Source organism: Cenococcum geophilum, assembly GCF_001692895.1.
Source record: "Cenococcum geophilum 1.58 unplaced genomic scaffold K441scaffold_5, whole genome shotgun sequence".
Classification (NCBI taxonomy): Eukaryota; Fungi; Ascomycota; class Dothideomycetes; order Gloniales; family Gloniaceae; genus Cenococcum; species Cenococcum geophilum.
In genome coordinates, this window is record NW_027137563.1 from 1,618,310 (window position 1) to 1,690,398 (window position 72,089).

Sequence of the window (72,089 nt, forward strand, 5' to 3'; positions counted from 1 at the left end):
TTAGTCTTCGGCCTAATTAGTAAAGCCTAGTAATACCTAGTTATTAATATAGTGTTAGCTATAATATAATACCGCTATAGAATGGCCTTTAATCCTACCTTTATGCTTACTTATATTACACCTAAGAGGAGTAAGGGCTCCGGCATTACTTACTTGTCTTCTCTATCTAGCATAGTAGGATTACCGCCACGAGCGTAAAGGGTAATGTAAAGACAATCCTTATTAGAAGGCATTATGTTATATTTATAGAATATTATCTAAAGTAGTTAAGCCGCTACCTTGCTTTAATATTTACCAGCTAATATAGGGTAAAGTATCTATAAGTAGATAAGATATAATACGGGATTGGCGTAAACCGGTACCAAAAGTTAAGGACTTAGCTAATAAAGGAGTAAGCCTTAGCAAAAAGGCAATAAAATAGTTTAGTTAGAGTATTTTACTCCCCAGCACAAGGCAATAGCGAACTACTATAGTAATGTGCACAACTAGCTTCTACCCCCCCTCTAAAAAAAATATTTTTTCGCTTTAGTACGCGGGCTCGCTAGCAATCGTAGCAAATGCCTATGCTTAGCTATAAGAACTTTACTTCTAGTAAACTTCGCGATTAGCCTTCCTCTACAGTATTATAATCTTTGTTAAATATTGTGAGGTTTTTACCAGTATAATATTACTAAATTTTATCGGCAATTGTAGGAACAGCTTTATATTCACGTTTTGGCGGCATAGTAGGGGGGCACGCAGTTAAAGGGAAGGGGAGGGCGCGTACGTCCTCAGTTTGGTTCTCCTGGCCAACTAAGGCAATTCTCTAGGGCAACTAAAAAGGTCCTTGCGTGCAGGCACATGCGTTCACTACAATTACTATATATAGTTAGTGGCGATTTAGCGAACCCGCGTACCGAAGCGAAATAATTTTTTTTTTCAGAGGGGTAGAAGCTAGTTATGCATATTACTATACTCTAAGTATACGTTATAGTATAATATAGGATTAAGGATATTTGCTATATAAGCGCATAGTATCTAAGCCATAATGCAATATTATTATCTCTTTAGCTACTTCCGTTAAAGTCTTACACAATAGCTCTTTTGCTACTATAGTACTCATTACTTTACTTAGAGACAGCCCTTAAAAATCCCCCAAATGCCCTTATTCCGTATACTGCTTAGCTTACTTCTTAGCCTAGTAAGCCTTTTACCTTAACTTCTTCTATTTTCACCTCTAATTATATATTTACTAAAAGCACCTAGCTTACGTATAAGCACTCTATAGCTTAGGCTGTATTAGGTTTTAGCTCCATATTTATAGCAGTACAGTTACTTTCTTTTTAATTGGAATTAAAAACACTATCTATTATATTTAAACCCTCTACTTCCTTAAACACCTTATTATACTCTAGGTCGCTTACTTCTAACTTAAACACAAAGTTTAACGGACTTTCGCCTGCGTTTATAGCAATATTTAGGTAGTTAGGGCTAATAAAATTCATCAGAACTATGTCGCCTTAGCTAGGCCAAGTATTACATTCCTTTTAGCGTCTTCGATATAGTAGAACCGCGGCTTATTAGGGGATAAATAGTAGAGGCAAAGGCGAGGGGGTAGTCTTTAGCTTAACAGGTTAAAGACCAGGGGAGCGACAAAGCGTATTATTAGAGTCGTAGTATAAGCTAGACATAGAAGGACACAGAAACGTAAAATGTAGTCGGTTAGGAGGTATAAGTAAAAGAGGGGATCTTAGGAGTATTCGCTTATTAAAATCGGCTTATTATTCACTTAGGTGTATAAGGGGATAACATCAATGCGTTAGACGCCCCCCCTATTAGTATAGGTTAAGAAATAAGCAAGTCTAAAGTGACTGTTACGGCACTGACGCGCGTAACCTGGATAGGGCCTAGTCAGGGGGGTTCGCTTACGTCTTGGCTCCATGTATATAGACGTGTCCTTTCCACGACCTTCTTCTTCTCCTCATCTTGATATCCGGGTCAATAGACTACCAATTGTACAGGCTTGCATACGTTCTACGGCGCTCATGCCTCGATTGACTGAGTCGCTGTGACATTATATCAAGATCCCTCAACCGATCGCAGGCTGTTGTATCCCAGGTCAAAGAAGCCCTGTGGCCTAGGGTAGTTGATGGGTGACGGAGCCCTATATACTAGCAGGCAAAGGAAGGAAGGAGAGCCTAACTCCTATAACAAAGAAGGCAGGAGATGCATACTCTGAGACAAAGCAGGAATCATTGTTATTGTTATTGAAGCCCTACAATCGTAGGAATTATCGAAGATCTACAATCGTAGGCACCCTTACTGTGGTCCTGTGGTGGCTGGGTATGGAATCCCTACACTTATAGGTACCCTCCCTTATGTTCTCTTCTTTTTTTCTTTTCTCTCTACCAAACGGCCGCCTATGCTATGGGGAAGCACGTGCCGAGACGGTAACCTCTTTCCGACCGTACGAACTCGACGACCGACCGTACGTCTCCTTCGGACGCTTGCACCGTACTGCTACCTAAATAGTCCTTTTTGATGGATACTGAGCTATGTATACTGTGAGGAACGAAATCGGTTGATACTGAGACTAGTGCTATGCACTGGCTGCGAAGAACGACCCCGACGGATACTGAGTTGTACGAGCTGTGAGGAACGAAATCACCAGGACTATCAACGCTGGCATCACTCTGCTATTGACTACCGATCGTGCCGATATGCATACGATCCATATACTCGACAACAGTAGCGCCAATACGCCTGCTACTACGACCTGACTACAACTGTGCCGATACGCCTACAGTCTTCTGACCGTACGATCGTGCCGTTACGCCTGCGATCCACGACTTCCGCTTGCATCGTACTGCTACAACAAACGACTGTACTGCCCTGCCACAGTCGACGAGACAATGATCGTGCCTCTACGCCTACGATTACTCGACCAATCGATAGCCCGAGCTCTACGTTCGACCTGCTATCACAAGACAACCGATAGACGAGCTCTGCGCTCGACCACTATCGTTACCGCCGCTAGTACCGTACTACTACCCGAACACAGCTGCTCCTACCTGCAGCTAAACCTTAATTCGACCACTACTGCTCCTGCCTGCAGTACCACAATTGACTTCTGCTGCTACGCCCGCAGCACTACGATCGACCCTCGCTGCTCTGCCTGCAGCATTCCAACTGACACTTGCTGCTCTGCCTGCAGCATCTCATTGACTACTGCTGCCCCACCTGCAGCAAATAACTACAACTGTACAAGAGGTAGAAGACAAGCACCTAAGGATAAAGCTTGAGGGCAAGCTTTTTTGAAGGGGGGGGTAATGTTACGGCACTGACGCGCGTAACCTGGATAGGGCCTAGTCAGGGGGGTTCGCTTACGTCTTGGCTCCATGTATATAGACGTGTCCTTTCCACGACCTTCTTCTTCTCCTCATCTTGATATCCGGGTCAATAGACTACCAATTGTACAGGCTTGCATACGTTCTACGGCGAGCATGCCTCGATTGACTGAGTCGCTGTGACAGTGACATAGCGGGGCCAGGTTATTTTATTTGCTATACTAGCAGGGGGGGCATCTAACCCATTTATATTACCCCCTTATAAACGTCCTGTCTCCTTTACAAAGTAAATTATAGCTTTAACCGCGCTAATGTCTAGGAAACGCCACCTCGACAAGGGTGTGGCCGGTATAGGTCGGCTACCTCCCTATTTATAGTGGCAATATCTAGTCAAGTTTACTTTAATTACCGTTATATATCGCTTATAACCACACTTATATAACCTAAAAAGTATTCGCCTAGCCCGCTATTATTACACAACGCTAGTGTTATAATGACTTAAGCGGTAGGGATTCTCCTTAAGCAGCGGCAATAAGATAAACCTAATATTAAACATTATCGTCTAGGCACCTATTTCGCACCTATCTAGGGGTTTATATATATATATATATCAATTAGAAGTCCGTGCGCAGATTTTAGGTAAGGAAAACTTATATAAAGATTAATCTATAAAGAAAATAAGGCTATATATACACGGTAGTCCTATAGTAAAGGAACACTATTTCACGTAATAAGAACGATCTCCGTAACTTAAGCATAATAGCAACAATATAATCGTAATTTTTAGGTAGGAGAGGTCTTTAACGTTTATAAATAGCTATAATATAAAGTATATGCAGAACTATAGCAAATATTAATATATATAAAGAGATTGAGTTACTAAAAGTTAAAGTACCCCTTATATATCCCGGCTTGGTGTGTCTCGCTTTATAGTAGGGGACGTTAATAAGTACAATATTAGTAAGATTAGGGGCCGGTCTACCAGGTTTAAGGCAATTTGGTAATATAAATTATAGCTACTAAAGCGGATCCCTATTAGGCCTATACGGACTACGCCTTATATATATATAGGGAGAAAACTCCGTCTAAGAAAACCCCGTATTCCATCTCTCCGCCATTAAGCCCCACCTATATAGTACCTACAGGTTGCCTATCCTCTATATCCTTACCTTTAGTCTCTTTAGGGACCGCTACTACCTATAGACGCGCTAGTATTTTAAATTTTTGCTCCACTACTATAATGCTCTTAAGGGGCGCCTGTTACTATCCGCCCCCTTACCTTCTACCGCTATTCTTCCTAGCTAGAAGGTATGTAAATAAGGGCTAATCAAGACGCCTTTTAGTATTAGGGGCCTTCGCAGCCTTTTAAGAGGCGCTAATTTAGTAAATATTCCCTTTAACGGGTTCTTTTTAGCCGTACTAGGGCTGAAGTCTAATAATATCTTTTAGGCTGGCGAATAACGACGCTATTATATAAATGGTTAGCTTTATATACAGGAGGGTAAGAAAGTATATTACCACTTCTTCTATAGAAAAAGGCTAGGAGGTATATAGCGTAGAAGTATATATATAGTATTTACCCTACCTATAAATAAGAATATATATATTCGCACTATACTATATACTAATTTCATAGGCTCTCTAAAGGAAATTATTCCGACGTTTACGGAACAATTCCTAGACTACTCTTTTCTTTTTATCTACCATAATTTTTAGGGTTAATGCTAGGATTAGGCACTTGCTTCTTTATAAATTTTTACCTACCTAGCCTAGGACGGCTTTATACCCTACACCTAGGTATAAGCTAAGGAAACCAGATACTACTACCCTTAGAAAATTACGGGCATTATCTCTTACACTTCGCTACCTTTAGATTTAGCTTATAATGTCTTTAATGCTATATTAAGTAATACTACATTTAAGTTCTACTCCGCGCCGCATAAAGGTAAAAAAATGCGACTTATAATAAACGTTACCACATAGTATACGGCTGTAGTAGTGGGCGGCTTTACGCTTCTACTACTATACCGCGTAATCTCTTATATTATACGTTTTCTCTATACCTTATCTACCTTCTTCCTTTTAAAATATCTTATTTATCCTTATATTTAGCGAGGAAATACTATACCTAGGAGGCCAACTCGAATTTTTCTTTTAAGCGTCACCTTATACGTTATTACCAACGTTTTATACATAACTATTAGAGTTAGATCCTTTGCTTAAATCGGAACACGCGCTAGTATAATATCCCTTACTAATATAATCCCAGTCGTAGCGGGATCGCTTAGCATAGTCGCCAATTACCTCGGCGTTTCTATGCAAACGTAATATAAAATCTATACATATATAGGAACAGTCACTTTTCTACAAGGGTTAGTCCATACGGTCACTCCATTTATAAATTAACAACTATTTATACTTAATATATCGGGAATTTGGGGGCTTATTATACGTTTAGCCCGCCTTTAAACTATCGCCCAAAAGCAAATTAACTTTTAACGCCAGGGAGGCTCATCATTAACATTAATATACCTTCTTTCTACTTATTTTATTTAGAGGGCTGTTTACGAATTTTTCTTTCAGTTCTATACGCTTCTCTCTAAGATCTTTATCTTTGCTCTTTAGCTTTATATTAAGGGGAACCAAACAGCAGAATTATATCTACTTATTAGGGCATCTACATAGGCTTCCTCTATAGCCTTAAAATAGATCTTCTACTTATACCGGAACTTTTCTTAGAACAGATCTCAAACCAAAGCAGAAGTAATATAAAAAAGTGGAGCCCTTTATGTCTTAGTTTATATACCTAGACCCTAGAAAGTAAAAGCTAGCTAATATATTTACCTTTTTGTTCCTAAAGCTAGCTTCTAGTCTATCTTCTAACGTTACCCTTTTATAATATTAGGCTGGGATAGTAACTTAGATCGATTAAAGATACATTTACTTATTAAACCCCGGCAAGGGTTTACTAGAAAGCTTACGAGTTATATAGATACTTTAATATCGGCATTTATTGACGGGCCATACGGGGTTAGATATAATTTTAGCAATTTTAGAACGGTACTAATGTTTATAACTAGTATTGGAGTTACTAGCCACCTAGTATATATTAATAAGCTTATTTAAGGCTACAGACGTTATAAAGTTAAAACGAGGCGGATAGTACTTATATGGGAGCTGGATACAGATGGTACATTTACCTTAGGTTAGACTGGATTAAGTGCTAATACTATCAAACTAGGTCAGCAATTATAGGTAAAACTATTTATAGATCAATTACTAATAGATAATACTAAGGAATACGTAAGTAGCACTCTATATATATAAGAGCAAACCTAAGTAAGTTAATAGAATATTAAGGTTAAAATATATCTTCCTTAAATAAAGGAACCTAAAAAAGAATATAGTAAGAGAATTAAGGCAATATAAGGGAGGCTAAATATTACAAATGTTCTAAAAGAGAAATTGGCAGTACTTAATAAAAAAACAGTAATATCAGGTAGCAAGTCCACGTTAAGCCTATGCTAAAGCTGCTAATTTTATGTCCAGTCAGTGCAAGAATAGATATTTGGGATAAAATTCGGGATTACGTTTCTTATAACCTTTATCAGGATTTACGCCTAGTTAACTTAGAATTTTAGCCTCTAAATAGCCGTTTAAAATAGCTCGATTTCTCTTATAAAGGGCTCCCTAAGTAAATTAGTAGCAAGTACTGTAGAGTCTTAGTAGACAGATATAAAGAAATAGGGATTATATAGCAAGTGCTTAGAGGATTTCTTTATTAGGCTCTTATAACTATTATCTTTATTTTTATAAAAATAGCTATAGTATTCATAGCTTAGATAAGAGAAATTAGGTATAAATAGCGTCCGTTCTAAAGTATACCGCTACTATGTCTATATATTATTATATAAGTGAGAATCTATAAACGCTCTAGAAAACAAGAATCCTAATAAATAATTTACGTTCTACTTAAGATATATTAAAATAAGCGAAATAACTACTATATTCGTGCTACGTATAGCGAAACGTAATACCTTTCTAGCTAGCAATCGTCTAAAAGCACCTAGGTATCAATACCAACACTAACGCACCTAAGGATAACGTTACTGCAACTAAGCGAAGGAGGGATCGGAATGATTTAACTTACCCATCTTATCTACCTCATCCACCTCATCCACCTCATCTACCTCATCCACCTTATCTACCTCATCCATCCGGTTTAATCACTTTATCTACTTTATTACCCGCTTAGGCAACCCTTAAAAAGAGACGCCCTCTAGAACGAAACGCCTTTTACTACTATATAATATAAGCGGGTTACGGGTAGGTTATAATAAATTATAGTATTTCTATTATTAGTAGATCTTAATAAATAATATATTATACTAATGCCTTTATTAATGGAGTATAATAGATTATACAAATAACAGTCTCTAAATTCACTCTATAAATGTAATTTAAGAAGCATTCTATAAAGATATGCGTTTTTAGCGTGGCCTAAGTTCCTATAAGGGCGAGCCTAAGCTTTATTCTTTAGATTAACTCTTACACCCAAGCCTTAATCTTAGTGATATTCGCCTATAAACTTTCTACTTATACACACAACTGCAAATCCACATAGTATTTAGCGACTAAGTAGTAATATAGGAAAAATATTTAGCGACCGTATATAACAACCAGACCTGTTACTATAATAACGGCAAATATTAAAAAGTGCGGCTTACGGCGTATAGAAATTAATGCTAAAGATTAAAAAGCTGGGTAAGTGGCCGATGCCGAGCCTATAGATAAGGGAGATGAACTTAGAGCAAATTCCCTAGTTATTTATAGATATCCTAACGGAATTTCCAAAGGGGTTATATTACGCCATTTCGGTTTAGGTAAGATAACAACGCTAGGCATATTTATAGTACCTATAACCAGGTAGCCATTACCACTAAGGGTAGTAGTTATGTCTGGATAAAGAGCTCCCGTTTTAGAGGCAAGCTATATCTAGGTTATATAGTGAAGTAAAGTTTTAAATATAGTCCTAGTTATATTTAGTAGGACTTTTTAAAGATTTTAGAAACGCTACTTACTTCGTTAACTAGGAATCTAAACAATTACAAGTTACTTACACAGCGATCATATATAGAAAGGTAATTAATTTAAATAGCATTACAGTAAAAATTCCAAGAAATGCTTATATATTTAGATTGAACAGGTATAATGCGGTAGTTATATTTATACTAAAGGATAAGCAGAAACAGAAAGTGGCTAACTTGCCTTAGTCCGGAGATATTTTAAATATAGTTTAGATCCGCCGCGAATAGCTAATATCTAGGCCCTCCTAAATAAGAGGTTACTATAAAAGTGATCCTTAACTAATTCTTCCTTTTCTATAAGCCTAGTACTAAATAATAGCCAGCAAGTATAGAATGGTCTAAATATTAACATTACGAGGACTCTATATATTAGGGTGACTTTACGGCCAAATCTAATAAATATATTAGTAAGAAAGCTATATTTAGCAATAGGCCCTCTTTCTTAAAAATGCTAAGAGTTAAAAAAACAACTCGCTCCAAAGTAAAGGAAGGAAATGCCAAGGTTGTTTAGCAGTAAAATGAAATTAAAGCTCTAAAACTTTAATTAGCGGCTGCAAAGGAGAAGAAGAGTGGAGAAGGGAGTAGCGAGTAGAGTAAAGAGGATAAAAGAGAAATTGAAGAATTAGATAGAAAGTTATAGGAGTTAACGTAGGATAGCTAAATAGTATTAGATAACGAAGATAGTAGAAACGGCGTAGGCTCTAAGGGCGTAAATGAAAGGCCTATAGAGTCTATAGAGCCTAATGAAGAGAGAGAGGCGCTTTTTATTCTAGAGCTATGGGATATAGACCCCTAGGGCGTAAAACAAACGCCTATAAAATAAGAGCCTCCGAAATAAGAGTATATAGGGTTAAGGCCTGCTATAAAAAGCGAGTTATAGGATAAAGTTTACGGGGAGCCACTTTATATCGCCGCGAACTCGCAACCTAATTATAATACTACTTATAGGTGCACCATTGCATAGGCAGATGATTAAAAGGAAGTCATTAACTGCTACGGTCCGCGTAATGCGTCTATCTATAGAATTATAAGAGGGGAAGTAGAGGGGGATTACGCATTTCCTCTAAAGGAAAAATATACCAACCCTAATTTCAGACTTAGGGAGGTAAGAAGACCAGACGGGAAATTTCTATACACTATTAAGAATATTACTTGCCTTTATATAGTCGCGTGGAAATCCAAGTACCTAGAAAACCCTTAAGAAGATTTAAATTTAATTTATTGGAATAAAGCAATAAAGCCAGTAAAACGGTTTCCTACTACGTATATTCTGGTTAACTAGCGCATAGACAAAGGACTAAAGCAGTATTAGGAGACTAGAGGAACTATTTAAAATAGGTACGGCACTAAACTAGCTAATTAAATAATTTATTAAGTAGCTAAACAGGCTAAGCTAAGACTTAAGGAGCACTTAACTAGTATACGCCTAGCTGTAGACAGATCTCCTATACCTAGTATTCTCTTCCTAACGTCTCAGCATTTCCGCAACATTTTAGGTACTCTGGCTCTGACTAGAACTCCGGCTCTAATTAAAACTCTAGCTTTGGCTATAGGGGCAGCTAATATAGCCACATTGACCGCTATCCTTAAAAATTTTAAGAAACTCTACTATAAGCTATCCGGGGTTAATAGTTTTAATAAACTTGACCCTATAAGTAAGGTAGGATAAATAGACGCGTAGAAGATAGAAAGGGTAAGGTATATAACAATAGCTATCTAATTCTTCCCTAATAGTTATTTATTTTATTTTTTCTTATATAGCTTAAAAACAAAAGACAAAAAAAGAAACTTAGAAGGGGGGCGTTTTCTTATTTAAATTTTATTTGTCTTATAGCTTTCCTTTATTATACTTCCTCTTCTTTATTTATAAAATAACTATACTATAAATAAAACTACTCTTTAGTGTTATTTATATCACAAGCCTTACGTTTAAAATCTTACCTCCTATTAAATGCGAGATTCTTTACAAACATAAATTCCTATATAGCATTGCCACGATTTACAAAAAGCATATAAAATCTCTATAGGTTTTTATTTATAGTGCCTTAATATAAACTATATTTCCGTTTAGTGTATTCTTTATAGCTAGTTATTTTAACATATTAAACTAACTTACTTAATCCGCCTAATCTACCTAATCTATCTAATCTATCTAGTCTACCTAATTTACCTAATCCGCCTAAGCCATCTAAGCTACCTAGTCCTTTCAATCCTTCTAGGCAGTAATACCTACGCTTCCCTATTGCGCCTTACACTAATCGACATAGATTTTAAGACGGTGGGATAGTACCGCTAGGGAACAAGTCCTTTTTCCGTTAATGCCTCTATAACAAGGCGTACTTAGTAGGGCTCAATCTATTAAATACTAAAGAACTATAATAAATTGGCGAAGAATGACTAAGGTAGGCCTTAGCGACTCTAAGCTAAAGCTAAATCGTACCCTACTCACAGCTTACTTTAGCAATTAAAAACCCTTAAATTTAGCTTTATAAAAAGGCTTATATAACTATAGAGTCGGTAAGGCATATATTAAAGCTCTATAACGGTAGTATAAATACCTATCTAAGAAGTTCATCTATTTATCAATCCTCCAGCTTAAGACGTTTCGCTATAGGTTATATAAACTCAAAGACTAAGAAACCGGAGCATCCGATCCCTAAGACTGCTTTCAACCCAGTATAAGCTAAGCACCTTCCTCCAGGATATAAGTAAACGATATATTCCGTTTTTAAATATTTTATAGACACATACCCGAATGTTTTAAGTTATCGTTTTAAAATCCATATCTACGACGGCCAGATATCTTAACTAGCTAATATCGCGACCTAAAAATGCGTAGTAAACCTAATCTACCTGGCCCTAAAGCTTTAGGGGGCAAAAGTCACTGTTTAGTTTATATTATACTCGAATCCAGCCTTAATAGATAATGAATTAGCTATAGCACTTGGCCTTATAAACGATATATTGTCCTGCGCGAGCTTTATAGATCTTTGTAACCTATAGACAGATCGTAAAAAAGAGCTAAAGGACAAGCATAATAAAGGAGACTTTTAGGGCGCAAGTTGTAGGGGGGAGCTTAAGGACAAAGAGGATAATAAAATTGTCTCTCTTATTAGCAAAGCCATCGCCAAAGGCACGCAATTAAAATCCAAAGGGGTTAATAGTAAGACTATTATGGCCAACATCTACCAAGTGCTATACTTAGCACGTTATCGCTACCACAAAGGCTAGAACCTTAATAATTATATAATGAAGCGTAATGGTTTATAGGAAGACGCGTAATGGCATAAATCTCAGGATAAGGCGTTCGTTCTCCCAGCTCGGTTTAAGTCTCTTTTCGCTAGCGCTATATAATCCTTTTAGGCAGCCGCGGAAACAGCTACAGTCCCAATAGAGCACATTGTCTTAGTCCCTAAGGCTATTATATAAACAGCGATATTAAACATTAAACTTACGGCTAAGAGTGTAGTTAGCTCCATTAAACAGTATAATAAACTGCATAATACTAATAGGACTTAATAGGATCTTTTTGGGATATCTATAGTTCCGATCAGCAGTAAACTAGGTTAGCGATCGAAATAGCAAAGTATAGATAACCTATTTACTAAAGAACTAGACTTCCTAAATTGCACCCCAGTTAGTGGTGAAATTCGAATAAATAGGCCTGGGTACGAATTTCTGTCTAAGATAATCTTAGGCGCAGTTAATAAATCACTTAATTGTGGCAAAAAGCTGCAACTCTATAGGAATGAACTTTGCGAGATTCCTTTTAAAGAGGATATAAAAAAGTTCCTTAAGTTTACAGGGGGAGAGCGTAACAGTTTACCAATATTAAGGGCGCTGTAACAGTTTAGATAGTGACATTAATATTATTTAGTATTTTTATTATTTATTTATCCTATAGTAGGGACAGTAAATATTATTGCTTACCCTTACTATATTACCTATATCTTAATTCTACAATTAATATTTAGGCCTCCTCCTTTCGTCCTTATTTATAGAATATAAATGCTAAGTTACTTATTGTTTATAATAATAATAATGAAGTTTATTCCACCCGGAGGCACTAAGCCTAAAGGGTACTAGTATTATATTATATAATTTCACTTCCTTTAATATCGCTATATTCTTATACAAGCCCATATATCTACCTTATTTAGTACTTCCTAGTCTTACTTATACTTTATTCTACAAGATCTTATAAATAGTTAGTAGCAAGTTGTCTTAGGGTCTATTCCTCCAAGTATTCAGTGTCCTATCTTCGGCGATTAAAGCGAGATCTGCTAGTAGCACAAGGGTGCGTAGTATAGGTTAGTTAAAGCGTAGAGGAGGGGGGGGAGTTTCTAACTGTGGTGGACGGGTTATTGATTTAATTCTACCTTAAGTCATCTGGTAGCTATTGCGTATTTTACTATCGCTCGGACCGCGTCCATATTTAATATCTACTATCTAGAGTTAGTTAACGCCTTCCCCCCAAAATAGAAGGATAAGCTGCCTCTTCTTATATCTATTTACTGCAGCATTTACTCTTAATATAATATCCATTTTATACACCTAAAGAGAAAGTATTTAACTATTTCTCTTACCTATCCGCAATTATATTAATCTAATTCTGCCGCTCCAATGCGGTGCAGATACCTATTAAGTTATATTATTCCTATCTATAACTAGGCCAACACATTTACCTCTTCTCGCTTAAGGGAGTTATATAGCCTACGGGTATATTTACCTAGTAGTACTATGTCCATTTTTCTTAAATACCTTCCTACTCCTTCCGGTAGTGTTTTCCTACCCCACTATTTTATTCTTGCGGTGTTTATTATTATAGCCTTAGCCTAATATTATTGTCCTCGCGGTAGGCGTCCTTATATAGTAGCTCGCCGTACTACTACTTTTGCCTTCTTACCTAGTTCAAACTCCCCTTAAGGGACCCATGCAATAAAAAAACAGTTACTTCTTTACCTTAACGTGCGGGCTATATTATAGATCTATACAATACTTATTTAGCTAGATTATTGCTTAGGTTAGCTAATCGCCAGTAATACTACCTAATTACTAGTAAATATAGTAATCTATCTCTCCTGTAGATCTGGTAGTAAGCACCTTATTACTATTAATATTGCCGCCAGTTTAGCTATATATAGGTTCTGTTCTGCTCTTAGTCCTAGTATAATTAAGTATATAACAGCTTCCCTATTTAGCGTATTGCTAAGGGTGTTATAGACAACACCTCCCATCCCCACCATGCCTCTCCTCCTGGACGAGCTTGTTGCGATCTATATGCCTTAGGTGGAGTTAGCGGCTTCAGTTACCCTATCTTTATCTAGGTTAATGCTTATAGGCAGTCGGTCCTCCTATAGTAGTACTACGTAGGGCTAAATGACCTCTATCTTATCTATTGGTATATGTTAATGTATATAGGCTATCTTCTACAGTGGGGACATAAACCTCTAGAGCACCTTTATACGGAGCCTTAAGAGCGGGTTCGTCTTATACAGCGTATTAAGGTCGACCTATAACTTAGTGGCCCTCTCTAAATGCCGCTCGCGTATGTCGGGAATATAGGGAACTGGTCATTATATAAAGCAAATTGCCATCACATATAGCAAGTTGCCGTCACGTGTCGCCGCGGCACTAGCGTGGCGAGGAGCCTTAAGCTCCTCGCCCTTCCTCATTCCTAAAGTATATAATAAACAACTATTATACTATCTACAAACCGTAGCTATATAATATTACCTTATAAGACCAATAGTTTATAAGGTAGAATAAGTAGACGCGTAGAAGATAAAAAGGGCAAAGCATACAGCAATAGCTATCTAATTTTTCCCTAACAGCTCTATTACGGCACTGGCAGAAAGCGGTAGCTATAGTAGACGTTATAGTAGACGTAGGGCTTACGTAACTCTTACGTAACTAGGGGATTATATATAACTCCTCACGTTACTACTTATCCTTTCCTTTCCTTTTCTTCAGCTTTAGATTCTTGTTTATAGACAATCCAATTATATAGGCTTGCGCGACCCTTTTACCATACTTATAGCTTAATTAACTAAGTTGCTAACAAGCTCTTTAATTATTTTTTTCTTATATAGCCTAAAAATAAAGGACAAAAAAAGAAACTTAGAAGGGGGGCGTTTTCTTATTTAAATTTGTTTCTTTTATAGCTCTCTTTTATTAGTATTATTTAGTATTATAAGCCTTACCTTTAAAACCCACCTCTTATCGATATTAGCGACTTAGTCAATTAAGATATAAGCACGGCAAAAGGGTCGCGCAAGCCTATACGATTGGATTGTCTATAAACGAGAATCTAAAGCTAAAGAAAGGAAAGGAGAAGAAGGGGAGCGCCGCTCGAAGCTATATACAATCTTCGCGTCACGTGACCGCAATATACGGCAATCTATAGCAACTTGCCAATATATAGTTCTACTAAGTTCTACTAGTACTATAACAATCGATCTATTATATATAGCCTAGCCACCCTAATATAGCTACCCCTCGCTACTTAAATATAAGATTCTTTACTAACATAAATTCCTATAGGGCATTGCCACGATTTATAAGAAGTATAGGAAATCTCTATAGGTCTTTATTTATAGTACCTTAATATTAATTATATTTCGGTTTAGCGTATCCTTTACAGCTAGTCGTTTTAATATATTAAACTCATCCGCCTAATCTACCTAATCTACCTAATTTACCTAATTTACCTAATCTACCTAAGCCATCTAAGCCACCTAGTCCTTTTAATCCTTCTAGGTAGTAATACCTGCGCTTTCCTATTGCGCCTCCCGCTAATTAATATGGATTTTAAGACAGCAGGATAGTACCACTAGGGAATAAGTCCTTTTTCCATTAATGCCTCTACGGCAAGGCGTACTTAGTAAGGCTCAATCCATTAAATACTAAAGAATTATAATAGATCGGCGAAGAATAACCAAGGTAGACCCAGTAATATCAGCGGGTAGGTTAGTTAGGTTACGAATTTTAGCCCTTAACTAAACTAACTAAGTTAGTAATTTAACTAGTTAAACCGGTTAAACCAATATAAAATTACTAAATTAAGTAAGTGCTAAGCCTATATAAGCTAGTAAACTAATTAAGAATTTTAACCGGTTAGCCTTTTTTTATTAGTTTAACCTAACCTAACCACTAATATTACTAGGTAGACTTTAGCGACTCTAAGCTAAAGTTAAATCGTACCCTACTGTCCTTAAGTTTTAAATTAATCTAATACTTCTTTTCTTCTACCCTAATTTTTATTTTATTTATTATATTTTAAATAACCCCTAAGGCTCTAACGACCTTTCTTACCCTTATCTAATTTATCGTATAGGTTTTAGGTATAAGCTCCTCTAAAGAAAGATATTCTTTAATTTCCATTCCACCTTTAATCTTAATTTCACCTTCTTTAACACCGAGTTTAGTGACCCCTTTCGCAACCGCTACCAATGGCAACAATATAAAACTCCACGTCATCACAATTAGGAAGCTAACTTAGCAATTTATCCCAAACACTATAACGGCAAACGTAGGAGATATTATTTATTTCTAATTCTTCCCGCCTAACTATTCCGTGGTTCGCGCTAAGTATAAATATAAGTCTAAATCGTATTAGTTCCCTCTATACCTTCGTTACTAAACCAATGTAAAAAAGACCCGTATATTCCTTATAAGATAACGGGGCCGTAAAAAACTAGCTTCTTCTCTAGATTTTATCTAATAGACGTAGTATCCAACAAGGTAAAAGCATATTTTTTCTATTTTTAATATATCCGCTTTATTCAATCGGTAATTTATATTTTAATAGCCGCCGTCATAAAACCTTACCATTAATAATACCGCGCCGATATTCTTCTACTGTTTAGCTTCCGGATCGTGCATTTAATAAGGAATAGTAGGAGTAATAAATCCTATAAGGGGATAAATTATTTACTATTTCCCCCCCTCCTTTTTTACTTTATTATTATTACTATTGCTATTTTAAAAGCCGTATATATCTTATCTTAGATTAGCCTATTAAAAGTAGGTATAGAACAAGACCGAAACCATCGCCATATAGAGGGCATATGCTAAAAATTTAACCTTTATACTAAACCCTGGCGAACCATTCCCAGCTAAAGCCTTAAGCATAGTCACCTTAACTTAGGCGCCTATATTAACCTCCCCATTAACCGCGATAACTAGCAGCGCCTTATTATCTGCAACTTTAATTCCACCTTCACCTTCCTAAGACCTTTCCAGTGCAGCAGTAGCAGGAATAGTCGTTGGCGCTATAGTGGCACTCACGCTCCTAAGCGCCTTATTCGTCTATATTAGCAGAAAAAGATCATCTAGTTTAGATAAGGGCGGCACTATAGTACTCCCTCACGAATTAGAAGCTTTATATCCAGCGTACCATAAAGCAAAAATATAATAAAATATAATTTTTCAATTATAACTAGATCTTAAGTATTAAATTTGTAGTTAGGTAACTTAAATGCGTTTTATAGAGGAATAGAAAGGGAAAAAAACAATTTCCTTACGTCAATAGTAAGATAGAGAAGAAATTAGTCAATATAAAATAATTAAACAAGTCTATATACCTTAGGTACTTTCCTTTCTTCGCTATTTAACTTAAAATCAGCTATCTCAGTAACTAGCAGCCAGAAGTCTGGCTATACTTATAAGCGTATCTAGGTGCACCAGGCCCTATACATTAATTCTCGTCTTTATCACCTCTATATTTAACTTTTAAGCCTCCTTCTTTCGTCCTTACTTATAGAATATAAATGCTAAATTACTTATACTGCTAGCGGTATCTAAATAATCATTGCCAAAAATCTCTCTCTTTATCTTAACCACTTGTTTCTACAGCTCCTCCGCTTTTAGAAGTCGGTTCTTTATATAGTATTCAAAACTTAGCTCTTCTATACTTTTTAGAGTCTCGGGATGCTATAGGCCTAGAATTCTCTTTCTTATCTCTATTACTTAAGTTTCCAGCTTATCGGCTTCCGTTCGCCGTTTTTAATAATAATAGACTTCCGCTAAGACGGCCATTATACTTAATATCTGTAAATAGTATTAGCCTAATACCCTATTACTAGTCTCTAGTAACTATAGTAATAGCTCTTTAGCATTAGTTAGCTGTTCCTACTTAACGTAGATATAAGCTAGGTAGATTTTGCTTTCTAAAGTATCCCTATATTCCGGCCCTTTTAGTTTCCTAATTATCTCTACTAGCCGCACCTAGTACTTTTCAGCCTCTATAATTCGGCTAGTTTTAAAATATATCTCTACTAAAAGAGGAATAAGTTCTATCTTTTCTTTCACTCTATTATACTCCGCTATATCTTTTTTATAAACTCTATAATACTAACACTAACATACCTTTAGTAAGCAAGCTTTATATAACCAGTTAATACAACACCATAGCCGGACAATATTATCTCCGCTAGGCAACTTCCTAAAGCATATACAGCAGTGTTCTTTAGTGCCAATTCCAGCAACATCTTAGATAAGATACTTCTTAGGTATCTAGTTAAAATCGGAGGCCTTTATAGATATTAAAATAAGAGACGGCCCAAAAATAGATAAAAGGGCCTTAAAGAGAACACTTAAGCGTTAATAAAACTTAAGTATAAGAGTTATACGTTAGGGGTAAAGATATATTCAAATTAGCTAAATATAAAGCGAATTAATAGATCCTTAGGGTTTAAAGCCTTTATAGGCGGCAGATACAATATATTAATAGTATCAATTTCGGCTATAGCCTAGCCGGGGTTAGCTCCCCGGTAAAGCTCGCGTACTACCTTAAGTATACCTAGCTCAACCAATACCGGGGATAATCTTATATTTAAACACGCAGGGCTCTTATAAATAAATTAGTAAACCTACCGCAGCATTTATAAAATTTGGCAGTCTGTATTTTAAGGTTATAAGGATATAAAATGGCGAATAGAAGAAATTAAATAAATTAATCCAAGTATAGAAATAATATTTATTTTAACTAGTCTAGCCATATAATATATCTGCAAATTTATCTCTTTATTCCCCTACGCTTTAGCCTAAAATCAGCTAGAGTTCTTTTTTTAGGTACTAGGAAGCTTTAATTCTACATTTTATTAGTATATACTATATTAAGAGGGTAAGTAAGGTATATAATATACTCTTTAGACGGCGGCTAAAAAAGCTTATCTCTAGATAAATATAAGTAGTATCTCCCCCCATTATATACAAGAAGGTAGATATACGCATCGCTTATTTTTCCTAACTCGTCCGCCTTTTTAAAAAGTATTTCTCTCCGTCAGCGGATCGCCTCCCTACTAATACACTTATTCGAATCAGACAAGCGAGTCCCTTCTCCCTAAGTCTCATTTTCTTCTATAGTCTCGCTGTTATTGCTAGCTTCTATTAGTTATATCTAATAAAGGGAGGTATTAAAGTAGTTAACACCTATCTTAAGTTAATAGTTATAGAGTGGTATTATAATGACTAAATATGTAATAGGCGATCATATTAATAGTAAAGTTGGTAAACCCTTTCCTATTTAGTAAATCCCTTAACTTTATACCTACCATTAAGGGTAACAATAAGGCACACACTAATATTATTTAGCAAGCGGTATTAACACCTAGAAAACAAGTAATACACCTATAACTTTCCTTATATTAACAAGTATAAAAATAGCAACAAATCTTATCGTAGGTCTTCTGCTTCTTCTCATCCCTTACTTCTTCTTAGATTATAATAGCGTTAAAGCAACGTTATCCGCGGCCATAATAATTATATAGGCTCCTAGGTGGCAAAATACTACTATAAAAAGAACGTCTTCGACGCTACCTAGCGACTTCACTACTTATTCTTCAGCACAGACCATAATCTAAGAAACTCAGACTAATAAGTTAACTTCCGAAGATGGCGTTCGCACTGTTATTAGCTCATTAGACAGTCCTATAGATTTTTAAAGCTCTTCCATCCTTTCTAAGAGCACTAGCCTCGTAGAGCCTTAAACCATCACAATCTCTTTTAATATTGGACCCCATTATTCTCGCATAAGCACTAGGATAAACTCAAGTTTAGTATCTACTACCTTACTATTAGCAGTAATAACAATTACAAATATATATAGACCTCTACTTTTAAAGAGCTATTTAGTCCTCTTTATAGCCACTAGTCTTATAGGGCCTTAGAGCAGTATTACAATTTATATTAAGGTCGAATCTTAGCTTTCTCTTATAGGTACTAGGATAGATATAACTCTAACACCCACCAACCTTTAATAAACGGTAACAACTATAGCAAATCTAAACGGATTATCACGTTTAGAAAGCTTTTCGATTATCTTAAAGGGCACTAGCTTTATCCTCTCTTAAAGCCTTAGTATAACTTATACTAAAGCCTTATCCTAGCTCTCTCTTATAAGGACTAAAAATAACTTAACTTTAATATCTATTAATTCCACAGGGGCAACTATAACTACTACAGAAATTTTAAATGGTGTTTAAACTTTAAATAGTCTTCAGATTTCCTTAAAGAGTAATAGCCCTATAGAACCTTAAAGCGCTATTATAGCTTATACTAAAGCTAATCCCTAGATCTCTCTTATAAGCACCACAACAGATCTAACTTTAAGATCCGTTAACTCCCTAGGGACGGTTAAAACTATTACGCAACCCTCTAACGGACTATTATACTCTACGGTACTACCGCTTATATCGGATTTAAGCCAGATATCTAGGTTAATATATACTTCTCTAAATTCCCTTAGTAAAGCTTCCTAGTCTACAAGTTTAATCCCAAGTTTAAATAGATATTCAAGCATTTTAACCACCCTTTCCAAATCCACACAGCTACTCTCTTTCCTATTAACACGGCCTACAAACAGGGAGGGCCTTATAATAGCTAGCAGTACTTTTACGTTCAGCTACACCGTATCTATCTTAAATTCTATAAACCACGCATCTATTTTAGTTCTCGCCAGTACCATAGCTATCTTAGTTTTAACTCGCAACACACCTATCTTAGTTCCTATTAGCACCAAAACTGTCTCAGTTTTTACCAGCACTATATTTATTTTAGCTTTTACCAGCACTATATCTACCTCAGTTCCCACTAGCACTATATCTATTTTAATTCCTACTAGCGTTATATCTTCCTTAGTTTCTAATAGCATTATATCTATTTTAATTCTTACCAGTACTATATCCATTTTAGTTCTAACCAATACTATATCCATCTTAAATCCTATAAGCTCTACTATTAGACTTCTATATATATCTCTAGATCCTACAGCCTCTATTTCTACCTCTATCTCTTCTTTTTATATTATAAAAGTTATAGCTACTATATATACGCTTATACGGATAATTCCAACTTCCCTAATAACGCTATAGTCACTTAGACGATTTTTAAGCGCTTTAGACGTCGCTCCTAGTTCCTTAATTTCCTTAAGTTCCGCAATTCCAGCTAAAGAAATAGCTACGGTTTTACTACTAGGTTTAACTAGACAGGACTAGATAGACTAAAGCAGCACAACAAATTTTATACTAGCTACCTTAATAATAGATTTAGGGTCCTTAAGTACTAAGCTTCTTAGTATCTTTCCTATATTAACTTCGGAAATTGTTCTATTAAATATAGCTATAGGTAGAAGCTACTCTAAAGCTTAGACGAGCTCGCAGATCTTAGATAAACCTAATACGCTAATTACTTCTTTCCGTACTATTATTTCCTCTAATAACAAGTATTATACCGCTTCTACCACTACGCAAATATAAGTGCCAAATAACGGCACTCTATTTGGTAATTCTTTACAAAGTTATATAGTAAAGGCTAAAAGTATTAGGGTTAGTCTTAGTACAATCACTAGGATACTAGCCTTCGCAGCCGCGATTATATTACTACTAAGGCAATATAGGCGGCGCTAACAGGGCATAATAAATATAAGAAGGCCAATTATTTCTCGCCCTTTTCCAATCTAGGGATACGTTTTAGCTCTACTATTTAACACTATATAATATATACGGGAGTTTAGATATATTATTTATCGTTCTCTAATATATAAGCTAGCGTAAAGTACCAAAGTAAGTTAATAGTACTTCCGTTTTAGTAAATAAGATTACGGCGGCTTATTTATAACATATTAATAGGCGCATCCCTTATAATAAGTTAGGTTATAGCGATAGATTAGTATTACTAAAGGCCCGGTTAACTTATCCATCAAATTTTAGGTAGCAACTACTTCTTAAAGTACTATATTTACGTTTATATTAGAGGCAGGTACCATCTTCTACTACTATATTCTAAGACTAACTTTCATAATATATAAATTACTACTCTCCCTAGTATTCTTTTTTCCGACCACTTTTAGGCTCTAGAACTATACATCGGATAGAATACCTACTATGCTTATTACTGCAAATTAAGGGGGAGGGAATCCTATATAGAATTTTGGCCTACCACTTTACCAGGATTATAAGGTACCTTTTAATAACACCTAACCTTATTTTATAGCGGGAGGTAGAACTAGCATCTCTTATTTATATTTTTAAAATAATTTAGAAGCTAATAGTTATAAATTCTACGTTATATAGTTTAGTAGTTCCTTAACTAGCCTTTTCTCTATAAGTTATAGGAATAGCTATTAAATATAGAACTACTATACCTCTTACAGTCACTCCGCAAATCTTAAAATTATTTCCTCTTTCTTTAATTAACTGCTACGCACATAGCCATCTTTCTAATAGGACTGGCGCAATCAATTAATTTAACGCCTTAACTCCGCCGGAAAATCCATATATTATTCTTATCAACTTAATAAGCTATAGTTCTACTATTAGTATATCCTCTTAATTATATAAAACAACCTCCCTTAAATAGTTTTATTATAAAATTCTCTCGTAAAACGTAATTGTATATTACTTATAATTTATATAGTCTTAATCTACAGCTATGGCAGAATTGCATACATAAATGTATCGACCTAAATTAGGTTATCTTGTTACTGACTTAGCTACCTCTATTGACTTAGTTATTAACTTAGTTATTGACTTAGTTACCTACCCCTTATTTCCATTGCTACCTCCCTCCCCCCTTCTTATTCTCATTTCCTATACCTTTCTTATATATATATAGAGGCTCTTAGAGCTATATTCAATAGACAGAGTCCTTATTCTTTTCTTATAATTGGTATACGGACATCCGATTAATAAAATGTTAAAATATCCGGGGACACCAAATTTAGTAATCGGAGGCTCTGCGATGCCCTTAGCTTTTTTAGGGTAGTAGTTAATATAGGGGATAAGGATGGTGTAGGGGGTGAGGATAATGTAGGGGATAGGGGTAGTATAGGGGGTGAGGATAATATAGGGGATAGGGGTGGTATAAGGGATAAAAGAAGTTTAGTCGTCATCTTAGTCACCTTTATCACCCTACTTAACCACCCTCTCCGCAATCATAGATACTTAGATAGCTAAGAATTTGTAGTTTATAGCCATACCGATATGTATTATCTTAGCTACTAATATCGCCTTAATTGGAGTTTTTTTACGCTCGTAATTTCTTCCCTAGTAGCCACCTCGTCCCCTTAGTTAGCTTATTTAAGCTTAATCTATACTCTTCGTGGCTGCAATAACCCTTATCCTAAAGTACCTACTCTAAGTGCAGATACCATATACTCCTAGAGGTAGTCTCTATAAGGCGTTTTAGCTAGGTTTAAAAACAAAAGGCATATCTATTATTGAGAGTAACTTCCTTAAAATTCAGAGTTCCCCTATCTTCTCCCCAAATCGACTACAAAAGGCCGCGGACAACCTATTATCTAGACAGTATAACGGCCCCCCCCCGCTAATCTAGATTATAGAGGACGAGGAATAGGAAGTTAAAGAAATCCTAGCAGTTAAAAAGGACCATAATGTCTTAAAATACTATACAAGCTAGGTAGGCCATGATAAAGACCTAGAATGGTATCCTGCATCTAATTTTAAGTATTCCCCCCATAAGCTACGGGATTTCCACTTAGCCTAACTAGACCTCCCCAAACTACCACGCAAACTAGAAAACTAGATTAAATGCTAGGAAGAAGGGTTGGTGTATAATTACAGCACCTATTGTACCAAACGCGTGCTTACGCGTTCGGTACACTAGGTACGCGTTTACGCGTTCAGTGCACTAACCACTCGCTTACGCGTCTGGTGCACTTATAAAGCACTAACTAATTAGGGGGGAGGTGCATTAGTATATAGACCACGTAGTCTGCTTTATATAATTAACAGTTACCATCTAAACAAGTATACAATACTACATGTATTTCGTGCCCGTGGATACGACTCACTTATGCTATTAAGTTAGTACAAACACTGATCAGTAAGCGCGCACAGATCAGCAATTACTTAACACCTCCCCCTAAGCGATACACACGACAGCGACCACCCGTTTAGACTCCTAGTACGACCTGCTAGAAGGTCGGAAGTTGGGGATTACGGACTTATCTCCAACTCTATATACTTATTTAAGTCTTAGTACAGTTTACTAGAAGTTATAGACGCGAATATAGACCTATACAGAACCCCTATCCTTAACCCCCTTAAACCTTAAACCTCTTTAGACCTTTTACGGAAACTTCCTACCCTCCTACGAACTATTATGGACCCGTTAATTGATTTTACAGACTGTTATAAGACCTCCCCCACCCGTTATAAGCTGCTACTACCCGCTACGCACTATATTACACTATAGTATGGTAGATATTAGTAAGCAAGTCAGCGAAGGTTAAAAGAAGTGGAGATAAGGCGTTGACGTTACGTCTATAAACGATGTTAACGACTATATTAGCTTTAAAATCCTTAAATATAAATACTTTAAGCTTATAAATAACGACCTGTGGGAGTAATATAAGGAAGACTTTACGGACTTTACGGAAGCTATTTTTAAGGCTTACAACCCTACTGCCATCCGTAACCTACGAACCCTTTTATGTCACCAAGGCGTATAGGTTAAAAGGGATAAACAAGTCACTGTTACACGGTCTCTATATAATATACTACGTAAGGAGGACCAAACGGAATAGATTAAAGAGCAGATCTTAGATTATATTAAAACCAGCGACCTCTTTACCTTCTTTAAACTTAATAGAATCTCTAGCCTTATAGCTAACCTATTTAACCGAATTCGTTCCACAAACCTAAGTGGCATTAGAATTAATCTTACTGGCTAAAGTATACTTAATACTTAAGTTACGGACTATAATACCCCCGTAACCCAAATTACGGACCGTAATACCCCTATAAACCAAAATACGGACTAAATTACCCCTATTGTTTAAGTTATAGATCCGCAAGCCATATATCTATAAGCCACAGATCCGCAAGTTATAGATCCGCAATCTACCTAAGTAAAGACCTACGGTAAGGAGCTAGCTAACCTAGCTAAGCTCTATACCGACGAATCTAAGTATAGTAGTAAAAACGATAACTTTAACTTTAAACTTACTATCTTTACGGACCTCTGTCGGAAGGCTAATATTCTTAAACAGGAATTCAGCCAAGCCTACTCCACTATACTACGCGGCCTAGCACTTAACTACTACTACACTAACCTTAAGAGCAACCCCCTTGGTGTTCCCTTTAATAAGCTATACGAAGCTACATGTAACTACTTTAAAGGACCGGAATATAAGCGTAATATTCTTACCTAATGGAATGCGACCAAGCTACGGACCGTAATCGACAAGAATACTAAAAAATCGACTATAGAGTGCCTGTAAATTCTCATTAAAGACCTTCGGCACCTATAGCACGGCCTTAATACCAAGCTTTAAACAGACGACTTCCTATATAATAAACTTATTACAGCCTGCTAGGAAGTAGAGCCCTACAAGTACGCCTACTATAAGCCTACAGATACCTTAGCTGGCCTTATTAATAACTTACGCTCCTTTATTGTAACGTATAAAGTCTTAAACCCACTAGGCAGCACTTAAGCCTTTGTTGCGGATATTTAATATCCGCAAATAGACTTAGACGTCTACTTTACGGACCGCCGCTACCGCTAGCAGCACCTATACCGACCAAGTCCTACCCGTAACCCCTATAGCAACCCCCGTATAAAAATATACCCCCGTAAATAAACTAGCTAGAAGTGCTTTATGTGCGGTAAGGAAGGATATTGGTCTATAAGGTATACCCAGGAAGAACGTAATAAGTCTAGGAAGAGACTTAATAGCCGTATTAACTAGTTTATTTTGGAATACAAAGGAGAGGAAGTAGAAGAGCCCCCTAATAAGTTAATAGAAGCCCTTATAATTGACTTTAACTTAGACGCTTAAGAATAAGAGACCTTAGAGATATTCTTAACTACTTTTGGACCTTTTACGGACAGCTAAGCCTTTAATATTACGACCGTATTAGCCGACCGTTCCTTTATACACTTAGTTGCGCCCAAAAACCATTCCGTAAGTACCCCTGTTATAGATATTACAGATTATAAGCAGGACCTATTTGCATATATTACTATAGAACGCTATACCCCTAAGGAATTCTATAGTGTTATAATCGACATAAGTACCTCTAAGAAGTCTACTGTAGGCTACGGACAATACCTTGTATATAGGACCACCACAAATAATAATACGGATATTAATATTACGCAAACTAGGGCCGTAAACGTCTAATTTGGCATCGGCTTAACCGCATTAATTGGATTAGTTAAAGTTAAGACTCTAATTGGCCTAGTTAACTTCCACGTAGTAAAAGCGGACACCCCCTTCCTACTCTGTCTTGCAGACATGGATAGGTTATAGGTGTACTACAATAATATTACGGATACCCTAATTGGCCCCGCAACTGCCCTAGGAAGTAAGTATATTACCCTGCTAATTATACGACGATTTGGACACCCGTTCCTTATATAGGGAGAGACTTTATAGACCTATATTTAGGAATCTTTTGACTATAACCCGTGCTACCTTACCAGTACGGAGATCTACCGCCTATACCGCTGTTTCGGCCACCTGTTAGCCGAAAAGCTGTATAGAGTCCTTAAACGCTCTGGATATGACAACGTTAATAGGAAGGCAATTAACCACCTAACTAAATACTGCTCCTTCTGCTAGAAATACGGACGTTCCCCAGGCTGATTTAAGTTTACCCTTTATAAGGACCTTAACTTTAACCACTTAGTATATGTGGACATTATATATATTAACGGTAGTCTAGTATTATATATAATCGATAAGGCAACCCGCTATTAAGCCGCCTGTTGGTTGTAAAATATATCTATAAAATACACTTGGGATATTTTACGGACCTGCTGGATCGACATATACGTTGGACCTCCGCAGTATATCACCTACGACGCTAGTAGGAACTTTATTAGCAAGGAATTCCAGCAGTATGCTATGGCTATGGCTATATTAATAAAAGCTGTTCTAGTTAAGGCGCACTAGTCCGTTAGGCTTGTTAAGTAAGCTTACCTAGCCTTATAGAGAGCTTACTAGATCATTATAGACGAGTGTAAGGACATCTAAAAGGAACTGGCTTTATAGATGGCCGTAAAGGCTATTAACGACACCGCTGGCCCCGACGGACTAGTACCCACCCTCTTGGTTTATGGAGCCTACCTAAGGATAAGTAACCTAGGCCCTCCTGCCCCGTCTATTATGGAACAAGCAGCTGTAATATGGAAGGCAATAACTAAAATAGTTAAGCTACGGGCTAAGTAAGCTATTAATAACGCCCTGTACTACCGTAATGGACCTAACACGACCCTAGTATACAACCTCCCGCTTAACTCTAAAGTCCTTATATGGCGTAAAAGCGGCAGTTGGAATGGACCTTATTGTCTACTAGCCGTAGAAAATGAGACGTGCTGCGTATAGCTTCCTAATGGGCCAACTAGCTTCAGAAGCACGTCTATAAAACCCTACTTTCGGCCTAAAAACACCCATAATGTTAAACTAGACGAACTAGAAGCACCCGTTAAACTAGACGAACCGGAAGCACCCGCCGAATTAAACGAATTAGAAGCACCCTTGCCTACCCTAAAAGTCCCCTAGAAACCCACTAAACCTACTAAACCTACTATAAAGCGTGGTTAAGGACGCCCCTAAAAGCACTCCGTAACCAAGAACACCGTAATAGAAAATCACCTAACCTCCGCAGAAATATCCGCAAGGCAATCTCCGCCTGTGGATATATTAGTTCTAGTATAGGAAACCCCATTTACGGACTTACGACGTAAAGAGATTAACGGACTACTTAAAAAGGGTGTCTTTGCGGTTATAATAGAGAAAGACGTCCTATAAGGCATCCGTATATTTAACTTATACTTTATTAACGAGATTAAGCACCCTAGTACTAATAAAGCCTTTAAGAAATTAAGGCTTGTTGTACAAGCTTATAATAATAAGGGAAAGGACTTAGTCCTTACGTAATTGCCTATAATTTAATAAGTTAGCCAATGAATTATACTTGCACTTGCGCTAGGACTACAGTAAACTAAACCCGTAGCCCTATACTTATAGGACATCTCACAAGCCTATATGCAGTCCAATACCTACCTAAGTAGGGACATCTTTATACGACTACCCCGTGAGCTTAACCTATAACTAGGAATAATTTTATAGGTTATAAAACCTCTTTACAGAGTACCAGAAGCTAGGAACCACTGGTTTAAGACGTACCACTAGTATTACGTTAGTAAGCTTAAAATAAAACAGTCGACCTACAACCCCTACCTCCTATACAGCCCATCGAACGGCTTTGGTATTGTTGGACTTTAAATAGATAATACCCTATTCCTAGTAGACTAGACCTTTACGGACGTTAAAGAAACTGAACTATAAAAGGCCAAGTTCTTGGCAAAGCTGTGAGAGTAGTTAACTAAGTAGAATCCGATTAAGTTTAATAGAGGCTTAATTATATAAAAGGGTAACCTAATTAAGCTAACTTAGGAACGCCAAGCTTAAAACCTAAAGCTTGTTATAGTAAAGCCTACGGACCTTACTAGTTCCCGCAGAGAGACCTATAAGACCGTAAATATAAAGGACTAATACGCTGCATAGCGTGCAAGAGGCGCCTATATTACCACAGTCTGCTAACCCAAATCTGCCTATAACTTGTCCTTTGCGGCCCAGGCAGTAGATCCGCAAGAAGAAAATATTAAGCAGCTTAATAAGCGCATTTAGTGGCAAATTGATAATGCAGTAAGGGGACTTACTTTTATACCACTAGACCTGAATTCCCTTAGCCTACTGGCATTTACGAACGCCTCCTTTACTAATAATAAAGACCTATTATTACAAATTGGCTTTATAATTATACTTATGGACCGCAATTAGGACGCAAATATACTATACTAGTCTTTAATTAAGTGCAAATGAGTAACCCGTAGTGTACTAGCTTCTAAACTATATACACTAGCTTATGGATTTAATATAGCAACTGCAATTAAATTAACGGTCCAGAAGATTTTATAACTGGAGTAGTTACCCCTGGTTTTATGTACTAATTTAAAGTCCCTTTACGACTGCCTAGTTAAACTAGGTACGACATAAGAGAAGAGGCTTATGGTCGACCTAATATGCTTACGTTAGGCCTACAAACAACATGAGATTATAGAGGTTAAATAGATTAGTAGCGGAGACAACCTAGTGGACGCTATAACTAAGGCAAAGCCGTATTAAGCCCTTAAAACCCTAATTAACACAAATAAGCTCAACCTAAAAGTTATAAAATGGGTAGAACGGGACTAACGGAGCACCTACGGTATGTCTACGGCCCGTTGGAAGGCCGTACAGCTCGTTATACGGTACAGGTAGAAAACGGTAGAAAGCTACGGTGGAACTTGGTGGACTTACATAACCTGCCGAATTTTATAGGGTGGTTGAATTAACTAATTACGATTTTCCATTCCCGGGATGGAAAATCGCTATTAGTTTGCTTAGCACTAGCGCCTTAGCGGCCCTTAAAATCTAACTTATGGCTCGTCTACTGCCCGTTAAAAGGCCGTACGGTTTATTTTACGGACCGTAAGCAGAACTTACGGCCAGCTTGGGGCACCGTTTGGAAGGCAGCCTAAACGGCACCTTAGGGAGATTTCCTATATATTTTCCTTTGTGTTCTATAGTTTTATTAAAGCAATTACGGAGGCTATACACAGGTGGTTTTATTTTTTAAGTACTGCTAGTGTATAATTACAGCACCTGTTATACTAAACGCGTGCTTACGCGTTCGGTACACCAGGTACGCGTTTACGCGTTCAGTGCACCAACCACTCGCTTACGCGTCTGGTGCACTTATAAAGCACTAACTAATTAGGGGGGAGGTGNATNAGTATATAGACNACGTAGTCTNCTTTATATAATTAACAGTCACNATCCAAACAAGNATACNATACTACATGTATTTCGTGCCCGTGGATACGACTCACTCGTGCTATTAAGTTAGTACGAACAGTTGGATAATTATAACAATTTAGACGATAATAAGGAGCTTAGACAATACCTAAGGGCAGGCTTTTTTAAGAGAGGGGGGTAATATAACTATGCTAGGGCGCGAGGCAGATAAGGCAGATAAGGCAGATAAGGTAGGTAAGGTAGGTAAGGTGGATGAGGTGGTTAAATATATATAGTAATAGTGTTATTAGTTTCTAGTGCCTTGGATATATTTAGATAAACATTAAAGATTCAATTATATCACCTATGTAGGATTTTTAATCCTAATACTATATTCCTTTTTTATATATTTAATTCTGATATAATTTATAGGATTAAAAAAATAATACTGTTTAACAACTTCTTTAATCTCGTTTGAGATCGAACAAATATAATAGAAGTCTTAATATTAATATTTCGCTATTAGCTATTAAATCTTTCTCTTCCTTTAATCCTCCGCTTAATCTTATAATATTATTATACTCCCCCCGCAAACATTAATACGTTACACTTAGACGGCTTCTGCGAACTCTATAAGGTTATAAATATCTTAAACTATAAAAATCTCACGCTTATATTGTATATAAAAGGTAAGGGCGGCACAGTAAACAGATTAATACTTACGTTAGAGGTGTATAGGGAGAGAAAGAACCCTATACGTTACTTAAGACCCCACTTTACTAATCCCAAGGGCCTTCTTAACGCAATGGCCGAGAGTAACGCGTATATATTAGGTTCTCGCGCTATAGACTACTTCGTACCTAGCTCTGCTAAGTTATATTCTAATTTTAACTTCTATATCCAAGCAGATATTAAAGGCATTTTTAAAATGCTTAGTAAGATAAAGTTAAGCCATAGCGTATAGTGGACCTCTCTAATATAGTCGCTAGTCCGAAAATTAAGCTTCCGAAAATTTAAGATAGACGTAAGAGTGTTGCAACACATATTTAAGTCTAAAGAATTTAATGCCCTAATAGAAAAGTATCCTTAAAAAAAGGTTTATTCCATAAAATACAGCGAGGGCCTAGATATATCCGCTAGGTATACCTTTAATAGAACCGCGTTTTTATTTAACTAAGATATATCTAGTTAAAACAATTATTGGGATAGAGATATAGATAAAATGGACTTACCTAATCCTATCTATAAGACTACGGAAGATAAGGAGTATAACGCTTACATTTAGTTACGGCAGTTCTTCGCCGATCTTTATCATTATTAATATAACTATGACCTACGAGGATTATATAAGACGATCTGGGTCTTATATAATAGGAAGGGATTATAGCATCTAGGGACGTTACTAACCTTTTCCTTTTAGCACGAAAATAACTATAATAGGCTAGACAAATACGACCGAGGCAGCGAAATACTCGAGGTAATTAAAGGAAAGAGCGTAAAGAGTAGGGTTCGTATACAATTAATGTTTAATACAGCCGTCCCTTAGTTAACTCCTTTTTATAACATCCTCTAATTCTATTTAAGTTAAGTTTAATATTTTATTTCTAGGCTTAGAGCGGTACATTTATACCCTAAACCCTCCCAGCGGAAGGAGGTATATACTTAGTTATATAGAGTAGAGACCCTACGTGTCTAGGCGGCTAGAAAGAAGTATAAAGTTTAAGGATATTAATATATAAAAAATTAGGCGGCGCTAGAACTCCGCAGAATAGGGGATAATAAATCCTTATTTATACCATTTCCGCAAAGAGAGGGATAGTCGGCTAAAACACTAAAGTAGTTCCGGGATAATTTGCAGGTTATAGCTTAGTAGTAAAAGGAGACCTAGCTTAATCCTCTACTAGGATTATATTAGATACTCCTAAAAAACCGTTAAAGGGTAGACATTAAGGCCACATAGTAGAATACTAAAAATTTGGGATATACATATAATAGCCAATATCTCCTTTAGCAATTCTATACTAACTATTTTAATAAATATAGCATCTTACCTAAGCTCGGTATTATAGACTCCTATATCCAAGCTAAGTATTATAGAGGGTAGTAGTTATAGGGCCTTAAGTATCCCTAAAGCTACTATAGTATACTAGCAGTTAAACCGCTATAGTTAAGTCACAAATTAAGTATTGGCCGAGGGTTAATCACTATTTAATTAATAATAAATTAGGGGTATTTTAATATAGATCTTAGTGTATATTATAAGAGTATAAAGCCTCTTATAATTCGATAGAGTTCTTATTCTTAATCTTCTATTTAATATTAAAATATTAGAGCTTAGGTATATTCTTTTTTAAGTTTTTATATATAGTTACACGGGACAATATTTAAATTATCTTGTAAAGCCTGCTATACCTTATATAGATTAATACTAATTATTATATATATCTATATACTTAGAGACTCCTAAGTTAAACTAGATAGTTATATTATACTAAAGTAAGACGGTAATAAAACAAGTCCGATTTAGGTCGACAATATATAAATCGCCTTAAGCAGCTCTAGAATTAAACTTCGATTAATTTAAGGCATTCTACCTAGGAGCATATAGAATTTTTTTTAAAAGAACGCGGAATTCATAGTAAATTATAAAAAGAGATACGCTAGGTGGTTATATAAGCTAGATAATCGTACAAACTAGGTAATTATATAAGCTAAATAGACAAGCGTAGCGCCCTCTAAACATATAGCTAGGATTTTAACGGATTTAGTGGCTGCGGCTTTAGTCCTATAAGCTAGGCGCTTATAGGAGCTAGGGGATCCTACGAGCTAGGTAATCGTATAAGTAGGGTAATCTAACCTAGCGCCTTCTAATTAACGCCTAGCGTGCAAATAGAATATTAATAGGTTTAGTAACTCCGCGGCTTTAATCCTATAAGCTAGGCAATCCTATAAGCTGGGTAATCGTATAAGCTAGGTAATCGTATAAGCTAGGTAATTATATAAGCTAGATACTTATAGGAGCTAAATGCTTATAAAAGCTAGGTAATCTTACGAGCTAGGTAATCTTATAAGCTAGGTAATCTTATAAGCTAGGGGATCTTACAAGCTAGGTAATCTTGCGAGCTAGGTAATCTTATAAGCTAGGTAATCTTATAAGCTAGGGGATCTTACGAGCTAGGGGATCTTACGAGCTAGGTAATTCCATAAGCTAAGTAATCTTGCGAGCTAGGTAATCCTATAAGTTAAGTGATTTTGCGAGCTAGGTAATCCTATAAGCTAGGTAATCCTATAAGCTAGGTAATTCTACAAGCTAGGTAATTCTACAAGCTAGGTAATCTTATAAGCTAGGTAATCCTACAAGCTAGGTAATTATGCAAGCTAGGTAATTGTACAAACTAGGTACTTATAGGAGCCGGCCGATCCTACAAGCTAGGCAATTGTGTAAGCTAGGTGCTCGTAGGAGCTAGCTAATCCTATAAACTAGGTGGTTATATAAGCTAAGTGCTTATAGGAGCTAGGCGCTTATAGGAGATTGTAAGAGCTAGGTAATTATAATCTAGTACCCTTTATTAACGCTTAGCTGTAAGCTAGTCAATTCTATAAGCTAGGTAATCGCACAAGCTAGGCAATTATACGAGCTAGGTAATAGCAGGGTCTAAGTATAAGCCTATCTTACTGCCTTTATAAAGTTAAAAATAACCACTAGTAAATTATGCGAGCTAGGTAATCCTATAAACTAGCTAAAAGGTATAAAGAGATTTAATACTAGCTAATTCCTCTATAACCTATAATTATAGCAAATATATTATAGGATAAAGCTATTTCTAAAGACCTACAAAAACACTTTCTCGGCACGGTAAAGATTGCTCTACAGTATCTAAAATTTCACGGGCCTAAGGAAGAGTATCTTAATCTAAACCATATCTCTTATTTAGAAAAAGTTTTTAAATAGGATTGCGCTTGACTTGATCTAGGGAATTACATCCCTGCGATTATCGACCCTATAAAATTCGATATATTAGTCCAAAAATCTAGTACTAGAAAACACCTACTAAAACTACTTCACTAAAAACTACTAAGGCTCCCTATATAGAACAACACGTCTTTACTTTACTTATATAGCAGGTATTATATTACGGTAGCTTAGAATATGCTCTTCTTAGAGGATAGATAGTGGTATACTAACCTATATTTATTGGGTTTATTTACAGCTTTATTTACAGTTAATTAATCTAATAAGGATAGGTATATCTAAGCGAACGGGGATATATATTTAAGAAAGGTACTTATACGCTCAAAAAGCTACTAACGGCGAAGTATACTAACTAGTCCGCTTCTATCAATCTTATAGGGATACGTTAGGCGAATAGAGATGGCTCCTTTAACTAAGTAATAATAAGTAGGGTAAAGTTATAAACCGGATCCAACAACCTAAACATAAATGGTTAGGCTATATAATAGATACGCTATTACTATATATAGGGTTATAGGGGGACCTTAAACTTAGATATTTTCCTATAATATAGAGTTAGAAGTGCCTAAAGGTTTACTTCCTACAATTAAGATTTTTTAGTATATTACTTACAAATAATAGGAAATCTGCTACTATATCGGGCATATATAGTAAGTTTAGAAGTTTATTACCAATAATAATAAGTTAATACTACCTTTTCTTAACGGGGGTACGGTCTAGAGCCTATAATCCCTTACGCCATTAGCGTATTCTAACAACAAAAATCTAGTAATAACATTAGTAAACACTAGTTAGGTTTTTCCTAATATACTAAATTCGCTACACCCAAAGGTCCTAACTTAGTTACTTAAGGTACTAGGCATAATCCCAACATTTAAAACATTCTTTAAAGATTTAAAGTATCTTAAACCCGTAATAATAATCTTAAGGGGAATACTACCGCTAAACCATAAAGATTCTATAAGAGAGATAATTACGCGTTGCTATATAGGGTTATTAGAGCACAACAGTTATTATTTAGTTCAATTTAGTCTAAATAGAAAGCGTTATATACTAAACACCCCAGGATTACTTATCCGCTATCGTTAACTCTACTTATACTTACTATAATATTTTCCTAGCATAACTAATATATCTCCATTAATAGACAGAAGAAGTAAGAAGGATAATATTAAAAGCGGTAAAAAGAGCAATAACTCCGCTAGAAAGAGGGCTTAGTATAAATTCGCAAGGCTAGCTAGTAATCTTAGGTTTAAGTTAAAGCCTATTAAGGAACTTCTAGGGGAAGACCCTAATAAAGCAGAAATCTGGGTTTCCCTTTGTAATCGGCGACCTAAAGAATTATATAAAATCAGTAACGAGGATTTTAAATTAAAGGTAGACCGCTAACTAAAAGTGCTTTATACTAAATTTAAGCGGCAAATACTCCTAGACCCTACTCTTACTCTAAGCGTTGATTTTAGTAGTAAGCCTATTAATTATAGATGCGGTAAACCGCTATAGGCTTCCCATATCTCTAATAAGAATCTTTTATTCCTACCTATATTATATAGTGTAGATAATACAGTTAGTCCGAAAGCTATGCTTACATCGTTCGCAGTTAAACGATTTATTTTCTTCTGCTTTTTTAGGTAGAGGGATATAAACGATTCCGACCTTTAGACAAAAGAGATATAAGCACCTGCATCGGAAGTGCCTAAGAGTGCTCATTTAGCTGGCCATAAGCAGCAGCAGGGCCACGAGCAGCAGCAGAGCCACGAGCAGCAGCAGAGCCACGAGCAGCAGCAGAGCCACGAGCAGCAGCAGAGCCACAAGCAGCAGCAGAGCCACGAGTAGCAGCAGAGCCACGAGCAGCAGCAGAGCCACGAGCAGCAGCAGAGCTACGAGCAGCAGCAGAGCTACGAGCAGCAGCAGAGCTACGAGCAGTAGCAGGGGAGTAATGAGTAAAGTCAAATGGGTTACCTTATGGTCTGGCTGCCTCCTAAAACTGCTATAACAACTACTTAAAGCGCCCTTTTTACTATCAAATCTCTATTTAATAAATGCAGGATTATAAATTAGGTTGCTTTTTTTTAAATTATAACCTTAAAATATAGCAGGGTAGGGAACAATAGCTCCGCTATAAAAAATATAGCTTCCGAAATTATAGACGGATATTTTAACAATAACTTTATTAGAGCGCCTTAGAAATTTGGATACGTTATTACAGACTCTCTATAGTTAATAGATATTATAGATGTTTATAATAGAGCTAATTTAATAAACATGAATTTTCTATAGGTTATTTTTATTCTAAACAAAGGATCTAAGTCACTAGATACACGGTTTCTTAGAAAGCCTTTTTCTTAATATATAGATCTATTTCACGGTGGCAAGGCTATAAAATAAAAAGCACTAAAGGACCAGCTACTAACTCCTAACAATTCTATAAAAAGCATAAGACTTATCTAATAAGAAATCCAGCCTACGCTACCCCCTAAAACGCAAACTAGGCCCAAACTTCGCCCGTCTAACAAAGATATAGACGAAATTTAGTAAGTGCGAATTCCTCAAATTAGGACGTGGCAAGGGGAAAGCCGACTTTTATATCCATAGAGAAATATTACATTGCTAGAAATTTAAGTTAAGGATTTTAGTATAAGCGCTTAATTTTATCTAATTATTAACCTAAAGGGATTAAAGAATATATAACGTCGGCTTAAGTATTATATTAGGATAGAGGCGTAAGCATAATAGGTTTACTAACATTGCTATCTTCTTAGAAGTTTACTATAACTTCACACTTATATTGTCTTTACTACTAGTTTATATTTACTAATCTCCCAGTTAGTAAACCTTATAGCGTCGCTCTATTAAACTTTTAACAACTACTACGGCTATTTAGTAGAAGGGGTTTATAGCTCTACTCTCTACCTAGCTAGATATAAGAATTGGGATCTATAATTAGCCGATTAACCAAAATTACACGATTCTAATTCTTCTTCCTTAATCGTCTTAAAAACGCACACCTCTTTATATAAGTTTATGGCGGATAAGGCCTTATAAAGTATTTTATGCAATATATAGAGAATTTAAGCTTAGTAAGCATTATATTAGAATTTTAATCCTCTTTATTATAGTCTAGGGATATAGCTAAGTAAGTTAGTAGCAGAAAGGTAATAGCTAGCTAATTAATTATGCCATTAGAAAAGAGTAACTAAAGACGCACGTAGTAACATAAAACAGAAAAATTCCATTTAGCCTAAAGATTAGCTTTTGTCCTAGAACCCATTTCTACTAATATAATTACCTATCCGTATAATAAGTGGTTGAAACTCTATAGGAATTATAATAAGTAGTTAATAACCTATAAGGGATAACTCTAAAAACTTATAGCCGACATAACGTACGCAGACACTTAGTATTTATCTTTACTCCTTTTTATCGGAAAGAAGAATAAAAAATAAGCACTAAGAGCTCTCTTTCCTGTAATTAACCATAAACGGCGTAGCGTTTAAGGTATAATTAGGCTAAATATTAACCTAACTACCGCAGGCGCTAAAAATCTAATGCTCTTCGCCGAGGCTAATCTAGAAAATCTTCCTATTAAACTTAGTAAAACGGCAGACTACTATTATAAGACTAAGCGGTATAGGCTTAACTAGGTCAGCGACTAATATCCTAAGCCTAAAACTAAAGATGTGGTTAATAGGATCTACTCGCTATTACTTCTCCCCTTTACTAATATCCTTTGCCTTTTCGTAGAGGATTTCTTAAGTTTAGAAGAGGTTTTAAATCTTCTTTATAGATAGGCAGAACGAGGCCAGGAATTGGTAATAAGTTGACTATATATTATTATTATCGTTATATAAACAGTTAACTCTGCGGACTTTATTAAGAGCCTACTAAATATATTAAAATCCTTCTCTAGCGTAACAATTATAGCCTTACTAGATACTATGGAAGTATTACTAACTACACGCTACTTTTCACTTAAAGATGCTCTACTACAAGAGGCTGACTATACTTAACGAGCAAAAATTACTAAGCAGGTACTATTCTCCGCAACTTACCTTTAAGTATTTTTCTATAAAGCGTTGATTTATTTTACTATAACTATAAGTCTACCTTTTAGTTTCTTCCGTGCGTCTAGGGAAGAAAATAACATTAATAATCAGTTTTCTGCCCACCTAGGCTTATTCCTATAACTCTATTACCAGCATAAAGTCTCCCTTAATAACGCCGCTATATATATTGCCTTAGCTATTCTTATAAATAGTTCTCCCCCTAAAATACATTATAAGATTTTAAGACCCTTAATTCCTACTAGTTACTAAATATATAAGGTTTTTATCCTAGAGCCCTTTTTCGAACTCTTTATTACAATTACTGCCAAGCAGTATATCTTAAACAGCATTATCTTTAGCACCCGTTAGCTTATAACTAGTGTCGCTTAATAAAGGATAATCTTATAACTATACTATCTAATTTAGATATAGATAACATCCCTTCTTCTTAGCTATACTAGCAGAATCTATAGGAACTTAAATAGAGTATTCCCTAACTAAAGTTAAATAGAACTTACCTATTCTGCCTTCGCAGAAAACCAAAATATATACTTATTTATAGACATTTAATATATAATATTTACGTCTATAGATACGGCACGCCGATATAAGGCATTAAATATCACTTTAAAGTCTCTAAGTGTATATTATACCAATCTAAAGGGCCGCTAGGAGTAAAGCTTCTTCTACTAACTACTGGTACTTATTTACTAGCGATTAACGGAGGCGGCGTCTAAGGAAAGCTATTACTGCTAATACTAAGAAATCTAGAGCAAGTTTAGGACCTCCTATATCCCCTCTAGGATGATTTCAACTTCGCTCTAAGTACTAGTTTAGGTAGGGTTTAATTATACGATAATATAAAATGAACTAACTTCTATAGGAGGCCTTACTATTCTCCAGCTTTTCCAGATACGATAGAGTATCCAAAATTGCATTTTTATATTTAAGACGCTAGCTAAACGAGTTTTCGCTATACAGCGTCTTGCTAGGCTTTTACTATACTTTCGTATAATTTTATTTTTAGGTTCTTAGCTTACTAAAAGCCGTTCTAAGATTGCCAAACTTAAGTTCTGTCTTAAAGATGCATTCGGAATAAATAACTAGCTATTCAATATAGTAAAGTTTAGAACATCCGGTATAAAAGTTACTATAACAGCCATAATAATATCTAAGGGCGCGCTATACATATTATCGAATTATAATGGCGTATTAGAACGTCAAAAAGATTGCAGTAAATTTAACCTAAGCCATTTAAACTCTATCCTAATATACAGCTAGGTTATAAGCATGTTAAATCAACTAATCCTTATAATAAAGTATTAATATAGTAAGCGTAAGTTTCAATTATCTTATTTATATATATAGACTAACAATTTATAGTATATAAGCTACGTCTACTATACCCACATACGTTTAATATACTCTTACTTACTCTGTTAAAGTTCTAATAGATTTATCTAGTATCTTTCTAGCTAAGTTTATCCCTATTATCGGTTTTATTTAAGATAGGGGTATTAAAAAGTATAACAACCCTATAGATCTAATCTATTAGGAAAGTCGTATTGCCTTTAACGCAGACCCTAATCTAACCATATCTATTAGTTTAGGGTTTACTCAACAGCCTAGTTCCCCTAGAGCCCCGTCTACATAATATAGTTTTTAGAATAATCCTATACCTCGGCTCCTAAGGTCGTTTAGGACTATACTAGTAGCTTAGAATAACTACGTTAAGCATTTAAATTAACTTAAGTCACTATTAGTGGATAAGGAAGCTCTAGGAAGCTACTTCCGGATTAATATACCCTTTAAATACTAGCCCACACTAGACGAGATAGGTAAGATAGCAGATCTTTAAAGGGAAACGCATCTATATCTTTAGTTATAATAACATATCCTTCTAGCCATTAAATAAGCACTACGGTCGGCCTCTTTCTTCTTTAAATTAAGCGAGATGCCAAGCTTTTAAGGGCGTTAGTACGAATGTCATGGATCTATACATTGTTAGAGTCTAAATGCCTAAGCGCTAGTCTGCGATTTGGTACAAAAATTCCCGTCTACCCAGTTCTTAACTAATTAAAACACTAACTTAAGTAATCTAAATGAGGGTAATCTATATATAGATTATGGAATCTATAATAAGGCCGTTAGATTCCCCGTCTATTACCTTAGTCAGAAACTAACTATATACTTATAATTAAATCAGTTATACCGCCAAAAGATTAGTAGCTTTCCTAATTTAATTACTTAGTTTATTAAGCAATAGAGACTTAATGCCAACTTTAGCGAACCTGGCCATTCTAACCCTAAGGAAGTCTTTTATTATAAGTGCGACTACTCTATCCTAAGTATTCCGACGCGAAAGAGGCTATTAGTATACTTTAATAGAGACTTTTGTAAAAAACATCATCAAAGTATCTTTACTTAGTTAATATTATTTGCCTTTACAAGACAAGGCCAAAATGTTATATTTTTATCAAAAGGCGAGGTCATATATAGATATTAAATTTACTATTTTTAAATTCTCTATAAAGCTTTAATAGTAACTTATCTCTTACCCATTACCTAATTTATCCCTAGTATTATCCCCGGTATTATACCCTATATCATTCCCTACATTATACCCTACATTATCCCTTACATTATCCCCTACATTATCCCAGTAGTACTACCCACCTACTTTACCTATCTACTTTACCCACTAACTTTACCCATCTACGCCTTACTAAGAGTAGTAGGTTAGATTATCTATAGGTAGTTCTTAGGTCATAAATAACTTACCAGAATTATAAGATTTATTTTAATACTTATAGATATAAGTATTACAACTTATAACCGTAGTAGTATTTAATTTTTAGGTACTTATAACTCTACCTTAATCTCCTAAGTAATCCTTATATTGTAACGAAGAACTTTGCTATATTCTTATATCTAAATTATAAACACGGCTGCCGAGGCCGTAGTAATTCTCTTAATATCCCTTGCGATAACTATATTATCCTTTATATATAACAAAAAGGCCTAACGCAAACCACTTCACTAGTTACGGTTTTAATAACCTTAGTAACTTTAACGGCTTCAGCAAATCTAACTACTTTAACCTCTTTAGCAGCATCTAATACTTCGCGCACAACTTATTCAGCAATGAATTCGGCCTTTACTACACTAGCTTTAGATATTTAGGAGTAAGTAACTTAATAACCCTATTAATACTATATTAATATAGGATAACTAATAAATATTTAAGTCTTAATGTTAACGGAGAAGAAGGGAGTAAGACAAATTTATAGGGCATTTAAATAAATAGCCTTTAAGATTTAATTAGGGCTATCTTTAGAATATATAGTAGTAGTTAAATAATACCAGTAGTATTTCTTGCCTTAACATTATAAACCAACTAGAATTTAGCTGCACTATATTTAAAATAGTTCTAAGCTTACTACTATCTTATATTCTATATCCTATAAATTAACGCGAAAATAAAGCTGGAAATTTAATACCTAAGAGAATAGTGTTAAAATCTCAATAAATCAAAGATACCTTTTACGGTTATCTCCTATAGCTAGCTAGGATTCACCGTAATTCTTTAATTTATACCTACTTTTGGCTTCTTAAGCGCACAAATATAAACATGTTTAGATATCCTTATTATACCGCTAGAGCTTAGCTAGAGATACAGCACTCTCCTATTTTTATTCTCTAGTACCCTCTCTAGTACCCTCTCTAGTACCCTCTATTATCTATCTTACTAAGATAAATATATTTTTTAGATAAACGCCTAACTTCTTAGGGTTAATATTATTAGGTTCCCCTCTTCCTCTTCCGGCGGACTATATAATTCCCATTATAGCGCCAAGATTCCGCATAGTGAGGTATAATTCCCCGTTGTTTATTTTCTTATAGTAGCTGTTTCCTAAATCGCTAATATCTTTCTTAGCCAGATCATTATAGTCTACTAGCAATTCTTAAGGTATATTTATAGATAAGATAAGCCTATAGATTGGGGCCTTTTCTAAGCCGTATTTAATTAGGTATTGTTTAGTTAAACTATATTTAGTTAAACTAAATAGTCGCCAGCCTTTAATAGCTATATCTATTTTATCCTCTTCTAGTAATTAGTTTTGCATTTCTTTAGTAAAGGCTATACTAAGTCTAACTAATAGTAAGATATAGATAAATTCGTGTGTATAGTTTAGGCTTTATATAAGTAGAGACCGCCTTTTTTTTAGCACCTATTACTTTTAAAACTTAATAGCTGTAAGAAAATGCCTACCTCCTTACTCTAACCTTAAATGGAAACTCGTTACCTTTTTCTAATTATAAAAGTTGTATCCTTTAGCCAAATACGAGTAAATAGTTCTAGAAACGTTAACTAAGAAAGAACAATAATGATAGAAACAGAGCAGTGGTATTAAGGTATGAGTCATTTTTCTAGATAAATACAATTTTATTTAAAACTATAAAAGATTATTACTACAAATAGACATATTCTAAGCCTGTGTAATAACTATAATTTATAACCCTTTAGCAGTCTAAGCGAGATAGGTCACCCCTAGTATTACTTAGATACTAGGACTTGCAAATAATCAAAATAGGAGACTTATTCGTCATCGTAATTGCTATACCCCTTACTACTCCCTACCCTTTTAATTACCTCATTAGCTAGCTTCTCTAGCGTCTCTACTTACTTCACCCTATATTTCTAATAAGTAAACTATATATTGGCCTACCTAAAATATCCCTTTGGACAATAAACTACTAACTTCCTATCCTTTATATACTCGCTAAGCTTTAGTAAGGATATCGGCGATATAGTATTTGGATTAAAGAATATAGTAATTACTGTGGCGCGCTCTAAGCCGTTAAACTCCCATTTGATTTGCCTCTATACTTCTCCATTAAGTTTATCTTACGGTAAAGAACTATCCTAGTCGTTACGCCGTGGGTTTAGAACTATAATTCTATACGGCTTAAGAAGCTCTATAATATCCTTTTGCCATTCTATTACTTTACCACTTTTAATACTACCAACAAGGAAGATAGATTTTCCAATAATAGCACGTATAGACGGTATGGTTAGTAGCTAATAGACGATGAAGTTAGGGTGCTTATCCATAACAATAGGTTTAGCGGATTTTTTAGTAGGAGTTATAATGCTTGGGGCGGTAGGCGTAGAGTCGGCAGGAATTCTAATAGGACTTAAAACAATCGGGATCGCAGCTAGTTCGGCGGGGATTTTAATAGGAGTTATAGCGATTAAGGGCGTAGTAATAGACCAGAAGTTTAGGGATAACTCGGATATAAGGCAAATTTACAAAAGATAACTTAGATAAGAGTCTTACCTATTAGTTCTATATAAAACAAAATAGTTTATAATAGTTTCTTCTATAAGAGCGTAGTGTACTTACTTTATAGGCCTCTTCTTAGTAAGGAGATATGGAAATCTACCTTGAAATAAAAGGCTTAGATGCTAAAGTCGGCCTAAAAAAGAGAGAGTTTTAAAACGCGAGGCACTCTAGGCCCCATATATTTCTCCTATATACTTAAAAAAGTGGCGTAAATCTAACTACTACTATAGCCCTATAACTATAGACCTTATACTAATCTACTTAGTCTATTATCCCCTTAATCTACCTAATCTATACCTAGTTACCTATCTAATCTACCTAATCCACCTAATCCACCTAATCCACCTATCCCTACTAATATCTTATATAACGGCTAAGATATCCTATTAAACCCTAGATATAAAAGTTACCTTATATACTTCTATTAGCTACTAATATTTTTTAAACTTTATCTACGCAAATCCGATTACTACCTACTACTATATATAGAGCTGCTAAACTGCGCTAAATTCTTAAAAAACTAAAGTAAGGCATATTCCTTAGCTTACGGCTAAATTAACTAATAGACATAGCCATAAACTCCTCATTAGAGTGGCCATGTCAACGACCCGTAAAAATAACCATTATAGCGCATCGCTACCCGCCCTTACTATTATTAAGATTATTCTTATAATTTTAAACAGCCTTATAATTATAATGCAGTTAAATAGTATCTAGTAAAGGTATAAGCCTAGGGAAAAGCGGGTAAATACTAAGCAAGGTATAGCAGACCTAAAATAACTCCTTTTTATACCGCATTTCACTTAAGAAAAGGCTTATTTACGTTTTAATTTTTAGGCTCCTCTTAACACATAAGTAATAGGGTATTTATTATATATAGAACTCCTATAGCAAATGGATTTTTTATAGTAAATCCTATACAGATGCCTATATAATATTTTGCTCCAGTTTAAGACCGGTATTTTTAGATAAATAGTAAAAATATCATTTTAAGATATAAAGCATTACATCTATTTATATATTAAATGGTAATATAACCTCTCCTTCCCTTATTCCCCTCTAGTAATCTTTTTTGACCGGAGTGAAGTGGATTTAAGCTTAAATTTACTCCACTTATAGTTTAACTTATTCTTAAACAGGATTAATACTTACCTATTAAGGCTAGTAGTCTAGTCCACTCTACTCTACTTTAACTTTAACCCAGTCTAAAAAGATCACTATAAATACGATCTGCTATTGCTGCCTAATATAGTCCATTTACTAGCTTCTTAAGATCTAACTATTATACCTAGCTTTGCCTTATTAAGTAGTAAAGGCTCCCTTAAAACCTATAAATAGTCCTAAGACTAGAGCGGATATATTTACTTAGACTTGGTTATATAGCCCTATATTAGCGTTTAAGGGGATATCTAACGAATTGCATTTTGTACGCAATCCAAAGTCTATAAATTTCCTCCACGTCATCCATTTACTTCTTTTCCATTATTATAACTCTATTCCACTATCGCAGGCTTTTTATAGCCTATAACCGACTATAATATAAGGTAATATATCGTATTGCTATACCTTTAAAAGAGAAAGAGATAATAGGAATAGCTCTGTCTATATACTTTTTTAGGATATTTTTATACAGTCACATTCCTAAAGCACTTTGTTATCCCTAGGGTAGCTTAGCTAAAGTAGTTTTAGGCCAAGCCTACCTTAATAAGACTCCGCTAAGAGCGTAGGCACCTTATAGTTTAATTTAGAGGACCATATCCGTATAAAGGGGCTTATCCTACAATATATTTATATCTTAGGGCTACCTATACCAAATCGTATTAGATCTCTTTTTGTAGCTTAAAAGCTAATAAGTCTGCCTTAGCTCTAGGAGATTTTAGGTCTATATTGCCTTTACTCTTATTAAAGAAATACGGGCAGAATATAACATCTAGCTACAGTTAGGGCCGCAGTAAGTACATATCCTATATCTTTAGGCTATTTTAGGACATACTTACGTAATTTAAACGCCTCTAAGACCTATAATCTTCAGCCCTATACTACTTAACCTAGAATATATATATCCTGCTACGGATATCTACTTCTAGATATTACACTTACCCTCTAACTGCTCCCTATATAGCCCTAGCCCCTAAACTATATAGCTAGAGTCTCTTAGCTATGGAACCCTCTAAGCTTTTAATCTACGCACCTCTAGCAACTTCGTAACTTCTAGTCTACGCTTTCTTTTTAAAACACAGCCTCTAAACCCTAAAGTTTCTAACACTTAAGATAGATGCCATTGCGGATAATACTAGCCTAGTTTAAACTATAACCCCTTAGTCTGGTATAGCAGCGTATAATAAAGTGGTATATATTTACCTCATACCTAATAGTCCTAAAGCCCCTAGGACTTTTACCGCAGTGCCCATTAATAAGTCCAATTTAGAATCCGTTATTAAAGTCTAAAAGAAAAAGAAAACCATTTATAGAGTCTTCTCGCTCTGCATTCCGGGCGATAAGCTAGCACTTCTTATTAAATATACCTTTTAAGGGAATACAGCCGAGTACGTTAACGCCCTATAAATATTTTTATAATATTCTCTCTAATATATAGCAAAAGAAATCCAGATATACTTTATATCCTCTTAAAGCAATAGAATAATAACCAAAATTTTAACCAACTCTTAGCGGTCCAAATTCCAAAGGGACTTTATAATTAGCTGATTATAAAAGCTTATCAATTATTAGCACTTTAGTTAGATAGCTCTATATATAAACAACGTATTATATTCTATACCCAAAGCGAGAATATAAGCGTAGAATTTTTCTATACAGATATAAAGATCTATACTAAGTCTGGTAAGTATCTAGAGATTTAGACTATACCTAAACTAAATAATAATATCGTGCCAAATCTGGAGTCTCTAGAGATTAAGACTATACCTAAACTAAACGATCTTGGAATTTATTTAAAATACCTTTTATCTAATTATACACTTCTTTTTATTAGTTTGGTGGCCTTTATATTGTTATAATTTATATTACTATATCTTGTTAAGTATGAAACTATTAAGTATGTTACAGTACTAGCAGAAAACGGTAGATTGCGGCAGATTGCGGTTACGTAACTAAAGGATTGTATAAAACTTCAAGCGGCGCTACTATTCTTCTCCTTTCCTTTCTCTAGCTTTAGATCCTCATTAATAGACAATCTAATTATATAGGCTTACGTACGTCCTTCCTACTATACTCATACCTTAATTAACTAAGTCGCTAGCAGAGCATAGAGCTAAGATATAAGTTCTAAAAGGGCTTAGCTTTAGTCCTTTACTAAGATATAAATTATTGCTTTAATAATTTTTAGAAGTAGATACTATATTTATAATTATCACTTAACAAGGCTAGTATAATACTACAACTCCAAAACTAGCTAGTGCCATTACTATAACATATCTAAGTCTTAAGGAGAATATCCCTACTATAAAAGCTAGGAAGCCTAGCTTTAGAAAAAAAGGACTTATTTAAGGTGGCTCCGCTTTTTAGCATACTAACCCTCAGATTTATTAGGCCCTTATAATATAAAGATACTAAGCTAAGGAGAAGGGGATTGGTAATAGGGCGCTAAAGCGTACCGCTAGTATATAGGGTAGATACAAATAGCATAATAGACAATAGCTTAAAGATAAATGGGGTAGATAAGGTAGATAAGGTAGAAGTAGATAAGGTTATATTATATAATGTTATATAAGGAAGATTATAGTCAAATAAGCCCAAAAGTACAGCACTACTCGTAGATCTGCAAAATTAATTATATAGTATTTTTTTTCTTTTAAAGTTATTAATTCTTATAATATAAAGGAAGCTTTTCCAATTACCAGCTTTATTAAACTAAAGAAACTTCCTATTAACCTAGTGCTAATCACTACTATATTAGGGTTAGATTAGGGGTACCTATAACTCATCTACCGTATATATATAGCCTTATTTTCCACGTAAATCAATCTATATACGAGTTCGTTCCTAACCTAAAATTTCTAGTCAACACTTCTATTTTAATATAAGACTATTATACCTAATTAGTCCGTTTACACTTAAAGCTCTAGGAGCCGCAAGTCTACACTATACTAAACGCAAAATAATAACCACTAAACGACGGGCACGAAATTCCTTAGGATTTAAAACCTCTTTTACTAACTCTATATAGGATGTTTATAGCCCAATTAGACTCTATACCTAGACGGAGCCTAACTATTAAGGAAATATAGCTTAGACAGAATTTAATGACAACTTTTTCTCTTACAACGTTTCAAATTTTTATATATCCTAGAGTTTTATACTTATCTATCGCGGTCTTCAAGGCCAGGAGCAGCTAGATATTTCCGTTACCCTTAACTTTAATACTTAGTCTACGGACAAAGATCAGTTATCTACAAATGACTTATCGTGCCGTTCTTTTATACACAGTTACTATTATCTTAACAGAAGCACTAGTTGCACCAATACGCCAAATTTTATATATTACCGGCTATAGATAAACCCAGGCCTTCTAAAACGCTAGGCTTTAAGCAGTGTATAAGAACGTAGGTATAGTTATAGGTCCACTTAAGCTTCTAGTTTTATACTTTACTACTACTTCTAATCCTTCTTCCTTCCTAGATTATATAAAGTGCGCATTTATTAGCAATAAAATTTCATATACTCTATTTATCTTGTATATTAGTTATATATTACACATAGCCTTAAAATATAAAGTTCTTAGGCTCTACTAGTACCGTTCTATTTAGCGCTTCCTATATCTATCCTAGTATGCCACAGCTTTTATATCGTCCTTCTTTAATAGTAAACTTTTAATACTAAATTCGGCTTCAATATCAATTCCAATACGGCCTTATATTAATATTAAATACTAATAAAAGGCCTAGTCTTTTATACACTTATTAGTAGTTCAATTTCCAGTTATAGGGCTAGCCAATTTAGCCTTATCTGGGATTTAACAAAAAATTATTAGTATTTAATACGCTATATACAGAAACCTATTTAAGAAACTTTATTATAAGTTTTATATAGCCGCCTTTAACAAGGGAACTTAACGTTAGTACTAACCGTATCCTCCTAATAATAATATATTCTGCTTATCCGGTGCCTTTATAAACCTAAGTAAAGTTTAGTAAGCTAGGGTTTACTAGTAGCCTAGGGGTTATTATAAACGGGCTGCCTCCCTCCCTATTAGCTTCTTTATTAAGTGGCTATAAGCAAGCCAATAATAATATAATATTATTTAATTTTCGGTGGGGTGCTGTAACGGCACGTATAAATGCCTCTAAGATAAAGCTTATAGATTACAACTATTAAAGATACTAAGCTAAGGAGGGGACGCGTTTATATACGCGGGGGTTGCAAGAGAATTAACACAATGCTCTTAATTACGAAAGAAAAAAGAAAGGAAATCCTATAAACCGGTAGACTATATAAGTATATAAAGGGAATTAATCAGTTACTATCCTCTATTCCCACTATCAACCTATCTACTACCATCTTCTTAACAATTGGCCAAGTTATAACTCTATAATTACTTATCCAACTTAAAATCTTCTTAAGTATAATCTATTTATTATACTACCCCTATCTAAAAGCATATAGCAGATATATAGCACTAAAATCCATCTCCTAGTCCTTCCGCGTTCTTTAGTTCTTAATAATAGTGTTATAGTAGATAATAGGATCCGTTAAATTAGTAGTAATAGGCTTAGGAGATGCGGTACCGTGTATCCTAAAGAGGGCGTCCTTACTATCCTAGAACTAGTATATTGGCGCAAATACGTTCCGGTCTAAGATAAGGACTTTATTTAGAATACTAATAAGGCGCCCAGTAATTTGTATTAGTAGTTATAAATTAAATTCCTAGGCGCCGTTAAACATAGCTATCTACTTACGCACTATAAGTCTTATTAAGGCGCTATTCGGCTTTATTAAGAAAACTCTATTATTAATCATACCGTTAATAGTGCCGTCCTTCTCTGCGCCGCTATACTGTTGTCTAGCAATAAAGGTAAACCCTGCGTTCTATAGTAGAGTTAGGGACTTAAGCGGCATAACGTCCTAGTCTATATAGATGCCGCCAATCTTAAAGACCTCTTCCTAGCGTAGCACGTCTAACTTATACTAGATAGCTTTAATAGGCTTTATTATATTAGGGCCTATAAACTATAGAACCTAGACGTAGTTAATTTGGAGAAGGTTTAGGAAGGTAGTAAAGACCTTACAAGTCTATATATTCCCTATTTCGATAGCGGACTTAATCTTAGTTTAGTTATAGTTAGTATAGAGGTAAATCTTAGATAGCTTAATATATATAACTAAGGCGTATAGGGATAGAAAGTACGTAAAGTGTATATTAATTATAGAATCTAAATCCCTCTTAATATATATATAGTAGACGATACTAGGAATATACCTATATATAGTAAGATACTATATTACGGCATCCTTAGCGGAAGGGTATAGGAAGGAGGCTAGAGAGAGAAGAATAAGGATAGGGACGCTAATTTTAACAAATATCTATAACTAGGAGTAGAGGAATAGTGGAATAAGGTTAAGGGGAGCGTATCCTTTCTTGCGGTAGAAGGGGTTAAAAAATTATAGAAATTCTACTATTTTAAACCACTAATATCTAAAGAGCTAGAAGAAAAACAAGAACGTAAAAAGAAAAAAACCCTAAGTAGTGCAGGAAAGGACAAAAGACAGATTACTTAAGTAAAATTCCCTAATAGTTACATTAGACTAGAAAGCGTTAGGATAGATTTTACTATTATTAACTGTTTTAAGTATAGTGTAGCCTTTAAAGGTAATAATGGGGTAGTATTAGATATCCTTATCTCTATCCTACTTATTACCGTCCTATATTATATTATACATTCTTTTTCCTTATTCTTATCCTCGTCCTATTAGCTAATGCTACTTCTTAGCGTTTAGTTAACGTTAATAACTTACTTAGCCTTATCGGCTTTACCTATATTATCCACCTTACCCATATTATCTACCTTATCTATACTATCTACCTTACCTATATTATCCACCTTAGCTACACCAGCCATTAGTTAAGCAATTATTAGCACCTCTAGCGGTCTTCCTCTAAAAATAATATAAAACTAGCTTATAAAGTTAGCTTAGTAAAACTAAGAACCATATTAATAAACTAGGTACCGCCCTACCTAAATTTAGCCTTCCTTATATGCCCCTACTCGCTTTTTTTATTCTACTTATTACCTTTCTTTTATATTAAAAGTTACGCTATATATTATATTAACCTTATAGTACTTACGCTTCCTAAATCTACTAGCGTCTATTATATTCTTAGCTACTTACTAAAACTAACTACTTCTAAAAGATGCAGCTAGATATAATATACTTAAAAGCAGCGTATATTGCTACAGTATGCGCTAAAATAGGATTAATAGGAATTGTCTTAGCAATAGTTATAAATAAGAGAAGAGAAAAGGCCAAAGCTTTTACTTTATAGGTTAGTATAAATAAGTCTAACTAGGTGCCTTTAATTACTAATACTTATATTTAGTTTTTACCTCTAAAGTATAATTATTAAGTTCCTTAAAATATAACGGTTAGAATAAAATACTTTTATATAAATTATATAAACTATATAAGTTATAAACTACTTCCTCTTTAAGTTTCTAAATTATTAGCTAGCCTACTAATTTCCTATTCTTCTAATCACCTTAATTACCTAAATTACGCCTTAGCTAGACTCCTTTATAAGACAATCACGGGTTGCTTAATTATTAGCATAGTGCTTACATTTTGCTATTAGTGCATTTTAGCGTTTATTTTCTCTAATTTACAAATACTATATAGGCAGGTTTAGGTTAGCAGAAAGAACTTATTCCTCGTTATCCTTTATATAGTAAACACAACTATATTCTATATTATTTGCGCTTTCCCTTACTATATATTACACTCTATACACTCTAACGCTTACTTACTAGGCTTGGATATTAGAATAGAAATAGGGGATACTACTTAATTCTGCTTAGGAGTACTCTATTCTACACTTTATATAATAACATTTATAAGCCTTACTTTATTATTAAACTAAAGGTAGAAAGGTAATTTATATTTACCATATTCCTCAATATATTAAGTCTATAATAATATTATTTTAGTAACGTTCCCAGTTCCCCCACCGGTCTTAAATTTAAGAATTATCTTATCTACGACTTTATTCTAAAATAAGTCGATATATAAGTAGTTCGTAGAGACCTATAGTTTAAATAACTGTAGCCATAGAAGGCCAAAGAGGTCTCCGTAATGCTATTAACTTAATATTTAATAAAGGTGCATCCCCATATAGAAACTTTACAGTCGACTATTTAGGTTATCTTAGATTTTCCCTAATAGTGCTCACCTTGTCCGCCAATTCCCTTATTTAATCGCGGGTCCATCCTATTATTAGCATCCCTAGGTATAGTTTCGTTATTAGTTATACTTTAGTAGCATTATAAACCGTTACTAAACCGGCTAGTATTATATAGTTAAGCCTAACTAACTCGTAGCGAGGGCGTTCTAGGTTAGTAGGCGAGAGGTTATATAGTAATAATTCACGATAAATAATATGTATTTTATCGTCTAATAAATGCCAGATTAACTATAAAGGAAAGAAGATATCTAGGTAAGGATTATATGTGCTTAAGTATATCCTAAACTCCCTATAACCCTTATAATACGTTAATATGCGATATACGTGGTACGCGACCTATATGCCGTATATATCCTATCTATAAATTTTTTTTTAACGATTTTATATTATCTTATTGTTAAACGCTTAAAACAAAGCTGCCATAAATACACCACTATATAGGTCTAATTCCATAAAAAGTTCTATCTAAATTCAAACTCTAGATATCCGAAGTCCAATTATAGGGGGGTAGAATTGTGAGCTTCCAGCTATACGTATCCGCTTTATCCAAAATAGCAGCAATTACATCTTAAATATTAGTCTTATTAGTAGCATAAATAACGAAGCTTATAAGGTAGAACATTATAAAGGGGTATTTTGCGTTTATATAGTAGTAGACGTAGTACTGCTATATTCGCTCCGACTAAGGTCTATTAAACGGCATAAATCCCTAACAATAGACGTGTCCTTACTAGGTGCCAAAATTAAGCCCGGCCTTCCCTAGTCATTTAATAGCCGGTATAGGCTAAGTATAATAGTGGGTCTAAATAGAACCCTTAGCTATAAACGCATTTAGATACTTCTCTTTAAAGGTCTCCGCAAATTTAACAAGATAATTAGGTAGAGGGAGTGCTCTATAAGATATTATAGACTCTAATAACTCTGGTAATTTTTCTCTAAAGTCGTATAGGAAGTATAGGTTAAGGCCTCTATCTATACCTTAAATAACTAATAGCCAAGTCTAGGCAGGTCCGTATTCCGGATTAAGACTAATTATACCTCTTTTTTCTATATCCTAAATAACGTATATAATAAACCGATCTTTATCTCTAGTATAAGACTTCTTAAATTTAGACTAGCGACTTATAAGTAATCCTTTATCTAAGTCCTAAGACCTAAATCTATTTCCCTTATATTTAATATCCTAAAGGGGTAAGTATCCTAAATTAAAGGTATTCTATAGGGTTATTTCCTCCTAAAATATCTCCTAAACCGCAGGTAGTATTACGTCTTAAATAACTCTTTTAGCTAGTTGCCTTAGGGAGAAGTCGCTAATAAGCATTAATAAAGCGTCCTAGATAATATTAAAAAGTAAAAACGGTAAGCTAGGTTATTTATCAATAATAATAAATTGCTAAGAGTCTACCACTAGCGGATTATATATTAAGTCTTTCCTTAGAGTATTTTTTATATCTTTTAAAGTAACCTTAGTTATCTATTTAACGTTCTTAAGTTCCTCCTCCGTCTTCGCTAAACGACGCCGCCTAATAGGGGCATTATCTTTAGACGGATAAACCATGTTATTAGCGTTAGTTCCTTTATAGATAATAAGTAATAGGCGGTTAGGTTACTTTTATAATTTATCTAGAAGCTAACGGGTTAATAAATTACCTATAGCTATCTATCTTATTATATAGTTTTAATACTAGACTTACAAAACTAAACCATCCTTTAGGTTTATAGAAAGTAGGAAGCTCTTATAGTTAACCTTATTAGAAGGTATAAAACTAAGATATACTACAGTAGTATATTTAAGTAGAAGGCTTTCCGGGTCGCACTAATATTTATTATATAATCCTATTATTAATAGCTTATAAATAGAGCTATAATCTTTAAAGCTTTTATAGATAGTTAGAAGAGTTTAAGGAGTAAGGAGCTTTGGAAGCTATTAATAGAGTATATCCTAGCACGGCTTAGTCATTTTTAGGCCTTCCGTATTAGATAAAATAACACTACCTAGGATTTTCGCATTCTTAAATTTAAGAGCGGTAAGCGTTTATACCTAGATGGCAACCCTAAGATATTAAAGAGCATACGGACGCTATACCTTCTTAAAAAAGTCAACGTATATCTCTACCTGGCTGGCGTAGAGACCTTTTAGGAATTTATCAATACTTACTACTCTAGTTACCTACTCAAGCACCTTAGGGTCGCTTTTATTAAATACTATAATTCGAAACCAGCTATACAGTATATTAGTACCACCATCCTTAGGCGTCGGAGGTCTTAAATCTAAACTTGCAGCGCTACGCTCCAGTAGAGAGTTATTAAGGTTTAGTACAATTTTATAAAGCTAACAGACGGTACTTACGCAGAAGCCTACATAGAAATCCTTTAAAACCATAACAGTACTATTATTAGGGATGCTTTAGAGAGTAGTTAGCGTTACTATCTTTGTTTTTAAAAGGTCGGTTTTAGCAAGGCTCGGCCCTAGGTATAATATTAGAAAGGAAGTACCTAATTAGGCTTTGCTATACTTATAGCATAAAACCTACCTAGACTCTAGTTAGTAAAGGCCCGTATATCTTATTCTAGTTTTATAATCCACTAAATACAGTTAGCGGTATCACCACTAGTCCTATAAAAGCGTATACTAATCTACCTTCTTAAATTAATAACTAAACGCAACTTATCCACTTTCCGGTTAGCGGAGTTAAAATTAAGGGGCCCTTTAATATTATCGGCTTCCTGCTAAGCTTACTTCTAGTTTATATTTAAAGACTTCATCTCCTTAAAATGACAATTACACTAGGCCTAACCTTTTATCAAAAGGACGGCATAGTAAGGCTGGTTGTTTTTAAGCGCATTATATCTTAAACCTTATACCTATAAGGACAAAGGTAGCTCTAAGGACTAAAGTAATATTCTAGCTTATTATTAGTTGCTATGCCTACCTAAGCTTTAAGACGCATAAATGCGAAATTGTAAGCTTATAGTAAATAATTACAAAAAGCCAACGTCTAAGTCGATATTATAAGTACGCCTAAGAAAAATAGCTACACCGTAAATACAAATTTGGATAGCGGGCGCTGTTGGCTTCCGGGTTACTAGTATTACAATATAGCTGCACTAGTTACTTACTAGATAGGCTATTTCTGCCTAAAATTTAAAGCATATCTATGGCTTTACTTATACATATCTATAGATAAAAGTATTACACTTAAAAAACATAAAACGCTAAAATAAGCTCTATAACATAAGACGTCCCTATATATCTATTATAGCTTAATAGGAAATACAGCCATAAGGGGTCGACGTCTATTCCACACTACTTAACGATAAAGGAGCTTAAAATCCGCTAATTAGCTTATTAAATGCAAAGCATTATAAATATCCTAACATATAGCACACCTACTTCCTATACTAGGTCTTAGGGTATACAAAAAGCACTAACTATATATCTAGGGTGTTACAGGTAAGAAGCGGCTTAGCGTACCTTTATTTTAGTATTTTTTAGTAAGGAAAAGTATACAAGAGGTAGTAATGTACAAGAGGTAGTCCAAACTTAGTAATATAATTTCAGTTCACTACAGAGACTAGAGCACCTACTAACTAAATTATTAGTAGGGATATAAACACTACAAAGGTACAAACTATTTAACTCCAATCCTATATATAAAGCGTCTTCTATAAATAAATAATATATTATAATAACTCTAAGGCTAAACACTAAAAGGCAGCTCGTCTGCATCCTTTTCCGCTTATATTCCATAATTTCATTTTTAGCCTCTCTAACATCATTTACCTATACACTCTAAAGTCTCATTCCGGCTTCTTTTAAGGCTCTTAATTTTTTATTTAGGTATAGTTTATACCCTAGCTAGAGTCCAAGGACTTTAATAAATAGTAATATTAAGATAAAATACGTTTAGGCGGCTTTACTACACTATTATTTTCTTCCGCACTAGGATTATTACACTCTAAATTATTTTTATATTCTATAGCTAATAAGATACTCTGTTTATATTAATAGGCTAGCAAACAATAAAGCCACTTAGAAACCACTATTAACGTACCTACTTTACTGCGTTAAAGGCATTATCTAAGCCTTTAGGCTTTAGGACAAACGGTATAGCCTAGCAATATTAGTAGTACCCTATTAAAGAGTTAGAAATAAGGCATACCTCGGTTAAATATAATATGCTATCCCCTACCTTTACCTTTAAATTACTTACCATTAATTATATATCCTGCTCTTCTTATATAACTTATAAAAGAGCTAAATATAAGCTCTACTTAGCTCCGCCTAGAAAGCTAAGGCTTAAAGGCTAAGCTAATACACTAACTTAATAATACAACTATTATATTATAAATGCGTTAAAATGCGACTACAGACGGGGCTTAATCCCCTCTCTATCCATATTTAACCTTACTATACCTCTATATAATGGTTACATTAAAGATAATAGTTTATATTACCCTATATCTTCTAAGTATTTCAATACGGCGACGTAAATACGGCCGGTAAGGCGGTTATTTATAGCCTCTACCCCCCTTAATAAATCAATAGCTAAAAAATCTAGCCTAGGGCCGATATTACCTAGTTTAGGCTTTAAATTTAGCTATCTAATAAACAAAAACTAATACAATCCGTAATTAGGATACAGTGTATATAGAGCCCTAAATTAAACCATAGATCTTAATTATATATACTTCCTTATTGCGTATAGGCCTAATAAGTGTAATAATATCTTAAGGGCTTATCCTCTTACAGAAACCACCCCCTACTAGCGGTTACTATATTATTTATCCACTAGCTTATATATCCTAACCCTCTTATAGGCACCAGTAGTAACTTCCAAACTTATAATACTAGCGCTACTAGCTAAGCTATAATAGAATATCCCTATACTGAACTAGCTGCTTATATAACCAGGACCGCTTTATTTAAATATATATATCTAGTTCTCCAGCGCAATTCCCGGTAAGAAGGTATAATACGCTACAGACCCCCAAAGCATAGAAAGGGTAATTAACGCTTTACTAAGCCTCCCTCACGTATAAGTCTTCCTCTATTATAACCGTAGTTAATATAGCCTATAATATAAATATAAGCGTCTCCTACATTAATCTCCTTTTTAACCGGCCTCTATTCCTAGGACTTCTTCTATAACTTAGCGCGGCGCGTAAACCTATACTTTACTAAAGGTTTTATAAGGAAGTAGTTTTGCTAGTATCTAACGCACACTAAAAAAAACATTATTACGGTGATAGTTTAAGCCTCTTCTAGTTTATATAGTTATAAAGGCTATAATAATGTTACTTCTATAATCGCGGTGTAATTATTTTAAAATCTAATAGCAGAAGCTATAGGTAAGAGACTTTTTAGGATCGCTTAACCAAAAAGAGTAAAGGAGACCCCTTACCATCACCAGCACTGTAATTACGCTAGTACTTTCCTTACGCCGATATCTCTGCGCCCCTATTTTAGCCTATTTTAACGCTAAAATTTACTCCACGCCTATATCCTTAGTTGTTTAGCGTAGCTATAAGCATATAGTTAATACCCAAACTCTAATAACTAAGTAAAGGATAGAGTTTACCTAAGAGATAATATATAAGTTAGGTCAAGTTATAAAACCTTTTTACTACCTTCTATTACTTACGGCATATAGGCAGACTACACCTTTATATATAATCCCATCTTTAAGGCCCCAATATTACCGTATTAGTAATGCGCCTCACAGCTGCGTTATAATAGCCCCTACCCTACTAAACCAGAGAAGGGTTTATATAATATATGCCCTTACTATACCCTAAAGGCGCAGTACCTAAAATAGACCGTTACGTGTAAGTGTTACATTAGGCGGCGTATATCTATATCCCTTAACCTAAAATATCCACTGCCTTAAGGGAGAAGGTTATACAGCCTTTAGTTTAAATAACCTAAAGCAACTTCTACGGCCAAGGCTTACGAATTAGCTAAGCGGAACTATATATAAAGGTGCCACCATTATAGGGGGAACGGAAGCCGGCGCAAGGCCTTAAAGCCTTAGCAATTTAGAATATGCCTTATACAGCATAATAGACAGCAGTAGGAGTAGTTAATTAGCTTATACTAAGAGCTCTAAAGGCTTTACTATATAGGTAGACGGCACAGAGCATCTTATCTGGGCTTAGGAACTACCTAGGCTAAGTTTATCTTACGTGGTTAAATTAGGGGCTTAGCAACATAGAGCAGAAATCCTTAGTTAAGAACGTCCCCTAATACTACCCCATCTCTAAGTAGAAACCCACGTTATATAGAATAATAAAAAGTGGTATTTAAACCCCGGCATTTACACTTCTTAGATAAACCTATCTCCCTTCTTAAATAACCCTACCTCCTTTTAAATAAACCCACCGTATATATTAGCAATGGATTATTCTAACTTTAAATATCCTCCTAAGCATTTCTCTATCTCTAAAGCCACTTGTTTAAGGTTAGTATAGGTAGATTCCATACTTAATTCTACTAGTCCTATTCCTCTTACGTTTAAAGATACCTTTATAGGATCTAAAGCCGACGAAACTCTAAGCAGAGAAACTTACGTAATTTTTATAATATTTACTACTAACGGCCTAACGGCTACAGAGCTTGCAAGTAAGTCCCCTATATCCCACCTAAAGCATTTCTTAATTAGTAGCGGGCAAGGCTTAGCCATAACCGATTCTCTTAACCCTAAACCTTCTATTGACGAAATCATGCTAGAGGACGTTTAAGTATATAATACCCAATTTAAATAGATCTTCTGCTACTCTAGCTACTTCTCTAAAACAGCAAATACTTCCGTAATAATGGCTAGCCAAATAATAAAGGAGTTTAGATGGCACGTACCTACAGAAGGTTCTGGCTCTAAAAACACAACTAAGCTATATACTTACACTAATACTATAGAAGTTCACTCTAATAAAGGTAATATAACGCACGCTTTTCTATATTAGCCGTAATAAATGCTAACTAAAGTTTATAAAAGAGGAGTAGATAAATATAGAAGATTATAAGCAGCTAGGTAAACTTGTTTAGCAGTAATACCTAAATTTAGAGCAAAACCTTAGAAACGACTATTAAGGTTTATTTAGATCTTCTAAAGGTATACCAAAATACAAAAAGAGGTAAAAAGAGAATACTGTATATATACTAATAATTACATAGATTATCCAATCCTTATTAAAGAGGACTTTAACACTCTTATCCCTTTCGCAGAATCTCCTATACGCTAAAAGTCTCCTATACGCCAGAAGTCTCCTAAGGAGGTAAAGAAAACTATTACTCTAAACAAAGCTGGGCGGTTGCGATATAGTAATTAGCTTAACTTAGAAGCTTTAAAACCTAAGATATAGTTAAAATAGGAGAAAGTATAAGAGGGCTAGATTTAGATAGAAGAAATTTTCCATAAATAAGGATACTAAGCTTTACTAAAAAGCTTGCAAAAGTTTAAGAAGACTTTAAAAGAAGAATTAAAAACTATATACTCTTCTAGGGATTCTAGGCTTTATAGATATTAACTTATAAAGCTCTAAAAGGGTATACTATAAAGGTTAACTAAGAGTAATAAAACAATTAGGAGGCCCGCTTATAAGTATAGGGAGCTATTATATCGCCTAGCTAAGCATAAAAGTGTACTTTATTTAAGAGAGATATAGAATAAATCGAAGTTTATACCTTATCCCTATATCCTCGCCAAAAAGGTAGCAATAGCTATTACAATATAGCATTTAGGTAGCTTTTAGGTTTTTCATATCTACTTAAATAACTACTAAACTAAATTCACCGGTTATATAATAATACATATATAGTATAAGCAGTCTCCGTTAATAGTAAGCCAACTTAAGTTAATATTATTAGCCAAGAGTTAATCTATTAAACTTTAGGAGTTATATTAGTCCTTCCTAACAAATCACAGGTACCCTCGTCTCGCTCTCTAGTAAGGAGGCTATAGCAATATAGCTATACTTCTATCCTTAACTTCTTGCTAGCTTTATAGTCGTAATCTCCAGAATACTAGTAATATAAATTTTAAAACTATATATATACTATAAGCAAAGCCCAGAAATCTAGCTCGACCTAATACTTACTAACTCTTTTTATTTATTCGCGGCGTAGTAGGTTTATAATGGCCTTTTCCTATTCTAGGCGAAGTCGCGAGCCGAAATGAGGTGGCTTAAAGTCCTCTTTACAAAGAATAACGCCTTCTTTAAGTAATAGTTAAATAAAAGCAATCTTAACCGGGTTATATATAGCTGCCTCTCGTATAAAGGGGTCTAGTCGTGCTTTAGCATCCTATAGTATATATATAATCTCTTTTTAGCTATAGGAAATGGCTGCGTTTAGCGGGATACGTCTATTAGTAGGCTTGACTTCGGCCCCATACTTAAGCAATAGTTTAATAATTTCTATATTGCTTCTCTACAAAAGTTCTAAAAGCACGCTTTCGCCTTCTCTTAGCGCGTTAATAGGCGCGCCCCGTTCTAGTAGTAGGCGAACTATATTTATATAGCCTTCCTCCACAGCCAACAGTAAGGGCTTAATAAGGTTGTTAACATTAATAAACGGAACAGCCTTCTAAGCGGTGCTAGCCTACCTAAACTTCACTGCCTAGTACATTACGAAGCTGCTATCGCGTTTATAAAGCTCATTATTTAATATACAGTAAAAGTGACGACCTATAATAATAAGAGCATTAATATCGCATACGCGTTTAAGATACTCCGCTATTATAGGAATTAATTTAATAGTCAGACAAAGTATAGACATTTTTAATAGTTAAGAGTGCTTTTTAAGAAATGGCAGGAGTAGGCTAGTTTTCCCCTCCTTTTAAGTCCTTAGAGTGTTAAGCTAAAGTTAAAATATTTAGTTGTTAGCGGCGTTATATACTATTTTAACTAACAATATCTAAACGCTTATAATAGTTTATAGATAATTTCCCTTTAAGCGATAATTGTATATACGCTTACTTTAATAATACTATTTATTTATATAATATACTCTCTTATATATATAAGAGATAAAGATTAAAACTAGCACCTAGTAGAAGATAGAGGGCTAAGGTATTAGCGGATAAAAGCTACTATTCTAAGCCACGGTTGCTTTCCTCCTCCTTATACTTTAGGCATACTCTATCCTCCTAACAGCATCTATTATAAAAGCTATACTTTTAGCAGTCTACTATTAGTACTAACTCCCCTAATAAATACCCTCCCTTACACACTATACATTTCTTTATTGTTTTTGGGTAATACTCTAGAAATCTCTTAACCTTAACGTATTCCTTAAAAATCCTATCTAGCTATTAACATTCTAACTCTTCCTAATAGTCTTTAATCCTTCTTAGCATCTCTACCTTTTTCTCTAGTGCTAAACGCTTTAGTATCTACTTTTATACTCTTTCTCTAATTAATATCATTATATATCCTACTCTTTGCCGCTTTATTCCCATAATACAATTTACCGCATCTTAAGTATTAATATTCTTAAGAATATTTACAATTAAATTATCCTCGCCAATTATTATAAACTTTTTAATAACTTTTCTATCTAAACTATAGTAAATCACCCGGAGGTTCCACCTAGGTAATTCCTCTATTACCTCCACGGCCTTAATATATTTAGAAACTTTATTCACAAGATTAAAAAGGCTAAAACTTATTTTAACCGTCAAAGATACTAAAATTTAGCTTAGTATAAATTTTAGAGTAATAACTAAACTAAATCTTATAGATTTAAGTTTAGGAGGCAATCCAGTAACTAAGGGATCTCTATCCGCGATAGGGACCAGGATAAATGTAAAGGTAAAACAATAGAAACTACTTTTATCTACCTTAAGGAGCTTACTAGATAGATATAGAGGGCTAGTAAAATATTTAAGGTTAATAGTATAGAAGAATAGAGCAATTTATACTCGCGCCAATTAGATACAAAATGGCGGATTAGCTTATATAGGTAACTTATATTTAAACTAAAGGATTAGAGTGGATTTAACGCTAGTTTAAATAGATTACTAAAAGAATATATTCACTAAAAGCACAGGAGCTTGTTAACTTTAAACTTAACCTTTTAATAACTAGGGGGGAACAAACGGATAACTTTTAGGGATGAAAAGGTCCGCCCTTAGGAAAAATAGGCCTATAAGAAAGAACCTATCCACACAAAGGAGCTAGTTAAGGAGAAAAAGTTAGTAGTATAGGGTCGCTACAGTTTTAAGTGCCCTATTTATCTACCGCAACTTGCTTCCGGATAAGAGCCTCCTATATTAAAATGTCGTCTTTATATACAAATTCGAATATAAATCATATATAATCATATACGTAGTACTTTTTTTACTTAAAATATATAAAACTCTATTTCTTACTAGCCTCTCTATTACTAAGTCTTAATAGGTATCGCCTACTTAAATTGCAATCCTATTAAGCCAAAAGGACAGTGTAATAAGGGCGTAATAGGCGAATGCTATACTTAATTATCCGATAAGCTTCTTAGCTATACCCTACCTAGCCATAATATAAGGCGACGCAGATCTACCAAACACGGTAAAAGGAAGCCTTAGGCTTATAGTAAAGAAATAGAGTTAACAAAGTATACGCATACAATATATTCGATTTATATTCAAATTTGTATATAAAGACAATATTTAATATAGGAGGCTCTTATATAAAAGCGAGTTGCAGTAGATAAGAAAACTACAATATCACTACTATACCTTATTTTAATGTCCCTTAAATTTCTCAGGCAATATAATCCTAGAAATTTTAAGATTTAGGTAAAGTTTTCTATTTTATTAGATACCTCTTAGGGACAGCTATAGTTATTAGCGAAACCGGCCTCTGCCTTAGGGCGCTATTAAAAGTTTTCCTTTACTCTTAACTAAGATCCGCTAAACTAATACCACGCTATAAAGAAATTCTAGTCTTGAATAATTTATGCAAGGTATTTTATTTTAATAATACAGTTAGTTAAACGGCCGCTTAACCCGCCTTCTTTAGTAGAGTTACTTACAAAGAGGTGCTTTAGTGGGTTATTTATAGCCAATAACCGCTAACTATTAGCAAACTGCATCTATCCCAGACACACTTTACCTATAACTATCCACTTTCTCTTCCGATTTGAAGATATCTCTTATAGTGGCTTAGCTCTAACTAAGCCCCTATTAATGCTAATAATAGCAGAGCGCTTAAAGTCTACTAGTATCGGCCGTCGCTGCTTAGCGTTCTAGAGAATCTTAGGGCCCCGCACGTCATTATATAAGACTTCTTAAACGCGGATATTATACACTAGCTGTCTAACCTCTGCACTAAGGTAAGGTAAGCGCGCTAAGTCGGTAATTTCTCCGCCTTAGAAAGAAGCTACTGCCAAAGCTACTATCTAAAAGAATTCCAATGTATAGGGCAATATAGATCAGGAAGCTGGTAAAGAAGGGGGTAGCGCCGCTTGACGTTATATACAATCCTCTAGTCACATAACGGCAATTGTCTAAAATAGACATGTCTATATGGCTAAGCGAGCACTACAGCAGCACCCCTGCATTTTAGTAACACTAACATCATTAACATTTATAAAATTAAGCCTTGCTTGCTTGCTTTCCCTCCTACCCACACCTTTTTCTTTAGTTATATATTTTGGGCTTTATAAATAGATACTGCAGTAATATGCTTACGCATAGGTCTATAGGCATTACGTTTAGTTAAAGTAGGGCAATCCCCTATAAATGGCCTTGCGAATATACCTATTCTTAATTAATGCCTTTAAGCCCGTACCCACCAATTAGATTAATTAATCCTCTTCTTCGCAAGCGTATAAATAATAGACTGTGTAAAACTGTCTGCGACTATCCGCCATAATCCACCAATATCTACTAATATCTATTAGCCATAATCTACCAGTTTCTACCAGCGCCGTAACAACCTTAATAGTACTGATCTCGTTATAAGTGCGTGTTGATTATACCGATTAAATTGCGCGGAATTATACCCTTTCTCTATAGGATTATATCTAAAATAGGTAGAAATACGTTAGAAATACGTTAAAATGGTTATACTTAAAAAGGCATAAAATTATGCTATTTAATCGCCAAGATCAATTAGTAAAGAGGCGGTATATATACAGTAGCGCGGCCGGTAGCAAGGATCAATTTAAACCACTAAGATTATTCTATTTTTTTACTAATTCCTAAATAGGGCGAATATAACCTCCTATAATACCATAAGAAAAAGAAAAAAACTAAGAGTAACAGACTATAGAGTATAAGATAGTAGAGAAGCGCTATACACCATAAATATATGGTTTTTAAAATGCTTATACCTAAAGAGCATTATTCCCAATAAGTAACAATATGGGTCTAGACATAGGATTAATTCATCCTGTCTAAAAAAAGAAAGATATTACTTCTTAACATGTTCCCTTACTTTACGCAGACGACAGAAAAGGGTATATACTCCCGGCTTATAGGCATAGAAGAGATACTATTAATTTATAATCTTTATAGGGCCCAGTTTAGGTTTAACCATTAGCTCTAGACTTAGCTCTAAAGTAGGAAGAATACCCTAATCACAATCACAGATAACCTTGCGCTTAACTATAGGTTTTAGTACCCAGCATAGATTAAGCAAGGCTTTAATTACGTTAATTTAATATTAGAAAATTTCTTATATTATAAAATTAGCTAGACGTTTATACAAGAGCTAAATAACGCGTTTTCATTTAGGATTATACTCCACTAGTTCTAGTTTCCACTCTTCCTTGCGTAAACCAATAGCCAATAGCGCAAGCTGTCGCCTTAAATCTTTAGTCTTAATTTTATTAAAAAAGTCAAGCTATATTTCCTTCCGTTTCCCCCTTTTTAAGGCCTTCTTTTATTTTTCTAATTCTAATGCAGCTTATATATACAATTTATACTCTTTACTCCCAAGTACCTATGCATTTTTAAGAGTACCGTATAGTTCCCTAGTTTCTTTAAATAAGGCATCGCGCTGCTAACAGAGCTCTATAATAAGTAGATAAGTCTTAAGAGAATTATTTATTATATCTGTAACCGCTTTAGGAGCCTATAGGTTAATGTCCCGACTAATATACGTTAGGGACTTTATAAGTGCGTTAGTAGAAGGACAGCTAAGGAAAGCAGCCTAAACGTTATATAAAATCCACTTATTTATATAAGCCTAATAGACACTAGCATCTTTATAACCTATAACCTATTGCAATTAAGCTTAGGTTACTATAACATTAACCACTTCACTTATTCCTCGCCAAATATTATAGGGATTAAAGATTTGCATTATTCTAGCTATAAAGCCTAGCCGCTAAATATAATAAAGGAAAGTATAATAGGGTATAGGCTTATCTAAAGTTCCGATCCCGTCTACTATTATAATTACTTACCAAAATATTAGTTTATTTTCCTAGCTTTTCTTCCATCTTAAACGCGAGGTTATTTAATACGGGTTAACTCAAACCATAAAAACCTACTTAATAGTCTAGAATTTAAGTTTAAAGGCATTATTAAAAATTCCTAGGACAATTATATAAATTATTAAATCGAATATTAGGTCGTTAACCTTATAAAAATAAAATATCTTGCTATATCTAATTTAGTATTTATTAAAGAAAAACTTATTATATATGCCTTACCGTTTAGAATTCCGTCTATACCCTTTAGTAAATTATAAATTAATCTCCATAGTAATAAGGTCCTATTTAGCCCCCGGCTTTTAAATAAGGATAAGTGTAATATATTTATAATACAAAGTATTAATAGGTTCGTCCTTTTCCTTAGATCCTTCACTAATTCCATTATATTAGTTATCCATTTCACTATCATCTTTGTCTTCACTATTGTCATCCCCATCTCTATTATTAATGTTACGGCACTGGCAGAACCTAGTAGAACTTAGTAGAACTTAGTAGAACTTCGCGGTCACGTGACTAGAAGACCGCATAAAAAGAACCCTACTTTGACCAGCGCTGCTCTTCTTCTCCTTTCCTTTCTTTAGCTTTAGATCCTCGTTTATAGACTACCAATTATATAGGCTTACGCGCCCCTCTTGCTGTGCTTATACCTTAATTGACTAAGTCGCTAACATTATCTAAAGCTTAACTACCCTTTTTTCCTAAGAAGGAACTTAAATATATTTACGGACTATAAACTAGAATAGAATATAGAATTAGACCTAAAGAATATTACCAGAACTAGAAGAATAGAAAAGAATAATAAGACCTATAAAATACGCATAGACTAGAACCCCTGTAGAATCCTACTAGAGGTTACCCTAATAACTATACCACGATGCCAAGAAATATAGTAGCCGGCAAAGCAGCCGTAGGACCCTTAAATACCTCCGACGGTAAAATAGCAACTAACTTAAACTCCTAAGTGGAGCTTATAGCAGCTAATGCCGAAATTAAATGATTTTAAGAGCTGCTTAAAGCTAGAGAACCCCCTACGCCTAGTAAGGAATTATTAGACACCTAGAGACTTACTATAGTCCTTAAGGCTCTAGCCTAATGTATAGCATTAGTATTATTGCGGTCCGTAAAGGTCGCGGACCCCCCATTGCTTATAAACGGAACCGACCCTATATTTAATAATTGGAAGCTTTAATTACAGAATAAGCTTAAAGTTAATGCGGACCACTTCCCTACTACTTAGGCTAAAATGGCCTACGTCTTCGGCCGTACCGGTGGGGATGTATAGACGCACCTACGTCCACGGTACGTATAGGACTTGACAGAGCCCTTCCTCTCTAAAGAAGAGATAATTATCTACCTATCTTCTATTTATAAGGACCCCTTTAAAGTATAGAACGCCCGACTTGATTATAAAAGCCTAAATATAAAAATAATAGAGACTTTTTTGGCCTTTTAGACCCGCTTTCTACACCTAGCCGGCTAGGCTTAAATTCCCTAGGAAGATCTAATACCAGACCTATTTAATAAGCTTACCCTAGACCTATAGCGAGCCGTACTGCTAGTTTTTACTATTATATAGACGCTAAAGGAACTTACGGACTAGTGCTTGGCTATTAACTAAGGCCTCCGCTAAATTAAGGCACGTGCCAAATGGTATAAAGCTAAAAACCCTTTAAATTAGACTATAAGCAATATAAGAACGGCCCGTAATGCCCCAGCACAATTGGCAACCCCTATAGCACTATCTATATAGCCTACCGCCAATTTAGCAGCTAGCCGTGCGGCTAGCCCTACTATAGGTCCGGCGAATACTTAGCCTATATATAGCAACCCCCGTATATAGGCCCTTAGTAATTAAGGAGCTTACTTCTCTTATAGACAGAAAGGTTACTATATAAAGGATTGCTTGATAAACGCGAAAGCGGACGAGGTTCTATTAATCTAGGAGGATAGCGCGGAGTTGGAAAAAGAGGAACTCTAGAGGAAGACTCCTCTCTAGGGTTAAAAGGGATTAATATGTTAGATGTTAATCTGGGTTGGCTAGTTAGTAGAAGAAGCTATACTATCCCTTATACTTTATTCCGCAATAGATACTAAGTTTTAACCTCTGCTTTAGCTAACTCTAAAGTAAATGCCTTCGCCTTAATAGATACCTAGTATGCCATAAAGCTGGCTGACTTTTTAAATGCACCTATTAAAGAACTGCCCAAACTAATTCCTATCTGTGGGTATAATGGGCGGATAGGACTACCTATTGCGACTATCTTGCGGATTTACCTCTGTGTTAACGGACGAAGGTAGTATAACGCCCCCTTTCTTATTACGGACCTAGGTAGCTATAATATAATCTTAAGGTGAAAATAGCTAGCCTATTTAGGCTTATAGCTTAACGTATAGAGTAAACGGCTTACCTAGCCTGAAACCCTACCCTTGACCCCTTCCTTTATAAAAGAAATCAGCATTATAATAGAAAACCTTATACGGCCCTAGATTAATACTATTTACTAGGCTGATGCTATATATAGGGACCAGGCCTTTAAGAAAGATATATAGCTTAATTCGCAATGGATCTGTATACTATATCGCCCCTAGACTACCTATATTACGCCACCCGTATTAAAGACTTAGGAAGTTAATAGTGACCTAGAAAAGCCCCCTATAGAGAGCTTAGGCCCTATATAGCTATAAAGAATAGCAAGGGATGTTAAATATTATACTAAACTAATAGATCGGAGGGATAATCTATGGAAGATAGAATAGGAGCTAAGAAAGATTATAAACCCTAAACTGTAAAATATGGTCTGGAAAATGGCTATAAGGAAACTAGCGGACCTCCTACTAGTTAATGTTTGCTGTATTAGTGCCGTAGGATTCTACCAGAACTTGGTTTAGCCTAATACCGTCGCCTTTATAATAAGCTTATATGAAATTAATTAAATAATTAAGGAAAAGGGAAATAAGCTTAGCGGATAAGAAAGCGAGCTTATAGATAAGGAACTAGTAGAATAAAAGCTGCCTTATTAACACCAGAAATTTAAGGACGTATTCTCTAAAGCAGTGTCTGATATACTTTTACCTCACCAACCGTATAACTACAAGATTGAGATTAAGTAGGGCAAAGAAAACACCCTTAGCTTTAGCCCCCTCTACGAGTAGTTTATTACCGAATTATAGGCTATAAAGTAGTATCTTATTAATAACCTAAATAAGGGCTTTATTAAGCCTAGCTAAGCCCCTTTTATCTCGCCTATTTTCTTTATTAAAAAGCTAAATAGAGGACTCCGCTTCTGTATTAACTACTATAAGCTAAATAATATAACCCGTAAGGATCGCTATCCGCTACCCCTACTTAATAAGACTCTAGCTTAAATAAGTAGAGCTAAGGTCTTTATAAAGCTTAATATCCGCTAGGCCTTCTACCGAATTAGGATAGACTCTAGGTCTAAAGATCTTACTATATTTCGGACCTATTACGGAACGTATAAATATAAAGTACTCCCTTTTAGACTAACTAATAGACTAGCTACGTACCAGCGGTATATAAATGATGTACTCTTTAACTACCTTAACAATTTCTATATAGCCTATTTGGATAATATTATAATTTACTTTAAGAATGAGCTAGAATACAAGGAGTATATTTATAAAGTCCTATAACGGCTCCGCGAGGCTGGCCTCTAGGTTAATATTAAGAAGTTAAAGTTTAGTGTTAAGCGTATAAAGTACTTAGGTTTTATTATTAGTATGGATGGAATTAAAACCGACCCAGAGAAAACGGCCGTAATTAACCAGTAGACACCCCCACAGACTATAAAGGGGGTACAATCCTTTTTAGGGTTTTGTAACTTCTACTAACGCTTTATTAAGAACTATAGTAGGATTGCCCGGCCTCTTAACCGTCTTACTAGAAAAGACCAGCCCTTCTACTTTAACGCTATATGTAGGCAGGCCTTTAATAAGCTTAAGAAACGGCTGGTATCGGCTCCCCTACTTACCTATTTTAACCCAAAACGGCCCTTAATGCTAAAAACTGATGCCTTAAATAGCGCGATAGCTAGTGTTTTTTCCTAGAAGCAACCGGACGGAGAGTGGTACCCTATTATATACTATTTAAAGACTATAATAGATACTAAGCTAAATTACCACATCTATAGTAAAGAAATGCTAGCTATTATCTCTAGCTTTTAGCACTGGCGTATATAGCTAGAGGGGACCCCTAAGCCGATTAAGGTAGTTTTAGATTATAAGGCCCTAGAATACTTTATAATAACTAAGGCCCTTATAGCCTAGTAGGCACGCTAGGCGGATACCCTATCTTAGTTTAACTTTTTGATTATATATAGACCAGGCGCTATAAACCGTGCGGATGCTTTTATAAGGCGCGAGTAAGACCTAGATAACTAAACGGCTATAAAGATCTCACTATGGACCTAGACGCTACTATAACCAGAATACCTTAACCCCTAGATATAGGCAGAACTAAGCATAGACTCCTTAGGCGCCAAGATATATCCTATTAACTCCTTTAAACTTAACCTTATTAATAAACTACTATAGGCTAACTAAATAACCCCCTCTCTATAGGAATACCGTAAAAAGGCAAAGAACGTTGCTAGCCTATAGTCCCTTGAAAACGGACTACTTAAGCACTAGGAACGGCTAGTAGTAGCTAAAAAATAGAACTTATGGACTTAGCTTATTGCCGAAGCTTATACCTAGGTCTCTACGGCCCACCCTAGAAAAAATAAAACCCGTAAGATTATTGGTGACCGCTACTACTGGCTCAAAATAATTATAGATATTAACCGTTATATATAGAACTATAACAGCTGCCGTAGATCTACAATTCTATGAGATAAGACCCTAGAACTATTAAAACCTCTCCTGATACCTGATTGCCCCTAGTAGCATATCTCTATAGACTTCTATAAGCTACTAACAGACTGCGATGGATATAATATGGTTATAATTCTAGTTAACCGCTTTAGTAAGCGCCCGTTCTTAATTCCCTGTTATAAGAATATTAATGCTAAGGAGGCGGCCCGACTGTATATCTATTACATTTACCGCATTTATGGACTACTAGATACTATTATATCTAATTACGGCCTATAATTTATATCGGCCTTTTAGAACGAGTTTACCTAAATCCTAGGTATTAGGCTAAAGCTCTCTATAGTATACTACCCCCAGACAGACAGCTAGACGGAGATTATAAATTAATATTTAGATTAGAGACTCCGGCCTTTTATTAACTACTTCTAGGATAACTAGGGCGAACTACTACCCCTAATAGACTACGCCCAGGCGACCCTACCCTATAACTCTACAGGATTTGCACCTATCTAACTAGAAATAGGGTATTTACCCTAAATAAGCTTTGACTAGGATAGACTAGAAGGACTATAGACCGTACGCGAGAAACTATCTTATAAGGAAGCCTAGCAGTACGCTAAGCGCTTAGAGGAAGCCTAGATAGTAGCCCGTATAAATCTAGAAAAGGCCTAGAAATTAATAGAATAGTAGGTAAATAAGTATAGGCGCGAACCCGACTTTACTATAGGCGATATGGTCTAGGTTATAATAAAGAACTAGAAGACGGAACGGCCTAGCTATAAGCTAGACTATTAGATAGCGGGACTGTATAAGGTCCTTAAGAAGATAGGTAACTCATATAAAGTAAAGCTCCCGGATTTAATTAAGGTTTACCCTATTTTCTTACTAGATAAGCTACGGAAAGCTATAAACAACCTATTGCCTGGATAAAAGAACGAACCTCCCCTACTGATTTAAGTTAATAGCGACAACGAATGGGAAATTAAAGAAGTACTAGCCTGTAAACTAGTAAGGAAAACGCTAAAGTACCGCGTTAGTTGGAAAGGCTATAACCTAGATCCTACCTAGTACCCTATATAGAACTTTATTAGCAGTCCCTATAAGCTTTAAGAATTCTATAACCGCTACCCTAATAAACTAGGACCCCTAAAGTACCTAGATAAGTGGATAGAGTGCTAGTATAGTAAAGACGATAAGCTACCGGAAGAATATAAAGATAAAAACGCCCTATAAGCATAATACGGACTATAAAGCCTAAGGGCAGGCTTTTGCGGAGGGGGGGGTAATGTTACGGCACTAGCAGAACCTGGCAGAACTTGGCAGAACTTGGCAGAACTTCGCGGTCACGTGACTAGAAGACCGTATAAAAAGAACCCTACTTCGACTAGCGCTGCTCTTCTTCTCCTTTCCTTTCTCTAGCTTTAGATCCTCGTTTATAGACTACCAATCGTATAGGCTTACGCGCCCCTCTTGCCGTACTCGTGCCTCGATTGACTGAGTCGCTAACAATTAATTTCGTTATTACTTATACCATCTCCTACTCCCCTATCCTTATCATAGGTCTTAAAAGCGCATTAGGTTACCACTTTCGTATTTCTCTTTATATAGACTAATATACTTGGCTAAGATACTGTATATATATAGATAAGTATTAAAAATACAAGTTATAGACTCTGTCGCCCATCTAAAAATATAGAGGTATCGCGAGCCTAGTAATAATATAAAACCCGAAAAATATCATTAACATTTATTACTAGCTTCTCCTTAGTAGATATATTAAGCCCATTATTCTTAGTCAATAGTCCGTTAATATACTATAATAGTTAGCGGGATTTTATAAATATTTAAAGTAATTTCTATACGTCATTAATTTCTTCATTAATGTCTTTAGGCTAATCCTTCTCAGCATATTTTTAATAGAGCTATTGCTAGTATTTATATTTCTAACAAATACTAGTCCTTTTCCGTAATAGATAATTATCTACAATCCACTAAAGAAAAATTTTAACGTTATGGTTTAAGGCATTCTTAAAAAGCTAAGTAGGGTTTTTCTTTATATTCTTATAGAACCTAAATAATAAGCCATAGAATTGGATTTTAGATAAGAGCACTCTTACCTTAACTATTGCGTTAAAATTTCGTTTATATTATTCTTCGTTACTAGTAAATAATTTTTCTTTACTAAACCTATCTTCTTAAATTCTTTACGGAGTTTTTTATAATACTTAGTCAAATATTTTAGTTGCGCTAGTGGCTTGCGTCGTTAAATAGGCGGATGTTTAGGTATCCATCTAGGTTTCTACCCAAGTTTGTGCCTATACTTACGC

The 72,089-nt window shown here is 34.9% G+C and overlaps 3 protein-coding genes across 3 annotated transcripts; 1 reads left to right on the forward strand and 2 right to left on the reverse strand.

Moving 5' to 3' along the window:
- Positions 1-6,212: 6,212 nt before the first annotated feature.
- On the forward strand, positions 6,213-6,452 carry K441DRAFT_541453 (uncharacterized protein; the record flags this gene model as incomplete). Its single annotated transcript, XM_067642649.1, has 1 exon — positions 6,213-6,452. A coding segment is annotated over one exon (240 nt), but the record flags the coding sequence as incomplete, so codon positions are not given.
- A 36,019-nt stretch (positions 6,453-42,471) lies between these two features.
- On the reverse strand, positions 42,472-42,627 carry K441DRAFT_540469 (uncharacterized protein; the record flags this gene model as incomplete). Its single annotated transcript, XM_067642597.1, has 1 exon — positions 42,472-42,627. A coding segment is annotated over one exon (156 nt), but the record flags the coding sequence as incomplete, so codon positions are not given.
- Positions 42,628-49,381: 6,754 nt separating this feature from the next.
- On the reverse strand, positions 49,382-49,531 carry K441DRAFT_540841 (uncharacterized protein; the record flags this gene model as incomplete). The annotated part of the gene is made up of 1 exon (XM_067642612.1): positions 49,382-49,531. A coding segment is annotated over one exon (150 nt), but the record flags the coding sequence as incomplete, so codon positions are not given.
- Positions 49,532-72,089: the final 22,558 nt, after the last annotated feature.